The sequence below is a fragment of the Nelumbo lutea genome, chromosome 2, assembly GCF_056320005.1.
Source record: "Nelumbo lutea isolate HS-2025 chromosome 2, American lotus-T2T, whole genome shotgun sequence".
Classification (NCBI taxonomy): Eukaryota; Viridiplantae; Streptophyta; class Magnoliopsida; order Proteales; family Nelumbonaceae; genus Nelumbo; species Nelumbo lutea.
The window spans coordinates 24042027-24102187 of NC_142685.1; the positions used below are offsets into that span (position 1 = coordinate 24042027).

The 60161-nt window shown below is 40.3% G+C and overlaps 2 protein-coding genes and 2 pseudogenes across 3 annotated transcripts; 2 read left to right on the forward strand and 2 right to left on the reverse strand.

Annotated features, from left to right (window-relative positions):
* The first annotated feature begins 18585 nt into the window (after nt 1–18585).
* Nucleotides 18586–24536, forward strand: LOC148869240 (syntaxin-32-like). Its single transcript, XM_088974096.1, has 5 exons — nt 18586–19426; nt 22445–22695; nt 22837–23012; nt 23295–23489; nt 24085–24536. The coding sequence occupies exons 1-5, from the start codon at nt 19195–19197 to the stop codon at nt 24242–24244; spliced, it is 1014 nt and encodes a 337-aa protein (XP_088830222.1). The 5' UTR covers nt 18586–19194; the 3' UTR covers nt 24245–24536.
* Nucleotides 24537–24684: 148 nt separating this feature from the next.
* Nucleotides 24685–31470, reverse strand: LOC148869241 (T-complex protein 1 subunit beta pseudogene; annotated as a pseudogene).
* Nucleotides 31471–39102: 7632 nt separating this feature from the next.
* Nucleotides 39103–45060, forward strand: LOC148869242 (uncharacterized). The gene is made up of 3 exons (XM_088974097.1): nt 39103–40264; nt 43844–44096; nt 44503–45060. The coding sequence occupies exons 1-3, from the start codon at nt 39953–39955 to the stop codon at nt 44889–44891; spliced, it is 954 nt and encodes a 317-aa protein (XP_088830223.1). The 5' UTR covers nt 39103–39952; the 3' UTR covers nt 44892–45060.
* Nucleotides 45061–52920: 7860 nt separating this feature from the next.
* On the reverse strand, nt 52921–54348 carry LOC148869243 (F-box/kelch-repeat protein At1g80440 pseudogene; annotated as a pseudogene). The gene has a single exon (XR_016107627.1). The product of XR_016107627.1 is annotated as an F-box/kelch-repeat protein At1g80440 pseudogene (transcript).
* Nucleotides 54349–60161: the final 5813 nt, after the last annotated feature.

Below are 60161 nucleotides of genomic sequence, written 5' to 3' on the forward strand. Positions count from 1 at the left end.
GGTGCCCAAACCCGGCGTTGGCAAACTTGGACCAAATTGGGAAGGGCCCTACAGAGTAAAAAGAGCGCTCGAGGGGGCATACAAGCTCGAAACCTTAGAGGGCAAACAAGTACCCCGAGCGTGGAACATCGCTAACTTAAGGCGATACTACCTATAGTCCGCCAAGCGAAGTGAACGAAATCGCTATAAGAGCCTAAGGGCCAGGATGCCGAGCTAACGGAGGAACCTCAGCATAGGCAAGCAAAGGAAAGTTGGCCAAAAGATTTAGGCGAAGTGAAGACTAAGTATCAAACACCGAAACAGGTCGCACGAGTGCAATAACCCGGGCAAGAAACAGATCGAGCAACTTGAGCTTCGGAGTTATCTCATCGGGTTCCCCCCGGAGTTCCCTCATCTTCTCCGTTTCAGGCTCCCCGTTGCTCTAGGCAGAGGCAAAATAGTTGACAGTTAGGACCGATCGGATTGCGCACCATCATGTTGGGTTGGGAATGATGACATGATAAGTTCCTAATGGCTTAAAGGAGATAACTTAGGAGAGAGATTCTAGGAATATTTTTAGGTAGTTAGGTTGGGAATGGTGACATAGCTTAATGAGAGTGGTGGGAAGGGGAGAGGAGAGAGAGAGACAAGGAGAATAAAGGGTGGGATAATGGAGCAATGAGAGGCTGACGTGGACGGCTTACTGTATATAGAGATAGATTCGACTTTAGGCCCAATTCCTTTTAAATATAGGTTGCAGTAAACTTTAAAGTATCACTTATAAGAGGATTTAGAAGAGATTTTAATATACATAAATACTCGCCAAATAAAATGCTCAATTTAGTCTTTGAAAAATTGAAGAGTGTGATAAGCCAATAATTGAAATGGTCACTTAGGGTGCTTTTAAGGACTTATCTCATTTTTGCAGTTAAAAACTCAATGTTTATAACAACAAAAAAGAGACAAGTCCTTAAAATAAGGAATGCCAAATTTTATTGCAGTATTCCTCTAGAAATGGAGGCACAGGATCAAATCCACGTAACCACACTTAGTGGCAAAATCAATGGACCTCGTGTACCCTGCTATATCTCTACCCCAATACTGTTGATGCAAGACAGTTTAGAACCCAATCCGAAATGATAGTTGTATAGCCACCACCAAATACTAACATTTATTTCATTTAAGATAATCACTTTACTTAATCCTATTTGAAAATACTAAAACCTTGATAACATATGTTTCTGAATATTTTATTCTTTATCTCGTCTCTTTTGTTTGCCACCCATAGCTTGCTGCCCATAAAAGATCTATTTTAAGTCATCATAATAAACTATAGTCATTTCAAACACTTTTTTTTTTAATTTTGTACTTAAAAAATCAATAAAAACATCAACAAGCAGATACTAATACAACATAGGATTAATATATATAGTGAAAGTTGAGCTAAGATCTAAGATTAAGAAGTTCTACAAGATTTTAAAGGATGGGAAGAGGTTGGGTTGAGCCCAACCTGAGCCTAGTGCAACCCGAAATTGACTTTGGGTTGGATTAGGGTTGAAGGAGTTTAGTTAGGGGTTAGGGTTAGGGTTGGGTAGGTCGGGTTGAAGGTCATGTTGGGTTAGGGTTAGGGTTGGGGTTTAGAACTCAGGGTTGGGCTAGGGTTGGCCTCAACTTGACTTAACTCAGCCCGACTTGCAGCCTTACTATCAAGAGTTCGTTCAGCTAAATATGAAAGATGAATCTTAAACAAAATTTATTAAAATACATGGACAAAAAAAAATCAGAATATTGGCCCCATACTTAATACAAGAGGTCATTCTCTAGTTTGAGAAACAAAAAACATTCATGGTCCATTCAACAACACCCCCGGTTTATTTACATCTGAGCCCTAGCAACTGCAAAGCCATGTTGGGCCCGGCCCAAGTAACTGGAGCAGGCCTAGGCAAGTTCATATCCAATAATTCACCACCCCAGAGTCCCAGAAGCTGAAATAAGAATGATACTCTCATCGTCATGATGAAATACCTTATTCCCCATCCTAGATTGTGGCTAATAGGGCTGTTCACGGGTCAGGTTGGGTCAATTTAATAGATTTTTTCAACCGACCTGACCTAGTTGGGTTACTTAAAGAGCAAACCAAAACCTACCTGCCATTAAGCAAACTGACCCAAACATGAAGGAACGGTTTGGTCGATTTGATCGGTTTGGCATTTTTTGTGATGAACTCTATATTTGGTGTAAAATTTCCTACTCAAAAAATGAAAACAATCCTAAAGATAAAAGTATTTCCCATTTAACTAATGTTTTATTGTTCTTTAATGTAAAAAATAAGTAACTAACTAGAAAGAGAAACTATGACAGGGATTACCTAGTTAAGGAAAGACTAGGAAATCAGAAATTAAATAACTTGGTTCGGTTCGATTCGGTTTTGATTTTCATACATGAAAACCAAAACCAAACCGAATAATCAATTTATCCGTCTCCACAACCCGAAACCAACCGGTGATGAAGAAAAACTGATAAAATTGGATTGGGTCGGTTTCGCATTATTTGTGAACAGCCCTAATGGCTAATGCAAATCGATACTTGAGAGCAATACCAGTTGTAAGGGGCTACAACTGAAGTGGGTGAAGTGATTGGCTTGTGCTTTGTCTTTTAGTGAATAAGTTTTGACTTGAGGAGGTTGGGTTTGTGAGTTCCTTAATGGCTAAAACTGAAAGACTTATTATCATACCCTCAAATATTTTATTATTTAATTTTTTTTACATTATAAAAACAAAACAATAAGCCATCGGTTCAGTTTTGCAATTAGTTATGTGGCTTTATTTGAAAAGAATGCAAATGCCAGATCCATGCATATATGTGCCTCGGTTCAGTTTTGCAAGCATTTGGTAAAGAATACATTCATGTATTGAACATGATAGCAATCATGAATTCCAAGATATATTTGCATTCAAAATAAGAATAAGGTTTGCATTAAAAAAAGGAATGTAACTCTACACTCAAGGTTGGTTAATGTAAAAGAGGTGGACTCTAGATTTGAAATTTGTGTTTGTACCCATCTCAACCAAAGCCGTTTGGTAAGAATACAAAATTCATCAATGCAAAACTGGTTATATATTTGCATTTGCAGTGGACATATTTGTATTTGCATTCTTTTCAAATGGAACCTTCGCTTACGTTTGAGAGTTTATTTGGTGCTAGGCATCATTAATTAATATACCTAGCTTCTTTACAATGTGTGATGTATATTGAGAGAACCACTAGTTTATGACAGTGATATGATATTGTTAAATTGGGCCAAGCCTATTCATAATTTCAAGTCAAATAACTCTTAGGTTAAGTATAAAGTTTAAAGCTTATCGATAGTGGTGGTAATTTGTGTTTCCATGTCCACTCGGATATATGGATTGACATAAATACAACACATTTAATTAATCAGGTAAAATTTTCAAACACGAACATGACTTGTTTATTACACAAGTAATACGACAAGACCCACATTACCCCAAAAAATATGATTAACATGTTTAATTCTATGCTAAATGACATGTATAGTCCAAATAGGAAATTGTCTAAAATTCATCCTGAATTTTCAGCATTTCTCTTAAATTCACAACTTTTCAAAATGTCTAAAACTCACTATATCACTAACTTGACGTTAAACAAACTAACGGGTGTTAATATATTACCATTTTAACCTTTATAAAAAAATATAAAATATATACATACATTTTAATAATTAAACATGAAAAACAGGAAAAAGTTCAAAAAAATATTTTCAAATATAAAATACATAAAAGCACAAAATTTTCAAAAAATATAAAAAAATATATAGAAATTGCAAACAAAATAAAAATTATTTTCAAATTATAGAACTGTAGAAATTGAAAAACAAAATCAGAAAATATAACACCAAAAATTATAGAAAAAACACTGAAATTGTAAATAAATAACAAAAAATAAAGGAAAATTTATAGATTGTAGAAAATATAAAAATGTAAAAAAAAAACAGAAATTATAAAAAATATTAGAAATTATAACAAAACACTAAAAATGCAAAAAAAAAAACATGAAAATTGAAAACTGAAAAAATATCCTTTTCCTCTAACTCGCCATCCAAGGGTATTTTGGTCATGAAAATTTTTATTTATGCTGATGTGGACACCTCTGTTAAGAAGCATTAACGGTGCACTAACAGAAGGTAAGTTTTAGAAAATAAAAACTTACTGACATGATGAGTTTTAAACATTTTGAAAGGTGTGGTGAGTTTAAGAGAAATGCTAAAAACTCATGATGAGTTTTAGGCAATTTCCCAATCCAAATTACCATGAAACCAATATAATTAATATGTTTACATTAAATAATAAATAGATTTAAATATTAAAATAAACATCCATCACCCATTAATTAGACGGATTAATAAAAAACACTCAATGTCATCCTTACTTTCCATATAATAATATTTCATCGAAATATGCATACATGATCTAATACTTAAACTTTAGGTTATAAATATGTTTTTTTCGAGTTAGTGGGTCAACCTGAAGTTGACACGTTTATTAATTGTGTTAAACGGGTCAATATGATTTTTGACATGAACACAATTCAGATAAACCCAAACCCATTAACTTTATGTCGTATCAAATATTGTCAATCCTACTTATATACCTCTTGAATGGGCCCAAGTGTAAAGGTTTAAACCTCTACTAATATGCCAAATAATTGTTGTTACTTGCAAGGCAACAACACATTGCAAATTTACAATGGCCCAGTGTAGCAAACGATTTATGGGTTGGGTTTAGATTATTGTCCCTCTTAAGCCCTACCCAGGGGGGATAAAGTAGTGTGAGGTCCACTAATTTTACCATGGAGCGCTTGCAGTGGCAATCTCGATTGTTAATTGTTAATTGGGACACAATTAGAGACCTGATTATACTTGTCATGTACAATTACCTATGATAATAGCAACTTAGAGCTTCATTCTTGATAATACAATCTTAATAAAAATGACATTGGATAGTAAATTGTTTATATGATAAAACAAGAATTTGTTTTTAACCAAGATTATCTTATATACTCTATTAAATTTACCCTTTTAGACATAAAACATACAGAATGACAAAGTACCTTTATATAAAAAGTAGTTTCTATATATAAAAATATTTTTTAATCTTTGTCTTGACCTTTAATCATGAATCATATGTCATGGCATTGAGAGACCAAGGCGACCATTGAGGAGCAATTTCTACTAGGCGAGGCTGTGTGAGCAGCAAAGATTCAAGGAGATTAATGTCTGATGACTCACCTCAAGTAGAAGATATAAACTTGTTTATGTACAACAATAATGTGCCAAAAGAATTTGTTTTATATTTGCCTATTTTGTAAGACTCATATGGCATCAAAACTTTATAACTAAATAGTTAATATCTTTAAATTCAAATGGCCAATTCTTATTACACCATTTTCAAGTATTGAAGGCTCGGTTTGGAAGGAATGCCAATACAGGTTTAAAATACAAAATACAAGGCTTTGTGTTATACATTTTTGTGTGTTCTTCCCAAATAGAGTATAAGGTACTTCAATGTATATTGATTAGGTTTTTCTTCCTTTCCCTATCTTTTCTTTCAAACCAAACATACCCTATTTTTTCACCATTTTTTAGACAAAATTTACCTTATAAGCTATAGCGTATAAGTTACCACTTAAAAAACCTTGTATAGGTTTTCTTTCCTTTCCCTACCATTTTTTTCAAACTGATGGTACGCAATCCGGCCGGTCCTATCTGTCAACGATCTTGCCTTTGACGGGATCAACGGGGAGCCTGAAACGGAGAAGATGAGGGAACTCCAAGGGGAACCCGGTAAGATAGCTCCGAAGCTCAAGTTAGTACTCTCTCAATGGCAAGGTAAAGACCAGATGGTGCAAAGTTCACATACATTGTTGTTGGGGGTAGGGGGCCATTTATAACCACTTTGCACACTCACTCCGAAGCTTCTGTCAGGTCGGGTATGATTACCTCTGTGTTCCTACCAGTTCGGGCGTCATCCCTTCTGCTGGGACAGAACCGCCACTGTTCCTTGTCGGAGCCGTCTCTGTAACTGGAGATGGCGGTGGCAGGTGGCGATGGCAGGTGGCCGTTTGGAGTGCGGCTGTCAAGCATCAGATCCCAAGTCAGTCAGGTGCGCCGCCCCTAGATACGAACTTTCTTGGCATCAGGCATGGTACAATTGTTTAGTTTGGTGTCGTGGAGGCGAAGTGCTGGAGTGGTGAGTGAGGTGAAGTCTTGAGTTCGGAGGTGTGTCCCGAACTGCCATAAGGCAGGCCAGTTCAGAGATGAGTGTCCCGAACTACCGTAGGGTAGGCCAGTTCGAAGAGGAGTGTCTCGAACTGCCATAGGACAGGCCAGTTCAGGTTACTGTCTTTTGAGTGGCTCGAGAACCAAGGGAGAGTTCGGGCTCCTAGTAGGGAGTTCGGACTGCGGGTAGGGAGTTCGGACTGCTGGAAGGGAGCTCGGACCGCTGGTTCCTCCCTTTGGTGCTCTTGCCTTAGGCGCGTTGTTTGTGTCGAGCTGTTGCCTTTGCCACGTGTTGCGTAATTACGAGGTCGGGCCAAATCTTCCTTCATCAATTGCCCACACTCCTCGTGCTAAGGGCCCTGCCCTGCGCGGGGAGTTTCGCGAGGTGGTAGGTGGATTTGTCCCGTACTTCGGATCTTAATAGCTTGAGGTGCGTTGTCAGGGTTCTTTGGTTTTCTCGAGCGTCCAAAAGGCAGGAGATGCGCCTACTTACAAATGCTGACAGGCGTGGTGGCACACGCTTATTTCGAATTTCAAACCTTTTTTTCAGGTGAGTACTTTCTTGCATCCACCTTTTTCTCCTCGATGTCTAGCTTGGATAGCTCATACGGTTCTTCAAGTGGGTCTGATGTAGGTTCTACGAACTGAGTCGCATCCCCCGATGGCCTTAGTGAACCTGAGGTGGAACTTGAGGACGAGTTTGAACCCGTAGGTTGAGCCGCTTCGAGCAATTTGGCGTCTACCTCTCGTCGAGGTCGGATGCTAGATAGGTTTGGTCCTTCGACCATGACGCCCGAGGGGCTCCAATCTCTTATTATCTCTTACAATTTGCCTAGGGGGTACGCCTATTTCATTCCTTCGGGTAGCTTTCCTTGGGAACACGGTCCTGATGAGATCGTGATATTTCGGGAGCAGCTCGCTGCGGGGCTGCAATTGCCTTTCCACCCCCTTCTTGTCGAGGTCATAAACCACTTCGGTGTTACCATTGGCCAGCTTCATCCGAACTCTATTCGTAACTTGGTGGAGACAATCTCCCTTTTTTGCGAACAGGGCTTCCCTTTAGACTTGGAGATATTCTCCTCCATTTTAATGCTCAAGAAACAAGCAGGTCCTCTTCCCGGGAGTAGGCGGGCGTATTACCTGTCTCCTTGCCCGGGTTTTAAGCTTTTGCACGAACTTCCCAACAAGGTCCCAGCGTGGAAGCGGGACTATTTCGGGGTGCGAAGTGCACAAGGGTGGCCTTTTCAGACCGGGTGGGGGATGGCCGACCCTGACTCCGGTGTCACTCTTAATAAAGAGACGGTGAAGGGCCTCCGGCAATGGGCACGGGTAGGGTTAAAATGCCATCAGTACCTGACGAAGGCCAAGCTCATTGCGGCCGGCCTGAGTTCGGGTAGGTTCCTTGCTCAGAGGTTTCTTGTTTCGCTTTGTTCTTTCATTTTTTCTGATGACGAACTCTTTTTTGTAGGTGTGATGGACTCAGAGGACTCGTGGTGGGCACCTGTTTCAAAGCATGAAGAGGAGGAAGCAGGTCGCCAAGCGAAATCGTACCGAGCTGCCCCAGGATGCGGAGCCTCAAGTTCCAGACTGCACGTCAGAGGATCCACCCAGGGAGCCCGAGGTGGCTCCTTCAATGCAGGAAGCGGCAGGGGCCCCTTATGCCGAGACAACTCACACGGGTGCTCCTGCCTACTCTAGTGCTCTCGCTTACTCTGGGTGCACTCATACGCGAGCTGGGCCCTCGGGCTAGGGAGCTCAAGGGGAGTTCAGGAGCATGCTGTCGCCGAACTACGCTCTTCAGAAGAGTAGGGAGCCCACTTTCCTCGAGGAGATAGCGGCGTGGACTGATCTTCCCTTGAACTAGATCACCTATCGTGTCGCAACTCATGATGGTGGTGAGTCAAATTTCTTGTGAGTCCTCTTTGTTTTTATTCTTCTTGCTGTCGTTCTCTTAATCACTGGTTCCTTTTGGTAGGTGAACTCTTCTATTCACGCCTTAGCGGCCCAGGTGGAGAGGAGCTTGAGGCAGGCGCGAGCTGCCGAAGAGGCCCTTCGTGCTGCCGAGGCGACTACCCGAGCTACTGAGGCGGCTGCTCATGCTGCTGATGAGGCTGCTTGTGCTGCTATGGCCAGGCAGGCGAGGTCTCAGAGGGATGTCGAGGCCATGGGGGTGGTTGTGAAGCATATGGCGGACCTGACGTTGGATCTGCAGCATCAGGTCGAATACCTTCAAGAGGACATAAGGGAGAAAACGCAGATCTTTTCCCAAGGCATTGAAGATGCCAAGAAAAGGCCGTTGATGACTACATCGTCTCACCGTGCTTTGACGACCTGATGGTGGATTCTTACAGAAGGGGATTCAAATTGAGCCGGTGGATGATCCAGAACACGTACCCCAAGCTCGATATTAGTGCCATATCCACTTCACGTATAACTCAAGAGATGGCCAACGATGTTGATGGCGAGCCGGATTCCGAGAGTGAGGCAGGACCTTCGGGTGTCATTGAAGTGCCTTCTGATGAGAAAGAAGTAGCTCCGGCTTGTGATTTTTTTTTTCAAATGTACTCTTCCTTATCTTGCAATGGAATGGACTTTTCTTTTGGTCAAGTGTTGGTTGATCTTTCTCCCGAACTGACATTTTTGCCAAACTGATAATATGCCCGATCTGTTTCTTGCCCGAGTTATTGCATTCGCGCGACCTATTTTAGTGTTTAGTACTTCGTCTCCACTTTGCCTTAGTCTTTTGGCCAACTTTTCTTTGCTTGCCTATGCCGAGGTTCCTCCGTTAGCTTGGCATCCTGGCCCTTAGGCTCTTGTAACGATTCTGTCCACTTCGCTTGGCGGTCTATAGGTAGTATCGCCTTAAGTTAACGATGTTCCACGCTCGGGGTACTTGTTTGCCTTCTAAGGTTTCGAGCTCGTATGCCCCTTTGAGCGCTCTCTTTACTATGTAAGGCCCTTCCTAATTTGGTCCAAGTTTGCCCACGCAGGGTTCGGGCACCATAATCTTACTGAGAACCAGGTCGCCGACTCGGAAGCTTCGCTTCTTTACTCTGACGTTGTAGTATCGAGCTACTTGATGCTGGTAGGCCATTGTCCGGATGTGCGTGAGGTCTCTTACCTCGTCCAGTAGGTCGAGGTTGGTACGCAACTCATCCCCGTTTGTCTGATTGTCATATGCTTCTTGTCGCAGTGTAAGTATTTTGATTTCCGCTGGGATTACCGCTTCAGTGCAGTAGGTGAGGTTAAAGGGGGTTTCTCCCTTGGCGGTTTTTTCTGTAGTTCGGTGAGCTCATAAAACACTTGGTAGCTCGCCCACCCACAAACCTTTACCTCGGTCTAGTCGTGCTTTCAGTCCGCGGAGGATGACCCTGTTCATTACTTCTGTCTGGTCGTTTGCCTGCGGGTGTGCGACCGATGTGAAGTTCTGACGAATTCCCATATTTTGGCACTATTCTTGGAACTTGATATCCTATAACTGTTTGTCATTGTCGGAGATCAGTACCTGAGGTAGCCCGAAGGGACATACTATGTTCTTCCAAAAGAAATTCTGTATGTTTCGGGCTGTAACTGTTGCCAAAGGTTCAGCTTCTATCCACTTTGTGAAGTAATCTACTGCCACCACTAGGAACTTTCTCCCACCTGTTGCTAGCGAGAATGGCCCCATTGCGCAAAGGACCATGGGTTGGTGAGGTATTTGAGGTCGGAAGCAAGCTGATGGTGGATACTGGTGTGTTTCTGACACTTGTCGCATTTTCTGACGAGCTCGATGGCTTCTGCTTTCATCGTTGGCCAATAGTATCCTTGTCGAAGTGCCTTTTGGGCAAGGGCCCTGCCCCCCAGGTGTCCGCCGCACAGACCTTCATGAGTGTCGCGGAGTACTAGCTCGGCTTCGGCAGGTTGCAAGCAACGCAAGTAGGGGAGCGTGTAGGACCGTCGGTACAACCGTTCATCTATCATGATGTATTTGGCTGCCTGGCGCTGCACCCTCTTGGCTGCATTGCGGTCCGCAGGGAGGGTTCCATTTAGCAAGAAGCTCGCGAGTGGGTCAATCCAGCTCGGCTCTGCTTCAAGGACGGGAGCGACCTCCTCTGCCCCACCGAGAATGCTAGGCCGAGGTAAGAACTCAATGTACACGGTTCTCATGGTGTTGTGACTCGTGCTGGCTAATCGGGATAGGGCATCGGCCTCAGTGTTCTCTGACCTCGGGATTTGCCTGATAAAGTGTGACTGGAAGTTGAGCAGAGCATCTTTTATTTTTGCCAAGTATGCGATCATGGAGAGCTTGCGTGCTTCGTACTCACCCGTAACCTGGTTGACCACGAGCTGGGAATCACTGCAGATGACTATGTGCTTTGCTCTTACCTTTTGCGCTAGGTTCAGCCCGACTATTAGTGCCTCGTACTCTGCCTCATTGTTGGATGCCACGAACTAAAAGCGTAGTGCGTATTCCAATTTTGTGCCACCCAGGCCGCATAAGACTATTCCAGCCCCGCTGCCCTACTGGTCCGAGGAGCCATCTACATGAAGGATCCAGGGCTCCTCATCCTAGTTCGCGCACAACCTAACCAGAAGAGATGCCACACTGGCTGCTACTTCACGGGGTTTAGACTCTATTGGCTTGGGAGTTCCGGGTTCACCCGAACTTGAGATCTCGGGCTCAACCGGTCCAGGGGCTTCTAGGCTGAATGTGCACTAGGCGATGAAATCTGCTAAGGCTTGGGCCTTAATGGCAGTCTGTGGCTTGTACTGGAGGTCGTACTCGCTGAGCTCGATGGCCCATTTCGTCAGCCGACCGGGAACCTCAGGCTTTAGTAAGACTTGTCTCAGAGGTTTGTTAGTCAAGAAGACGACGGTGTGAGCCTGGAAATATGGGCGGAGTTTCCGAGCTGCAATCACCAGTGCATACACTAGCTTTTCTATCTGTGGGTATCTTGTCTCTGCTCCCTGCAGAATTTTACTAACATAATAGACGGGCCGCTGGACCCGATCTACTTCTTTTATTAGTACCGAACTGACCACCTCATCGCTCGCCGAGAGGGACAGCTCTAAGACCTCGCCCTCCTCGGGGCTGGCTAAGGTTGGCACAGTGGTGAGGTAGCTCTTTAGCTCATCGAACGCGAGATGGCAGTCTCGGGTCCATTCGAACCCTTCGCCTTTGATTGCCTTAAAGAAAGGCAGACATCGGTCTGCCGATTTGGACATGAAGCGGCTGAGGGCGGCTATGCGACCGTTTATCCTCTGAACCTCTTTTACTTTTCAGGGTGGTCTCATATCTAGGATGGCCTTTATTTTGTCTGGGCTGGCCTCAATACCGCGCTGGTTGACAATGTACCCTAGAAACTTACCCGGGGTGACACTGAAGACACATTTGTTGGGGTTCAGTTTCATGCTAAATTGTCGTAGAATTTGGAAGACAGGATCTAAGTCTTTTATTAATTCCTGCGAGAACTGTGTTTTGACGACCATGTCATCTACATAACATTCTATTTTCGTGCCAATTAAGGGCCGAAAAAGCTTATTTACATGTCTTTGGAAGGTCGCCCCAGCATTCTTTAGTCCGAAGGGCACAACCTTGTAACAGTATAGGCCAAACTCGGTTATGAAGCTTGTTTTTTCCTCGTCGGACTGGTCCATCTTGATTTGGTTGTAGCTTGAGTATGCGTCCAAAAAGATTAATAGCTCATGTCCCAAGGTCGCGTCCACTAGGCAGTCAATTCGGGGAGGGGGAAGCAGTCTTTTGGGCAAGCTCAGTTCAGGTCGGTGTAGTCGACGCACATGCGCCACTTGCCGTTTGCTTTTTTCACCAGCACTGGGTTGGCTACCCAGCTCGGGTAATGAACTTCCCTTATGAAGTTCGCTGCGAGGAGCTTTTCGACCTCTTCGTCGACCGCCCTCCAGCGCCCCGGGGCTAAGTTGCGTTTCTTTTGTCTAAAGGATCTGACTACAGGGTCAGTGTTAAGTTTGTGAGTTATAAGGTCAGGGTCAATACCAAGCATATCGGTTGCAGACCATGCAAAAATATCTAAATTTTGAAATAAGAAACTCACCAGCTCAATTTGTAGAGGCTCTTTGACCGAAGCACCGATTTGTAGCGTTCGAGTTGGATCTGTAGCTGAGGTCAGGATCGTGACCTTTTCCTCTATGGGCGAAGCTCGTTCCTCGCCCTACTCCGTAGGCCGCTCCAGTTCGAGGTCGTCAGCTGCCTTGGTTTTTCCCTTCAGGGCGACAACGTAACACTTGTGGCACTCAAGCTAGTCTTCCCGCGCTACCCCCACACCGAAGTCTGTGGGGAACTTCATTGCCAGATAGTAGGTGGAGACCACTGCCCACAGAATATGCGTGATTGGCCGCCCTATTATGTCATTGTATCGGGAGGGGGTTGCGACCACCAGGAAATCGTGGTTGAGTCTGATCGCGCAAGGCCATGTGCCGACTTCCACAGGTACTGTTATCTTCCCTAGGGGCCTGACTTTCTCTCCGCTTAAGCGCACCAGAGGAGTGTTTGCGGACTTCAACTCGCTTCTCTGCAACTGTAGTTGGACAAACGCCGACTTTAAGAGGATGTCCGCCGAACTGCCTGAGTCCACAAGTACGCGCCGGACTTTGAAGTCGCTGATCCTTAGTTTTATGATGAGCGCATCATCTGAAGGGATAGGAAATCCATCACATGGACGCCCAAAGATTGCGGAATAAGGGGGAAATTTCAAAAAAAAAATTCTCTCCCTTCAACTGGGAATCAAATTCACTATTTAGAAAATCATATTTTCAATGATCATTCTTGAACCATAAACTGAACCAGATCTGAACCAAAAGGAGGAGAGAGAGATAATACCTGATACAGAGAAATAATATCCCTCAATGGAGGTGTTCACGCCCAAGGTAGGATCCAAAATCTGCTCCCACTGAAGATGGCACAGTGTAGGGTGGAGCAGAATCAACAGTGTTCTTCCAAAAGAACTTGATCCTTCCCAAGAATCACCTGGGCAGCTTATGAATATAACTCCTACCAATCTTTTCTCCAAAAGATTGGAATCAAGATCTAATCTTGATTTCTCCCAAGGAATGGAGATCGAACTGCTATAGGCGGCGGCTGCAGGAAGGAGGTGGCTAGAGAGTATTTGTAGGGTGCAGAATACTCTCTTCTGTGATCTCAGCTCTGAAGACAAGACTGTTGGTTGTCTGTTGTGATGTGTCTAAAGGTTGCCGCCCCCTCTTCCTTTTATAGACTTAACGGGATCAATTCCTAATCCCATTAGGAGTTGGTAACCCAAATCATATCTGGATTAGAAGTCCCTTTAAGATAAGGGATAATCCTTATCTTATCTGCAGATTAGATTAGCCATCTCCTAATCTAATTAAGAAGTTTCCATATCTAAATCTCATTTAGATCTTGGACTCTCTGAGTGGATAGGGTGTGGGCCCAATCCTATCAGTTTATCTTATCTCATAATTCACTCCTTAATGACTAATCAAATTAGCCTAGTTCGAAATGGGCTTAAGGTTCATTTAGGGTTATGTATTCATTTAGCCTTCCAAACTGCTGCCCAGTTGGGTTTCCTTGTATGGCGTGGGACCCAAACATTGATCTACACATCAGCCACATGGGTTCATCCCAGCCTTTGTTACAAAGCCTGGCCGAATACACTGTTATAGATAGTGCACCCCCTAAAACCCATCAGATGGGCTCTATGGGCCCAATATTTACCTTAAGTGGTCCCTGAGCCAAGCCACCTTGTAACACCCAGGGACTGTGGGCAGATGCAAGATTAGCCCATCAGGTATTATCCTCAATGGTCTTACACTTAACCTCTCAGCCCATAATGATCATACATTGCCCGACAAGAGAGGACCTCTCCCTCAGCTGCAAGGAACAGTGTTGCGCTCTCTCAAGTATGGATCCCGGGAATTAAAACCTAATTGCAAACATTTCGAAACCATAATATATATACTTTTATATCTCATATAAAATATATTTTGCAAAACAAATCTCAACGATTGAAATCGGTTGTCGGCAGTCTTGGTTTCCATCAGTGAGAGTCCATCCCCAATCATTACCTTTGTCCGTAAAAGGAGCTGATCCTGTCACTATGATCACCCACTCAGATGAATTCTCAAACTGTCCCAACATACCCAGGTTTTGACCCCCGCTAAGGATCTCACTGATTGGTACATCAAAGACAGCCCAATCCGACACCTAATGCAGTATCATAATCGAGTCTAGGGGTCGGGTGTAACTTTCCAGTTTTGCCCATCAATCTCCAAGGTCTAGGGCAATACTGAAAATCTAGTCCGATTCAAAGATTCAATTAATCTCACACTGTATGTGCCTAGGGTCTCACCCTGGTAGCTGAGACAAGCCACCCCAACCGACTTGGTGGCACTACAGTGTCAGCCTTGTCAGGATAGGTCTCCCTAGACTGACCCACTGGTTGTGAATATTCTAAACTAACACGAGTCTCATTAAGTGTCCAGTTTAAGGGTATTACACAGAAACATACAAAGGGAACATGAATCAAATATGCACTTTTATTCATTTACAATAAACTCATAAAGTACATCATTTTGATTGAAGTTAAGGGCATACATAACTGTCTAACATCATCGTGGGGATAGTGGACGCCTCGCGTGTCGTCTTCCGTGAAAAAGATCGGTTCTTTTGTCTTCGGCCTCTTTGGAGGGTTCTGCTCTTCACGGGCTGCCTCGCTAACTGACATCCATGCTGTTGCCAAAGTGCACCCTGCTACCACCGAACCTCCTACTATTACATGGATGGTTCCCCGAACTGGCCTCTCTTTTGGAGGCGGTCGCTACAAGGCTTCGGCCGGTCTGCTGCTGGACTCGGGGGCATCCTTTCCATGCTCCCCTTACCAACCTGCTTTATTATTATTGTCATTATGTTGTACAAAATTTCTCAAGTATCCGTGATGGATGAGTCCCTCTATCTCGTCTCGAAGATTATTACATTGTTCGGTACTATGACCGTGATCTCTATGAAAACTATAGTATAGATTTTTATTTCTCTCGTTTGGATTACTCTTTAGGCGAGGTGGCCACTTTACGTAGGGGCATCCTTGATCGTCATCAAGATCTCGGTCCGCCTTGTGTTCAACGACGTGTAATCCGTTAGAACTGCTAAGGGAGCTCGGGACGGCTGGCTTGGCTTCGCCTCTCAGGCCTGGCTTCTTCTGTCGCCTGGGTTGGAGGGCTCACCTTCCCTTTTTGTTTTCTCGACCCCACCTTCGGTTCTTTGGTTGATTTTTTCCTCTGTTCTCATGAAGAGGACATGTAGTTCGCCACTGCCATTGCTGTTTTTGTTCGTTGCCGCCATTGCCACTGTAGTTTGTCATCACCGTTGCCTTAGGTTGCCGTCAGCATCGCTGCCACTGCAAGTGACCTCCTCCTCCTCCTCCTTCTTTCCAGTCTTCTTTCTTTTTTAAACTCTCCCAGCCGACAACTTCCTCACCCTCATTCTCAAACCTTCTTTTTCATTGTATTTGTATGCATCTTACCCTAATATTTCAGTATAATGAGTAAAATGACGTATCACCTGTTAAAGTGTTTAAACCGTTTGATCTAAACGATTGAACCACTGACCTGAAAACCAATTGCCAAAGCGATTCCGTTTCCGGTTCAATTTTTAAAACCTTGACTTCACGTAGGATATGACAAGAAGTTAGAATAAGCAAAAACCTCCTACATACCTAATAGCAACCATCTTGGATAGATTCAATATTGTACAGTGACGTCTAAATTCCTTTGAGCCCATTGATAACTAACTTGATTGGAAATTGAAATCACCTTTGATAATAGCCTTTCTCCTCCTGAACCTAGCAGCCACCCGATGCGCTTTATGAGCTGCCCAAGCCTTCCCCTCATTAATAGCGCAAACACTAGTCTTCTTGTGATGACTCTCGTAACGCACACAGTCGGGATCAGGTAGGCACAACGTTGTAAGCACGATAAATGAGTATTTAGAAAAAAAAAATTTGACACTGTAATTTAAAATACCCTAGCGTATGCTTGAAAAATATTAATATCCATTTTTGACAGTTGTCAAAATATTTATCAAGTGCTCATTTAACGTGGTTACTAGATCGTGTCTGTACTCATTGCCCATTTGACTTTATTGATGCGTCGAATGGTCAAAGTTGTCAAAATATTTATCAAGTGCTCATTTAACGTGCTTAGGTGGCATTTGATTGCACTTTTCAGATGTCTGAATCTGAAAGCGTTGTTTTTCAAATGCCACCTTCGTTTGGTATGCCCTCTTATTATTATAGATCTGAAATTGGATTTCAAATCTTAGTTTCTAAGAGGTGGAGCAGCTACTTAATGCGGTAAGACATAATTTAGAGATGTGTAAAAGACATAAGTGCCCTAAAAAAATTTAATATCACTGTTTTGTCCTTCATATAACTCGAATCGAACCCTCACTGTAACCTAACGAAGCTCCACTGCAACCACCGTTGCTGCACTCTCTTTGTCTCTCTCTCTTGTATTCCCGCCACTGCCTGGTGCAAGTTGCAGCAGCGATGGTTCCTCTCTCTCTCTCTCTCTCTCTCTCTCTCTCTCTCTCTCGCGCACTTGCTCGCTTGCTCTCCCTCCCTCCCATGTCTTCCCACCACTGCCGCTGCAAGTTGCAACGACGACGGTTCCTTCTCTCTCTCTCTCTCTCTCTCTCTCTCTCTCTCTCTCCCTCCCTCCCTCCCATCTTCTCCCCACCGCCACCGCCGCCGCAACTTGCAGCGATGGTTCAGTGAGTAGTAAATATTATTATTAATTAAAAATTATTTTTACTGATTATTATTTAAAAATTATTTTTACTAATTATTAATTATTTTAATATTTTTATTAAACATTAATTATTAATTATTTTTATTAACCATTAATTTTTTAAATTCTCATTAATTTTTATTTGTGTAAATTATTAATTATTAATTAAAATTATTTTAAGATTTTTATAGTCATTAATTATTTTTAATTTTAATCATTTCATTTATTAATTAGTAATTTTTATTTTTTATTTATATTGTTTCAATATTATTTTGAGGTTAAAAATTATTTTTTATGAGATAATGCAAATTGAATTCAACATTTCCAAATAGTATATTATAGGGGTAAAATAGTAAAATCAATGAATTTCATATGGTAAAGGGTTGATCGAATACAAACAAACTTATATATTCAAAACCTTTAAAAAGTAGAAAAGCACCTATGCTTCTTTTTAGACTTTAGATACAAAAAATATCTTTTTAACTTTTTAGATATGAAATTTCAAATTTATCAAACACCTCCTTACTTTATTGTGCCTATTAGATTCGTTCCCTAATGCACTGCCCATTTCGACTTTCTCGAGGCGTCTAACAGTCGAAGTTGATTTTGATAGCATCTTCCTCCATAAGTTTCTATTTGATAAAACTTCACTCTTCTTTGTTGGTGGTGCGGATTTATGAATTAACTTGGATTGAATGAATTGTCTATAGAAATTCATGCTTAAATCTACCCTTATTCCTATTAAAATAACAATTAAGAAAAAGAGGTGTGGTATAAACAATGTTCAAAGTATAGTGTATCGTATCGGTACTTAAAAATGGCCAAAACTTTATTTTTTTAATTTTTTTTTACATTTTAATTTTTTAGGAAACTTTTAGTATGTTTTTCAAAAGATACGATATGATACACCCCATATCAGACGTATATTGATACTTTGTACCATACAATCCTTTGCACTATTAGGATGTATTAATACTATAAGCCTTGAGTTTATAATAGGGGTGCTCACTATCTAATTAACCAAATTATAGGCTTTTTTTCTAAACCGAACCAATAATATTGGTTTTTCGAAAACCGATAACAAAACCGAAGCTGATCGATTAACCGATTGATTGGTTCAACTAATCATCGGTTTAGTTCATTGATTTTTCGGTTATTTGATTTTCATAATATTATATAATAAATATAAATATTATATATACTGGTCGGTTCGATTCGCTTTTCAACCTGAGAACCGGAAGGAACTTGGATTGCTTCTTACGTGTTTCCAAGAATAACACACAAACTACGACAGATGTTATCGATGTAAAGCGGGACGTGTTGTAAGGTTCATGTGAGGAGCATCCGGACTGCTGCCCAAGACCCGATCCATTTCGCAAATGTGATATCACACGCGTGAAAATTTATCAGGCCAGCCCCCTCTTCCCGCCACCGACTCGAGGCGACTCTTAACCCAAAAAATATGCGGGAGTCAAAATGACAAATTTGCCCCCAATCATTTGATGTGCGGCACCAGATGTCATCCTGTCCTCGTTCAAAACCGAAGGGCTATCAAACTTGCTAACCCCTCTCGTCGCCTCGTCGATGCCGTTTTCCGATACCAGAACCAAGATGGATCCAGATCCGACGTACTCGATTCTCATCCTATTCTAATACAATGTCTCGCATCGAATATCATCATAGTAACTACAATTGAGGCTCTCACGTACTTGGGAGCTAAGAGTCAAAACGACGAAAACGGGTTTCCTTTCTTCGCTTCCGGCTGTTCCGATTCTCCTGCGGGGCATCTGCAAATATTCTCAGTTTCATCTCTCTTATTTCAGGAAGCTGTTCGAATCGGAAGCCCAAGGCTGCGGCAAATCATCATGCACAGAGATCTCGGACCAGATCTAGGGTTTCATTGCTCGAGATCACAAATTCTATTACTTACTTGTGAGATTTCCATTTAATTTCTTTGCATTTCGTTTGGAGAAAGTTCATCTGCGGTTTAGAATTCCGGATCCTGCTTTTATTGCCTACCTATTCATGATCTGGAGGTGTTTTCCGTCGATTGAAACCTTACAAGGAGAATTTTGAGGTGATTTTGGCGATATTATCCTGGTCGAAGGTGGATTTTAGCAAATTTCACGGTTTCGTTCAAAATGGCTGTCAAATCGGCGCAATCCTCATATAGGGATCGTACACAAGAGTTTCTCACTGTAGCGGAGAAGCTAAAGAAGTCGTTTTCATCAGCGCCAAGTGTACCCAGTAGTAGCTCGAAACAAGAGGGATCGCGATCTGCGGTCTCTATTCAGTCGGAGTTTAACAAGAGGGCTTCAAAAATTGGTTATGGGATCCATCAGACATCACAAAAGCTTGCAAAGCTTGCGAAATGTAAGCATGGAATTGCCAAAACAGTAACATTTATTCATCCATTCTTTATTTGCATAGTTCTCTCAATTAGAAATAACTGCTATGGAATGGAATTTCTTTTTTTTTTCTTTCTTTTCTGGTTATAATCTCAGCATATGGAACTAATTGTGGGAAACAATATAGATGTTTATTCTTGTTTTTGCATTTTCTTCAACATGTTCTTTTTTGCTCTCTTCCATAAGAGTGCGCTAAGCACAGGATGCAGAAAACTTGTTAATTGTTATAATGGAGTACCGAGGACATGTAAGCAGTAAGCTTTCATGAATGTCGTACTAATATTAACATTTATAAGAAGCGGCTAACTATTATGTCTGCGAATCATTGCATGGTTTTTGCCACCCGAATTGGTTTTATGAGAGTACTATAGTTATCATTTACTAATTTATGGTACTGCTGCCTGCACGTCATTGAGGAGTGGGGTTAGGGACAGGGAACTGTCACATATAGTTTGTTAGTGATGAACATTGGATTACTGTTCGTATGTCATGTGGCTTTTGGTAGATTTGATCTCGACAGATTCTTTCCTATAACATATGTTAATGTCCACAAAGCAAATCCAAGATGGTATGTCTTGGAAAGTATTACTGTAAATACTTCCATACGGCTATTGGATGGAAGATCCTCTCCAGCAAGATAAAGTATAAAGAACACTTAGGATTTAAACTTTGAAATTGATTTATGCCAGGGTTCTAGATTTTTAGTTTTGCTAATAACATCTTTAATATTATAATACCATGAGGATTACTGTCACCTTCTATACTAGTTTAAGAGCTACTCACAGCTTTTTTTTTCTCTTCATTGGAGTTCAACTAGGTAGATTTTTATTAAAATAGTACTGTTAGTTTGAGACTTCTTGAAGCTTGTGTTGGAAATAGTAATTTCATGTGCTTTCCCTTGATTTTTAGGCCATGTTGCATTGTTGTGGTTATGTCTCTGAATCTGGCACAAGTAGGGCTCCTAGCATTATGAAGAATCTTGAAAATGTGTTGATTTCAGCACGATGCAGGATCAACTGCTATAACAAGATGGACTCTGCAAAATAAGAAACAGAATGCAAAAATAACCTAAGAATTGGCAACTAGGATCCTCTAAGAGTTAGCACTTAGAGGTACAATCGAGAACCCTATATTTGGCAATGTTGTTCATTTATTCATCCTAATAAAATATCTTCTTTAAAAGCAATTAAAACTATAAAATCATTATTTTTTGTGTGAAAACTAAGAATTTAAGACCTTAACATGGACTTGTCTGGGCTTGCCTCGAGGGGCGTGGCACAAAAGTAGCTCATAGAATCAGGAATGTAATATGTCACATTAGCCACTTGAAGTAATGTAATTGAGAAAAAAAGAGATTGTGGGTTTTATATGCTTGAAAATGTTTTATATGTTTGATTTTATTTTTAAATTCTCATTTGAATATGCTTTACGTGTTATGTTTATGCATTTTAATTTTAGATAATAGGTTTTTTAAAACATTTATTTTAAAACTTAAGTTATATTTTTATTAATATTATGTTTAATATTTTTTTTGCATTTTTTGAAAATTTTGACATATTTTTTTTATTTTAGATTTTTCTTTTAATTTTTACGCCTTGCTTAAAAAGGCGCGTGCCTCGCCTTGCGCCAAAGGCGCAAATTGACCCCTGCGCCTTTTTTGTGCCGTGCGCTTTTAAAACACTGGGTACAATTAGGAATTAGCACTTAATAGATTCTTGGAGGAACCAAGACCATCAAGAAAGTCAGAATCACTTGAGTGTTAGAAGTGAATAAATCATACTTTATTATTTGATGTCAAAAAGAACTGGCCTAGTCATACTTTATAGGCAAAGATGTGAAGGTTGGTCAGTTTTTTTTCCCTTGTTTTCAATTTTAAAACCAACTAAGAAACACTACCAAGACTCTAAATGGGAATAGGACAAATCCTAGTTGGCCAAAGGCTAGGATTTACCGGATTTATCAAAAAAAAAAGACTAGGATTTACTGGATAGGTTGGATTTAAAAGACATGTTGAATTAACCCAACTAAGAAACTCTATTAAAACATGTCATATTTATAAGATCTTGGTCTCATTGGACAGGTAATAAAGTAACTTGTCTTGTGACAGCAGCTGATCAAAAAAAGAAAAGAAAAAAATATCCATGACAACAAAAACATGTAAAATGGACAAGTTTTGGCCCCTAAAGTAAACTAAAAGAGAAGTTTCATGATTGCATCTTCACCTTTTCAAAATCCTAAAAACCCTCTAATAAGATTCCTTACACTAAATCTTGTCCTTCAAAACAGTTTTCCATATTCCTAAGACACTAATGCACTATAAAATAAATTTACCAAAACCCGAATCATTTAAAAATTACAAAACTACCATAAATGCAATACTGTAAAAGTGCAAAGAAACTTGATTTGTTCCATGGTTTATCTCCTTGCATCCACATTTGCACCATAACCTAGCTTCAGTTGCCACTGGGTAGCTGTACTAAATTTCTGTTTTGAAATTATGCTCCTTTCTCATTGGCATGACCAAATCTGATGAATCAGAGATGCAGCCCTATTTGGTTGTTTTAAGCTTTTTATTTGACAGGCTTCCTTTTTCAATGGGGGCATTCCTTGGATTTTTTTTTTTTTTTTTATCTTGTTTTCAGTTTGTAACAGTTTGTTGGCATAATTAATGAGCTTGCCAGCTTTGGCAAATCTCTCTCTCTCTCTCTCTCTCTCTCTCTCTGTGCACATGTGTGTGTATGCATGTGCCTTTGAATTGCATGCATTCATGCACATTGGCATTTATTTACAGATGTTGACATGGATCTTCATGCTTATTGAATTGATGGTGTGATTTAGATATCCCATAAATGATTGTTTTCAGAACATTTACCTATTTTATTTGGCTGAATGTTTATTTGGTCACAGGTTTTGGTTGTTTATTCATTGTTTATTGAATATTTGAGGTTGAAGTGTCTTTTCTTTTTTTTTTTTTCCCTTTCAGTGGCAAAAAAGACATCAGTGTTTGATGATCCAACACTGGAGATTCAAGAGTTAACAGCTGTTATCAAACAGGACATTACTGCACTCAATTCAGCAGTAGTGGATCTGCAGCTTATCTGCAATTCCCAAAATGAAAGTGGGAACATCTCAACTGATACCACCAGTCACTCAACCACAGTTGTGGATAACCTGAAGAACCGTTTGATGAGCACCACAAAGGAGTTCAAGGAAGTCCTTACCATGCGGACAGAGGTAAGCTGAATGTTGTTGCAAACTGTAGTCTGCCTAACCAGCCAAGTTGCCTTCCTATTGGGACTTTTCATTCATCAGTGATGCTTCAATTATTTCAGTTACTTTTGTATTTACCAGTTTGATATTGTTGGGTTTATGCAGAACATGAAGGTCCACGAAAACAGAAGGCAGTTGTTTTCTTCTGGTGCTTCAAAGGATGCATCAAATCCTTTTGTTCGGCAGCGTCCACTTGCTTCTAGAGCTGCTGCTAGTGCCTCAACCGCTCCTCCTCCTCCATGGGCAAATGGGTCAACTTCTTCATCCCAGTTATTTCCCAGGTAAAAACAAGTTTTATTCCCTGATTTGCAAGTGACAATGCCATAGTAATGGGAAAAATGGTTACTCCGTTCATACAGAGGGAAAATCTATCAAAGTGGGAAGGATTTTTGAAGATTTTCCTATCAACTGTTTTCAGAAGTTCTGCTTCATTGGGTAGTATATGATATATTAATGAGTGCTGCTGCACTTGGTCTGGCTTGCTGCAAACATGGAAATTTACTGGATGATCACTGAAGCTTTTGGCTTATTGAAATTGTTCTCCTTTTTTACCATCTTATCAGGAAGCAGTCAGATGGGGAGACCCAGCCATTGCTACAGCAGAATCAGCAACAGCAGCAGATGGTTCCATTACAAGATAGTTACATGCAGAGCAGGGCCGAAGCCCTTCAAAATGTGGAGTCAACTATTCATGAGCTGAGCAACATCTTTACCCAGCTAGCCACCATGGTTTCTCAGCAAGGAGAGCTTGCAATCAGGTTTTACTTTTACCTTCAACTGATCTTTGTTGCTCATGACTAAACCAAAACTCATAAATTCCTTTCAATGTGTTCATTTCTAGTATCGTCCCTCTTAATCTGTCACTCAGCCTTGTTTGACATTGTCATTGGGTATGCTCATTCTATCGACTGTTCAGTGTTCTTACATAGAGTGCTGGTAGTGGTAGTTTCGTATGCATTCTTTTTGTCTGCCCCTATATATAATAACAACTGTCACTCTGATTTTGCTTTGCTATTGATTATCATGTTACTTTTGAAAACTTCTGTGTAAGGGAAGATAGAATTATCCATCTACTTTTTTAATGATCATTAGGAGGAACTATCTATTGATGCCCAATCAAATCAACTTTTGATTTGATATCAACTATCTCTAGGTGCATGGTCCTACCCATCGCTTGGTAGTAGACAACCCACAAGCATGCTTTGGTGAATTTGATTGTGAAACTTTGCTAAAAAAATTCTTGTGAAATCATAGTATAGAATCTGTGATTCATAATCTATGACAAAAGATCTGTAAATAGTTTTTCAGCCTCTACCAGTATGAGCTCAACTCAACTCTCACCCGTCTTGACAGGATCGATGAGAACATGGATGATACACTGGCAAACGTGGAAGGGGCACAAGGACAACTACTGAAGTACCTTAACAGTATTTCATCCAACCGATGGCTGATGATCAAGATATTTTTTGTATTGATTGTATTCCTAATGATTTTCCTATTTTTTGTGGCATAGAAGTACATCAGCAATAACTAAAAGAAATAGAAAGAAATGGAGAGTGTCTTTTCACAGGAGAGTCTTTTATTCTTTTGTTGCATTTTGGTTCCTTTTTCTTCTCTTTACCATTTTCTTTTGTTTTCTTGGATAATTCTATAGCTCCTGGCAAGTATATATATAGTTACAGTTCTGTCCAGTATTCTATTCGAAAAATTATATTCGAACGGCGTTGTTATTGTTGTACTTTCTTCGAGTAAGCACTCATGTATAAGCTGTTTATGCATATAATAAGAAGTTTATTCTTTGTTCACTTTAATCTTCCCAGTAAATTGCTGCTAGAAAAATTTATCTCAAAATTGACTGTGAAGACTTCCATCCGCCTCCATTTTCATTTTACATTCCCACTCTGTTTCTGAGACAAATTTAGAGCATAAAAATCTGGAGAATGGCCTGCTCTGTTAGTGTTGCCTTGCTTGAATCCATGGAGCTGCTTCTATGGCTTTCTTTACTCGGGATCTCTGTGAATAAACCAGGATTACAAGATCTTACATGCATTACTATCAACTGTGTGTGACCCTCAAAGGAAATGGATCTCCCCTAATGGAACCATGTGGTTGTGATCAGGGGCGATGATTCTCTTCAAATCCATTTCACATTTCTTGTTTTCCGAATCAAAATTTCCATGCTTCCTCTTTTGTTTCAAAATTGTCCATTGATCCGCATTGAATGATAAAATGTTCAGTTTCACATCACTAATTGGTTGAGTCGGATCTCGAATACATTTCGAAGATCTAATTACTGCCGATTCACCAATAATTCATCTGTATCCATGCTTTTCACCAAAAATCGCGTCGAAGCTCTTCCTTTGAGGCAATTGAATCAGGGATGGAGACATGGAGCTGAAGCTGATATGGATTAAAGATGTGTAACTGTGGACGTGTGGGCGATGATGTCTTGGCCTTGGTTGAAGTGGATCCCTGGCCAGATTGCTGTGGCTGGAATTAAAACTGCAGACTGGTATGAACTTCGAGTGTGTTTTGGTTAATTACGCCAACATTGAGGTTTACAACTTTTTTTTTTAATCTTTTTTGCATGTGTACAACTAGCATCTAATAAATTGTCTCACCTCACCTTTTCCTACCGGCAAACTTACACATGACTCGCATATTGTAGTTATAAATCAAGCATGCGTGAGAAGGAGAGATTGCTCAAACTTTGTTAAGTGATTGGCCTTTGGTTGCCTACACTCGAGAAAAGAAAACGAAAAAGAGAAAAGAAATGCACTTAACCCATTTCATCAATTATTAATTATCACCTAAAATATCACTTAATAAAGAATAAATGAGGAAGAGAAGCGAAATGCATGAATGATGTGGAAGATTTGTTAGCAACTGGGCTCACCATTTTGTAATTCTCGAGACTGAATTTAGGGTCCATATTTTAAACTCAAGTAGAAGATTCCCCATGATTATTCAAACCCACCTCGTCTAACACTCCTCTGTCCTTTGCAGTTTGCATCCACTTCGTCAAATGCATCCTTAACAAAATTATTATAACTCAAAGTAAAATGTTGCACCATAGACACGTTGAGGAAACAAGCATATACAGAAAGTGACATCAGTGGATGGCATCTCAAAGACATCTTTCACCCAAGACCACCTCCATTGGATCCTTTCATCGTCTGTTTTGGTTGATATCTTCGTCATTCTTTAAGGAATATGAATATCCAATTGTTTGTTTGTGTGGTGGATGTCACTTGATAAAAAAAAAATTGAATATTTGACCAAAAACAGAATGCTGTTAATTGAGTGAAATCAAACTTGGTTTCAACCACACAAACTATAATTTGTCCAAAGGGAGGAATGTTATTGGATAAATGTTCAGTTGTTTGATAGAATATTGAAAGGTATAGTAACCAATCAGTCTTTGGTTTTCAGGTTTCAACCGTTGAAGAAATTTATAACCTCATTAATAACTTGTCCATTGAAGATAAAGCAATAAGTCAATTAGTTCAGCCACTTCTTCACTGTTATGCCGATGACCTAATAGTTCAGTTGGTTATTTGACGGACCTCCTTTTGAGGAGGCCCGGTATCAAACTTGCAGAACCACAGGTTCTTTGTGTAATGAATACTAATGTGCTTGCTTGTGTACCCTATCACCACTAATTCACTGACCCACCAACTAGGACGTATTTGGTTCTCTGGCGGTCTGGCCATTTATTTGTAAAACGATGCCAGTTCTTCGCAAAGTAGGCATTTATTACAAAATGATATTTGCACCGAGTTTGATAAGACTTTTTTCAGCTTTTGTATTTGAGAAGTGATGAAATATATTAATAATATAAAGATAGAAAAATAGTACAGAAGGAGAGATTTCCTCAAGCAGCCATGCAAGTGATAGCCAAAAAGCTATCGCTTACAAACCAAAATTTTCATCCCATATCAACAAGCACCAAAGTTTTATCCACATTAACACAGGCTTTCGTGGGGGAATTGGCCTTGTCTTAAAAAATGCAGTTGTTTCTCTCTTTCCATAAGCACCACCAATAAACCTTCGCCCGTAAGGCTTTCCATAATACTTCGCCTCTTTCAGAAAAAGCCTGATTTCGCCAATGGGCCAACAAAGACTTCAAATTCTGAGGTGTAACCCAACTTAGATCAAACAAGTTTAAAACATGGACCCATATTCTGTAAGAGAAGCCGCAGAAAATTAGCAGATGATTCACAGTTTCCTTATCTGCCTCGCTCAGACAACGGTGGTTCACCAATTTCTTCTCAAGACATCCATGGTAGGAATCTTTTCTTTTAGAGAAACCCACATGACAAACTAAAATTTTGTGGTGTAGAAGTTTTCCATAGCCAGGTCCAAGGAGGATTTGGTTCTTCCGTTGACAGTAAGGAAGACAACATCGATTTCACAGTAAAAATACCGAACTTTTCTTTATTCCATCTGATTTTCTCCATCTCCAAAGGATTCGCCCTGGCTTTGTCCAATACATTCAACAGGCCCATTAGGGAGACAAACTCCCAATGGTACCCAGATTGGATGCTCATTGGAATATTCAAGATAGTCACTTACCCTTTCTTCTTTGTTGGTTGTTAACTCAAAAATAGAGGGGAACTCCATATAAAGGAGATATGTTTGAAGAAAATATCTCTAGTCTGCATGATGCCTCTCCAAACACTTGTGCCATAAGGTTCATTGGAGCTTCCAGATTCCCAACCCAATGAATCTTCCCCATATTTGTTCATGACTACTATCTTCCGGAGATGATCCTTTTCCGTAGCATATCTTCATAGCCATTTGGAGGGCAGGGTTGTATTTGTTTGGGATATAGGTTTGATGCCTAAACCACCTCTCTGCTTAGGCTTACATACCTCTGACCAGGCCACCAAATGGAACTTCTTCTTCTCTTCAGGATCATTCCACAAGAAATCTCTTCTGAGGGTATGTTTGGATCGCAGGAATAGAGGCCTTGAAACGGAATGGTCCAGCTGTTTGGTTGGATGGAATCGGAATCCGATTCCCATTCAGGGTGGAATTGCATTCCCCTATTTGAGGGAATGGGCCGAATGGCCATTCCCGACCCACCCACTCGGAATTGGATTTCCATTCCAGCTGGTTAAAACAAGAAAAATGAAAGTAACAAAAAAAAGGGGTAAATTATAAAAAACCCCCGTATTATAGGGTTTGTGACAAAAATCCCCTATACTTTGTTTTGCGACAAAGACCCTATTGTACTTTGATCGTGAGACAAAGACCCCCTTTGACCGTTAAGTCAGATAATGAAATGCGTTAAATTACCAAATTACCTCACTAAACTTTTTTTATTTTCTTTTTTTTGCCCTTTTTCTCTTAAAACCTATTTAACCTATTGTTTTCCCTATCTTCTCTTCTTATCCCCTCCCTCACCATCCTCTCTCATTCTTTCTCAATCCCAATTCTCCAAAATCTGTCTTCTCTTTACCGTGGTGTCACGGGGGTAATTCTACAGCGGAAGAAACCCGTGCGGCGTCCTAGCCAAGGCAGGCCAGGACAAGCCTTTGTGCACTTAGAGACTAGGAGTTGCCCGATGGGATGGCTCCACCAAAGTCAGTAGCACTGGATCATGACCTCAAGTCCAATGGCCGGGGCACTCTTCTGGCTCAGACCGGTCCATGGGAGGCGCCGCTTACGTGCTAAAGGGGGACAACCATCATGGAAGGCGACCATGCGCCGATGAGGTGACTTGGCACCGATGTGTAGGGTCTCCTGTATGCCGATGATGACAGGCACCTATGTGCCATGATGATAGGCAACCGCTTGGGCCGGAACCCACCCGTGCGCTAGGGGCAACGGGATAGCTCAATCAGCTTGGGCAAGGGTCTGGCGAGGTGTAGGGACATGCTTGAGCCAGGCCCGCGTGCCAAGCCTCCCTTGAGTGTCGGCAGCGCAGTGCCGGTCCAACACAGTCCCCATGAGCTAGTGTGCGCCCATGAGGAACCCTGGTAGCCATGCTATCCATTAACCAGGGCCGCCCCGCAAGGGGATGATGGTCTAGGAGTGCCAAGGTTAGGCACCCAAGGAGGTCGACCACCCCTCCTCAAAGAGTACGTTAAGCTTTCGGTGGTCTGCCTGAAGATGACATCAGTTCTCCCAAAAGTCTTACAGGCGAAAATGACGGGCATGTCCCTAACGTAAGCCGGCCAAGCGTAGGCAAGGCTAAGCCTGCTTTGAACCGTAACAGGCTCCCCCACTCAATCCATTGTCGTCCTCGACAATGGGTCTTCCTCGTGAATGGGCGTCTGTGTCCCGCGCCATCCACTTCCTTGCCAGTTCCAGGGCTCGTCTGGCTAGCCCGAGTCTTGCCTATATTGGTGTCCATTTATGGGGACGGAACCATTTCACCATGCCGGCCTGCCTGGACTTCACCCTAGTGTCGAGGTTACTCAAACCGTGCAATGGCTATGCCTTTGAATTGTGAAAGAAGGGCCCTCGAAGAAATGTGTGTGGTGCTTCGCGGAGGTCCGCCCCATGTATCATCTTACCTCAAGGCTCAACCGTCTTCTTGGTAGCTTTTCAGTGATGCTACCGAACACGTTGATAGGTCTACTCCTCATGTTGGCGATGACCTGGGTACCCTTTCACCATGCTGGCCTGCAGACTTCACCTCGCCCTGTGCGGGTTACTCAAACCTAGCAATGGCTTATGCTTTCCTGGGCCCTCGAAACTACGCTTCGCCTCGTCGACTCGGGCTACATCTTCACTCCGAGGGGGCCCCACTGCTGCTGCCTCAAGGAGACTTGACCGCTTCGAACGCGAGTGTGGCAATTTTTACCCATGAGTTGCCGAACATGCACTCGCCTTGTGATAAGCTTCTGCTGCTGCAAGTGTTCAACCTGAAAGCTGAGCATGTCCACCTAATACTTTGCCAGTGTAGGGCCGCCATGCTCCAACGGCTAGCGTAACCACATTCCTAACAAGGCCCACGCATCTGCCCCCGCATGAGGACAACAACCAATGCGTCTGCACCCGCAAGGGAAGCTGCTTTAGGGTCATTGGAATGAGAATGCGAACATTGAATGGCCTCTTGATAGGCCTGATTAACAATCTGCTCGGGCAGTGTACCCACATTCCTATCAAGGCTCACGCGTCTGCCACCGCATGAGGACAACAACCAGAGCGTCTGCAACCGCAAGGGAAGCTGTTTTACTGTCATTGGAATGGGGCCACAAACTATGAAATGGCCTCTTGCCAGGCCTGATATGAATTATGCTCAATCCTGGGTGGAGGTGACTAGGGACCGCACCCCACAAAATGCTGCTTGTCGAAATGACCGCTTCAACTGGCTCTGGGCTAATCTGCTGAAAACCAACTGCGACTGCAACTGGCCAACTTGCTCTGATACCAACTGTCACGGGGGTAATCTTTGGAGCCCCGTGCGGCACTCGAAATGGGCGAGTAAGCCTACAAAACAAAGCAAACACACACAGAAAGGCAACAAGAAGGCACACGAATTAGCAAAAGGCTACTTGTATTGCATTAATCAGTGGTAAGCACAAGCACACAGTACAGTGTCGAGGGGATCTCGTGCTTAACCTTTACACGCTTATGAGCTCACTCGACTACCTACCTCCCCTCAAAGAGTACGTTAAGCTTTTGGGGGAGTGACAATATGAAACATCAAAATAATGGAAAAGCATACTAAGTAATTACAATTACGCCATTGGCGGTCCCCCTTACAAAATACAAGCAAAGCCCACCCATGACACACATGTTGGCACCATGAAAGCACGTGGCTGGCACTCGGATGGCTCACCGTAGGTGCTTGATGGCGCGATGAAGGAGTCACCCGTGACAGTGGGGCACAAGTGATGATTTCATCAACTCTGAGTATCATCTCTACAGCTTCAGTTGCAGAAAGTAGCACAGCCTGTTTGACTTTGAATGATTCTGAGATTCCAAGTTTCTCCATGTCTCCTATTGCCCCTAAGAGGATGTCGATTCCAGCAATACACCCCTCCTTGTGATGCTCTGCACGAAGCTGAGAAATCAATTCTGCACTGTCCAAACCTGCATTATCTGCAATAGTTGTAGGGATGGCCTGTAAGGCCCACGAGAATGCCTCAATTGAATGAGACTTCTTTCCTGGAGTCCTACGGGCCAATTCATCAATTTCCTTTGCCATCACCATCTCAAGTGCCACCCTCCTCCAAGTAAAACTTTGCTGTCAACAGCAGTTTGAGAGAGTACACACAGGGCATCATGTAGAGACCTTTTAGCCTCATCAAGCACATGAAAATCAGCACCTCTTAATACTATGGTGCAAGCTTGACCCATTTCAACCCCAGAAAAGTGAATTAATTTGTCTTCACCAATCATGATTTCCTTAACGAGCTTACAGTGCCCAAGCTTAACCAACTTTGGATTATCAAAGGTCGATGCAATCTCACCACCAATCACTAGAGCAAGACGCTCAATTCCATCAAAATCAACATGCTCAATCGCCAAAATTCCCACATCTGCAAATAGTTCCTCAGGGAAATTGTAAATCAATCGTCTATTCACAGAGCAATTGATCCCATGCGCTATAATCTTCTGCACCTTCTCTTTCATTTTCTCTTTTCCTACCACTTCAATCTGTGCAACCCGCGACGTAGAATCAACACGAACATGTGCCTCATAGATCTTTACTTTGCCAATGTTCATTGCAGTGTTTGCTACCAAAATCTTAGCAATTTCTATGCGCTTCGGTTGAAGGCATTATTTATAACTACAGTTTTAATAGGTTAGAAATGGAAAGTTATTGGGCAGCTCCAATTTATGGCGGGAAGGGAGAGTGTATGGGTTGAATGGGTCGGGAGTAAATAGGGGTCAGGGGGAGGGTCAAAAGATTGGCGAATTCATGCCGAGTGGCGAGGAAGGGACCCAAGATGCCCTAAAATGCGCCGCACGTGACTGTCACAAGAACTTCCACCGGAAAGAGATGATGGGGAAGCCCCAATCGGGGGCGAACTGTTATTACTAACATAACAAGAATCACGACGGCAGTAGAAGTAGGATCTCACCTCCCCAACCCCAACTACCTCCTCCACCTCTTCAACAACACCAAAAATTCCAACTAGGGTTATCTATCAATCCGTCACCAGGATCAATTCCTCCCATGATAATGGCCTTCGAGGGCGATGGTGGAATTGGTGGCAGAGCAACTGAGTAGTCAAGCAAAGACCTCAATGCGTACCAATCCAATGCACCTAGGGGAGCAACACAGCTTCCACAACCATTGTCTATCAAAGAAGAAAGACAAAGTGTTGGAGAGGAACGGAAAACAGTTACTCTCTCTCCATTTGCAAGGAACAGAAGACAGAGGAAATTGGGAAGAAGAAAGGAGAGGAGAGAAAGGGAAAGGGGAAGAAGAGAGACCGGGAGAGAGAGAGAGGACTTTGGAAGTCGTCACTGTTGCAACAGCTACCGTTGCTACTATTCGTATATCCTAATGTCGGGGAAGATGAGTAGTGTTTTTCTCCGAATAGGTATTACAAGGGTAGTATGGGGATTAAAAAATATTATAATAATGGATTTTAACGGAAGGGGGTCTTTGTCTCACTATCAAAGTACAACGGGGTCTTTGTCGCAAAATAAAGTACAAGGGGGCCTTTGTCACAGACCCATAGTACAGAGGGGTCTTTATAATTTACCCAAAAAAACCCCTCAAACCCTCGATTCCAAGTTTCCAACGCTCTTTCTCCTCTCTCGTCCTCCCTCCTTTAAACCCTTCTGCAGTTCGGCAGTTGAACTTTGAAAGATTCGACCTAAACTACTCCAGCCAGGTAAGTCATCATGGATCTCTCTCTCTCTCTCTCTCTCTCCTTTTCATCTTCTTCTTCCACTCCCCTCTCTCTCTCTCTCCTTTTCCCCTTGAGGCACCACGTTCGAGTGCAAACCCTGCAACATCAACATATGATTTGTTTGAAGTCTGATAGTTTTTTGGTTTTGATTGTACATTGTTTGAAGTCTTGTAGTCTATTTCACTAGTATGCGCAAAATAACCTTCCATACAGGTTCACAAGTTGTGGCTGCCTCTCTATATCTAATGAAATCCAATGTCATACCTTGTAACATTCAAGAACTAATGCGTGCTTAGATCCTTTGTAAAAAATAATACCTAATCAAGAATGAATAGTAAAAATAAAAATAATAAAAATAAGTTCAATATAATATTCTTAAAGCTAAATTTGGATATGCATCAGTTTGAGCAATCATAGGTTTAAATCTGATGTTGCGCGGTCTGACTGTTCCCTGTTGAATGATGATCTAGCTTCCAGTCGGACGGCGAGCTAAGCAAATCTACAAAATAAAATCAGAGAACCTAGGGTGGCTAACCTGGCGAGGTCACTCTGATGCTTAAGCTAGTGAGTTGTTGTGAGCTGAGATAGCTTTGAGAATGTAGAGAGCTAGAGAGCAGAGAAATCACGCGTACCTTAAACCATCGAGGTTAGAGCCTTTATATAGTTGAGTCCTCGCAGGTTTTGTGGATCGGTTCCGGGATCTTCGTCATGACGGGATCCATTTTCGCTTTAATTGGGGGATAACGTTGTCAACTGATAAGGCTTATCAATTCCGCCCGAACCAGGCGGGGAGGAGATAAGGCTTCCCGTTACGTGGCATGATCCCATGAGGTTCGAAATCCGTTGGAGGGATTTTCGGGATCATCGCGTAGTGGTCTGAGCTGGTATCCTCGAGCTTATGCTTTTTAGTTCTGAACTGGATTGAATGCCGAAGTGCTTTGGGGTCGAGGTGATCCTACTGCGATCTTGTATGGAGGTGATCTCATCCCGAGGTGGTTGAATATCTGAGCTCGATCCGTTGCGGACTAGGCATATCAGACTGTCATCTTAGTCAGATTCCATGTGTCCCCTTTTTACTAGGTCAGACCAAATCATCCTTCATCAAAATCCAAATAAAACTGTATGATTTTGAGATGGAAAATGAACTTCCACATATTATATTATGGAATGTCAACCACTATAAGCCCTCATTCGGCTTCATCCCACCTAAATGAGGGTAGCCATCATTATCATCATTTGGTCTTCAATGATATTTGGCTGTACTAAGAAGAACAAGCATGATCCAACCCTCACAATATACTTCTTAATTGCTCTTTCTTCCTACTTCAAGTCATGCATCACCATCTTTATTTCTGAAATACGTCAAAGTTCTTTAAGTTCAGCATTTAACTCCTCTATCTTCTTATAAATATCAACTAATCAATGGTTTGACTGATCTCCAATGAAGAAACATCACTAGACGCATTCATCTCAACCTGTCTCCATCCAACTTCCTTTACAACTCCTTTTATCATTTATCAACCTTATTGTAGCTGTTGTGTTTTCCCAATTCACATGCTAGCTAATACAGGGGTACCATATGAAATGGGTCACACTCAAAATGTTGAAAACGACAGAAATTTCTTAGAGAAAGAGGTCACAATGTGATATTCAAGAGAAACCTTGGTACATGGAAAACAGTTGTAACAAACATCTGGATGCTCCATGACCCTGAAAATGATATTTTCAGGGGATGTTTGGGGCAAAAATAAATATAATATATTAATATATAAATATATAGCATATTTTATATTAAATGTTATATATTGTATATTATATAATAAATTTCAGTTAATTTGGTCTTTTCGATTAACCAAATTTCTAACTTTGAAAACCGAAACCAAAAACTGAATTAACCGAATAGAATTACCAAAAATAAATAAATCAAAGAAATCAAAACTGAAATTTTCAGTTCAATATTTTAATTTTAACCGAATAATGCTCACCCTAGGCAATGGTGTCGAGAATGCTTCAACGCTATGGTGGCTACCGATGCTGAAATCACGGGGGGCAGAGAAAGAAGACATCAGTGACATACTATCCAGTGACCAATGGATTCTAGACAACTGACACCATGCCGTTCTGACTGCTGCAGGGCCTTTGAGGTAGGGAGTTGCACAGTTGCAGATTGCAGGTGGGCTTTTGAGAGAATTGGGGAAGGATTTTTGAGAGGGACACTTTTGTCCAATATAAATTAATTTTTGTCGTGCTCACTTGATTTGGCATTATTTTGAAAAAATAACCGATTTTGTCAATTTAGTCAACTTTATCACTTATTTTGTAAAGTGTCTTAATTTAAAAGCAAAGAAGAATAATATTTGTTGATGTTCGGGATGGCCGAGGACAATACTATCAATTTTCTCCTAAGTCAAGGTGTTTGAGGTTCGAGGTGGACGAGGACTAGTAAGTTGATCCTATGAAGAAGAGAATGTCAGAGGCCCCAGGTGAGAACCCGAGGCAGGGGCTCCGACGATTAAGTTAGTATTAGGAGAGGTATGAGGTGGAGAAGGTCAAAGAAGTAGGCACCCAGATAAGGCCACAAGATATCTCAAGTGCTATCTAGAAAGCTTAAGTTTTTTATCACTTACCATGGGAGGAGTAACCTCCTATTTATACTTGAAGCCACTTGGAGGTAGGTGAGCTAGGACGGTCTGGATGTGGTTCGTATGCGGAGAGCGCGGCCCTCCGAGGCCATCAGGTAACTCTGTGCTATTGACTCCGCAAAACCCACTGAGCTCTATTTCGTGTACACCCTGATTGGGTCTACTCTGAACAGCGCTGCCTGACACGTGTAGGCCAACGATAGGACAAGACCATGCACGCCTACATCAATATCAAAACACCCTTTCAAGCATAAACCTTTTGTTTTTTCAATATAGGCACCCCCTAACCATAGACAAATTGTTGATCACGCACTTCATGTTCTTTCTTCTTGAAATATTGGCCTGGATTGTTCTTTTTGTGGTGAGTTGGAAGAATCGATCACATTTTATAAAGTTTTCATTTTCTAAATAGATTTAGATGATATGACCAATTAATTCATAGTCCTTTAGACGATAACCTCTCCATAAGAGAGTAGTGGACTAGTCTTTTGAATTTGTATCATGTTTTCAAAGCTCTTACTGTATCTTAAAAAAAGTGATAACTATTTTGTGGATTAAATAAGATAACAAAGTATCTTCTAATATCGTTTTGTTCTCCTGCTCATGTAGTCATGTTATTGTTGAATGACCTAAAGACATGTTAATGAAATATATACACTCAAATAACGATATGGAAAAACTCTAAAATTGACCAAAAGTTTATTAGTGAAATGGAGAACCCCCAAGGCTGTGTTTGGAAACGATGAAAATAAGTGTGAATGCAAATTCGTAGAGTATAAAATGGTTCATATAAATTGTAAAGTTGGGTTAGTTTTGCATTGGCAAATTTACCTTCTTACCAAACAGACTTTTAGGTTAAGTCAACGAATTGTATTGAGAGTTCTTAAGAGATAAGTGAAATTGAGAACTTAATCGCACGTACCTTCTCAAGTGAAAATGAGGGCTTTATATAGATATGAGTGACTTGAGCCCTCTTGCAATGGGTCTCGGGTTCTTGCGAAGCCGTTTCCGTTTGCTCGGGAGAATAATTACGCCGACTACATAATCTGCGTAGGGACTATGATCCGTCTGATTAACTTTTAATGCATGTGATGCGGTAGGTCGGTCTAATGGTCAACTCATTAGCACTCTAGAGATCTCGGGCTTGCAACGGATCTATGAGACAAGTCAACAGACTTGTCTCGTAGGTCACCAAAGGAACTCTTCGTAGCTCAACTGGTCTTTGGAATAGGTCGCTGTTTGCTGGAAGACCTATCAACCCGAAACTGGCCAAGGTATTTGAGGTCGGCCTAGGCGAGGTGCTACAGGCCGACTTGCTGAGGTGATCTGCTTACTCAACGCCGATGTGTCACTTGAAAACCACATGTCACGATGTGATTTAGATGACCAAATTATCCCTCATCAACTACCCACAAAACACCAATGTGTATTGGAAACATCTCTCGTTAATGACAAGGGAGATACTTCTAACGTGCAATTGTAATGTCCTGTGGCTAGGGATGTTGGAATAGCTTTCAAGGAGTAGGTCCAAGCTAAAAAGGGTTAGGGGTAGACGAAACAGGACATGGGCTAATATAGGAAGAAATGATTTATGAGCTCATAAAGTCATAATTTGGGAATGGATGATACTAAGAGCCCATTTGGGAGAGCTTCTACAAGTGCAACATCAATTGAGCTACATTGTGAGCCCATTTGTGAGGGTTTCTATGTTTTGGGTGTGTTGTGTTAATTGAGTCAGGGTTGTTGAGCACTAGTGTTCCTAAGGCTACTACTTGGGTCGGGTTGGTCCGAACCCAACCCGAAAAGTTGGGTTGGGTTGGGTTTGGCCGGGTTGATATTCGGGTTAGGGTTAGGGTTGAAATTCATGAACCCGATTTTACTTCGGGTTGGGTTAGGGTTACCCCTTAGCCAACCCAACTCTATAGTACATGTAATATATAAATATATGTTATATGTAATATATAACATACATTGATTTGTTTAGATGCACGATATTTGTATAGCCCCCACCACATAGTATCATATGTTTCTTTTAAGATAATCATTTCACTTAATCATAATATTAGTTTATGTTTTTTTTTTTACTTTATTCTTCATCTCCTCTATATTGTTTGCCACCCAAGAAAGATCTATCGTAAGCCATAACTCATAATAAATTATAAAAACGTCAACAAACAAATGCTAATGAAACATAGGATTAATATATGCAATGAAAGTTGAGTTAAGATCTAAAACAAATACTAATGAAACCCGAGCCGAACCCAACCCGAAATTGACTTTGGGTTGGGTTGGGTTGGGTTAGGGTTGAAGGAATTTAGTTAGGGTTAGGGATAGGGTTGGGTTAGGGTTAGGGTTAGGATAGGGTTGGCTTCAACTCGACCTAACCCGGCCCGACTTGCAGCCTAACTGTTCCCAAAAAGCTAGTCAAAGTAGCTTCATATTTACCAAACAAAGTATGGAAGAAGCTACCAAAACTAACTTCACCCAAAAAAGTCAATGATCGATAAGTGCTTTTTGCTTTTCCAAATTTTTCACCAAACATAATTTCAAGACTCCCCTCGTGGGGTCTAACCTAAGCTGTGTACAAGCCATCCCAAAAGGAACAAAATGGCAAAACATGATTCATGTAGCGGATCCTACATAATTGCTGAACTCTATAAGGATTTGATAATTAGTAGTGCTCATAAAAAATTGAAAAACGGAAATGAACAAAGCAAATTTAACAGAAAATGCGATTAACTTAGAAAAATCGGTAGTTAATCGAATCAACCGATATATGTATTTATATGTATATTATACAAATATACATATATGTATTATATATAAATACATACATATATTATATATTTTATATACATTTGTAGTATTTATAATATAATATTATATTATATATATATTAATTTCTAATATATATTATAAAAATAAAAATAAAAAACAGAAGAACCGAATAACCGATTAACAGATGGTGTTGGTTTGAAGATATGAAAAAACCAGTAAGACTGATTCGATTTTAACCAAACCATGAATACCCGTACAATGACGGTGATGATGATAAGAAAATCCAAAATCACACAACAAACTATGCAAATGGAACAAAGAGCAATAGCAAGAGGACAATTCAGCTTAAACAGTGGTCCCAAAAAAAATTATGTGGGCCTCATTTTTCAATGGGTTTCGTAAGCTGGTAACATTTCTCGTAATAAAGCAAGGAGGAGACAAGGATTTATGGTTTGAGCTGGGTTCTCCTCTCTTGCCTATAAGAAATCTGTCATAAACATCTCATCCTCTTACATAATATTCAAGATGTTTTCAATAGATGATGGGGATGTTTTCAATAGATGATGGAGATAATATGTTATGGGTAGAGTTTTTGTGAACATGAGATCCGGAGTCTTATCATATGAGGGTATGTGGGTCATTTGTCACACGACCTTGTATAAGAGCATTTACGTACTCGTATTCACGGAGGTATTCCCAATAAGGTCGATGTGAGTGTGGAGCATAGGCATATCCCATCACATCAAACGCAAGCAAAACAAAGACAAAATCTTTTTATTTTTGGCATTGTCATAAATCTGACGGTGGTGAGCATTCGATGCCTTACCCTTTCTGGGGGCCGCATCCATACTTAGAAACCACGTGTCATGATTATAACAAATTTCAGCAGCCATTACGGTAGCATTTAAACACGTGTACTTGGGGTTTGGACCGATAAATTGACTGGCCCACTTTAGCATACCCGGATCACTATCAATATCCAAAAATCCGTCCGATTTGATGATCACCGATAAAATAAGCTCGTGAACCCAGTTTGATGAATGGTTCAGATTAAGCAGAGGAGATATGTCTGGTGCTAAAGTATCTGTGGGACCCACTATATAGGCAATGTTTACCGTTAGATTAGTGATGTAAGTATGTGGATGATTGTAAGTAAGATCGTTGAATCTGAGAACACCTTGAGATTACCCTCGGCGACAGGGATGGAGAGGGTTTCGTTATATCTGTTCTTGTTATAATAAAAGAGGACCGCGCTCGAGTTCATCACCTTCGTTATCTGGAGGCCCTGAAAATCCTCTGAGAAACGGAAAAAAACTCGTCTAAACTCTAAGCTGTCGCTTGCAAACCCTAACTCCATCTTTTTAGGGCTCCATTTTCGTTCGGAAACCCTAGCCCTTCAAAACCCTATTACATAGTTAGGTAATTTGTGCATCTATCTCTTTCTGCCTCTCTCTCTCTCTCTCTCTCTCTCTATCGGCTTCGTTGTTTCGGAGGAACCCTAATTTTCTCTGGGTTTCTTCTGATTCATTCCTTTCGAAACCCTAATTTCCTCTATCACAACTCTGGTACATCGAGTGTGGTGAGATTGCAAAGGCTTCCGAGCCCTTTTTTCCCGTTTTAAGTATATCGGACCTTGTTACCTTGAAAAGAGTTGATTCATTAGAAAACAGAGATCTATAATTTTTTTTTTAATAATTGTAATTTTGCAAGGAAATTCTTTTCTTCTCTTTTCTGTAGATACCGTCGGTTTCCAGATATACTAGAATTGATCTTGATTTTCCCTCGAAACCCTAATCTTCTGTAGCAAAGTCTTAACCGGTTTAGACGTTGTCTGTAACCCTAGTTTTGAATACTTAATTTTCAAGGCTAAGTAGTTTGTTTTCTTACTTTCGACCCGGCAATCGGAACTGCGGCGTTTAGCTTTCGGATAACTCTGCTTGAATACACAGCTGTGGCTCTTTTGACATCGCGCTAGAAATGGTGGGAGGTGGAAGCAGGAGAGACGATGGGTCCTTGGGGATTAACAGTACCAACGTTTTCGCTGCTCTTGAAAGCCTCAGGAGAAAGAAGAAATCTGACAAGGAGCACGGATCTTCAAGGAGCAAGGGATCTTTCAAAAACGAGGCAAAGGAACCTGAGCCCCAGGTTTTCTGGGCCCCGACGCCGCTGACCGGGAAATCTTGGGCTGATGTTGATGATGACGATGATTATTATGCAACAACTGCTCCACCTGCTACTTGGGGTTCAGTAGAACCACAACAAAACAAGGAGAGTTCAACTCCTGTTGAGGTGTGTAGTGGTATCAACTGTTTCACCTTTCTGTTTCATCGCAGACAGAGATTTCTAGGCAATGCTGTTTATTAAATTTCATATCTGTTCTAATTTAATTTTTTGTGTGCACGTTTTATACTTGATTCATATTATGTTGAAACTGTCACTTGTTGATCCCAGAATGCTTACATCCGGACTTTTTTTTCTGTTTAAGGCAATGTGACGCTAATATCTGGTTTGGATATGTTCATTTTGATATCGGAGATTAGCCATTACCCCTATAGTGTTTTTGCATGCTGTTAGAGCTGTAATGGACTTGCATAAATAAAAGATTTTTGTGCTACGACAGAAGAGATTTATTTATTGTTAATGGATTAGAATGGTCGATGATCAGTTCTTTGCTGGGATGGAAATGGTTTGAATTGTTTATAATTGATGAGTTCTACCCCCGACTTGCTTGTGGGATGGAGCTCAATGTTATATCTTTGATGCCGTTACTTTGCAGTATGATGCGGTCTTGACCTTTTTGTTTGAGCATTGGAGGTATTCATTTACAATGAATATGTGATTTAACCTTTTATACTTTGTACTACTCATTCAATTTGAAGATGATATGCTGAAAAAAAAATCTAAATATATTCCAAATACCAAAGTTTCTAAATGACAAAATCTGGAAGTGTCCAATCAGGTCAATTGCTCATTTTTCCCTTGCATTTGACTGTCAAAGTTGAGCTGGAAGTGTTCTCCCTTCATGGGGATAATGATTATAAACGAGGTGATGAACAATTATTAATTTTTTCTGTTCAACCAAAATTTTGAAATAGTATCTAATTTATGAAAATTAGATAATGATGATGTTCTAAAATAGTATAATGTAATAAGTTATATAATGAAGATGTTCTAAAATAGTAACTAATTTATGAAAATTAAAAAAAAAAAATCATTTGTGATCTAGGGCTGATATTTCCAAAATTTAAAACCATGATTGGAAGATGATAGGTGTTTCACATGGCAATTGATAGAAACATGATATATGTTTTTTGGCCGTGGCCTCTTATTTAGAAACTAAAATGTTTGAAAATTTTGTTGCTTAAATGCCAAGCAAAGCATTTGCTTTTGTATATGGATGGCATATGCCACTGTTGCCTGGCATTGTAAAATTTGACATGTTGATAAATAATACGTAATTTCAGAATTAAATTTCAAGTATAATAACAATAATAAGTAGTACCCGAATCCCATGGATCTATAGGCACACAATTTGGGAAATAGAAAGTTTAGCAAGGAAGATGAATGTTATGTTTAGATGGGTGAGAACAGCAAATGGGATGGCAGATACATTGGCCAAACAAGGGACTGCTAGACAACAATTATTTTGGGCAGAACTCTAAAATTGCCTATTGGTGTAATACATTGATGTAATAATACCTCAACTGAAGTTAATAAATTCTTTATTTACTGATTAATAAGACATCCAAGATTCTAAGTGTTTCCTTATTGGGTGTATCTTCCCCAAGTGCCAAAAATTCGCATGGCCATAGAGTATACACTCCAGTTTGATCAACGCTTTAGAAAATGGATGTGTGAGGGGAGGTGCCAGTATTTTCCTACTCAAGAGGCTTAAAACTCACGAAATCTTGTTCTTTTAAGTGAAAGCATAAACTAGAATAGGAGAAAGAATAGGTTTATAAAATCTATCAAAAAAAAGTATAGTATAATAAAAAACAGAGAAAGTATAAAAGCGCAAGTAAAAAGATTATACTATCATATAAAAATAAAGTAAACATAATACAAGTGAATATATGAGGTAGTAAGATTTTTAAAAATAACACTTTGAATCCTTAAAGGCAACTTTAAGGTTTTTTTTAATGTAAAATAAACCTAAATTGAGTTTTTAAACCCTAACCATTTAAACTAATCACAAACAGACAAGTGACTAACTTAGAATTGATCTTTAGCTCAGTTTTTATACAATACTCTACCTTAGGTAATGGCTGAAAAACATGTTCTTGATAGAAGGCATCTCAATTTGTACCATTTGTGCATTATCTTATCACATGCCAGCTTCAAGCCTCAGCCTTTTTCCTTAAGCCCCATGTCATGGTGTAAGCCTCCTACCTTTTAAAACATTTCATTAAAAGTGTCCTGTGGGGATGAAATTATCTATTTTGTATGGCTTTGTTATTTTCTCAAAGTTAGATATATCTGATTTATAAAATATATAGTGATTCTATAATGGAATCAAAGGCTTTTACTTTCATCACTTGCAAAGCAGTTGTGACTGACTAATATTGGTGAACATCAATTGGTCCAGCATGTTACATGAATTCTCCTAAACAGAGGACATCTTTTCACACCTGTCAGGTTTAACACATCACAAGATCTTGAGGGAGCAGTTCTATGTATACATTATGTTTTTATTTATCGTCTGTTTGTTTGGCAGAAATGAATGCCTAATATACATATTGAATGCATCTTTTCTTGTAGAATGCCTTTGGGTAATAAAAGAACTTCTCATATTTTTCTTAATAAATATTTATGCCCTTTTTCCTAGTGGTGTATGTATAATTTATGAATTCACAAGAATTGGATTTAACTATCATTTTATGGACACTTCTACATGTCCATGTGTTTTCATTTGTCTGATTCATGCTCCTGGACATGTGTCAGATTCTCACTTCCTTGTCCGTCCGTGTTCACTAGTAATAGCTAAATGGGATCTAAGACAAATATTTAGAAATATTCAAGTCCAAACGGGATGAATTCTGTTACATTTCTTGAACATGCATCCAAAAGAACAATTCCTGTTTCATTCAATACTGCCCATTATTTGGATGGTGAACATTGATAACTAGTTAACTGTGTAATGAATTCCTTGATCATGTAATAAATTACATTTCAATGTTTAGGAGTACTGAAAAGGTGCTATATGGTCTCACCCACATTAATGTCATCATCGGGAATTGCATTATGCCATAGAATGTTATGAAAGGACTTCTGATTTCTTTTCTGTTGTTACCTGCTAATCGAGAAGGTCCTTAATAATACCCTTATCTCTGAGCACACCAGGTAATTTTGGTCTTGGGTTAAGATGGTAATAGTGTTCACATGTAATGGATTCTTGTAAATGTAGGTAAATTCATCCGATTGCTTGAATATATTTAAAAAAATTGTCTAGTCATTGATTGGCTATTGCATTATTCAAATTAGACCTTCAAAAAAAGTACAATATCTTCTATCGATTATTAGTTGCACAGTCAGCAGTTCAAAATAACCTAGCTATGAAGTGGCAGCACACTTGGTAATGTTGGGCTAAATCAAAATGGTGTTAGTGTCCACTTGTAAAGAATTTGTTGTAGTTGAAATCAATTTTTTTTAATGCTTAATTATATTACTGGAGTTGCCTCTTATTGTGACTCACCTGAACAAATGCTATGATTGTATATTGCAATATACAACATTAGTCTTAGACTATTCAATAAAAGTGTCAGATCTTGTATAAGTGCTATGACTGTGGTGCATAAGAATGCCTCGTAACTGTGAGCAAACCTGGTAATTTGGAATTATATTGATCTGGTATTTTCCTGACTGGCACAGGAAAGTGAAAGCGAGGAAGATGGCTTTGATTTAGGTGACGATGATGTTGATGATGAGCATGATCATGAACCCGAGGTTCCAGTGCAAACTGAGACTGTAGTGAAGAACCCACCACCGGCTGCCGTTGCACCCAAGGAGACGGAAAGACAGTTGTCAAAGAAGGAACTCAAGAAAAAAGGGCTTGAAGAACTTGATGCCCTATTGGCTGAGCTTGGTATGCAAAAGGAGGCAAGTGGACCAGATGATTCACGAGGTAATCTTTTTAGCCTTATGAGCTACTTACATGCGGATCGTTTTTGTTTGTTGTTGTTGGTCTTCTCTAGGCTCTAGTATTGAATTGATTACCATGCTCTTAATAAGCACTTGACACTGTTAACGTTTGGGCCCAAATGTAAAAAATAACACCTTGACTTCTTGGATCTATGGTTTTGTAGGAGGGTGGTGAGGATGACCATCTCCTCTCTCTCTCTCTCTCTCTCTCTCTCTCTCTACACGTGTGCATGCACAAATTACTAAATGGCATTGGCATGCTACCACATGCTCGTTTACCTCACTCCCTGCTATTTCTAGTGAATAGTTATATGGTCAAATTGAATACATACTGCTTCAGTGGTGATGGGGACAACTTTTGACATGAAGAGTTCCTGCTTGCACTTCAGGTGCCACACAAGATAAAAAGGCAGAGGAGCTTAATGGAGATTCAGAGAAGAAGGAAGCTGCTACAGGAGAGAGCAAAAGCGCAAAGAAGAAAAAGAAGAAGGACAAGTCTTTAAAGGAAGCAAAAGAATCCCAGGACCAGCCCAATGGCTCAGAGGTTAACAATACACCAGATGAAGCTGCTGGTTCTGAACAGGCAGAGGAGGATGCAAATGCTGTTGATGTGAAGGAGCGACTAAAGAAGGTGGCATCTATAAAGAAGAAAAAATCAAGTAAGGAGATGGATGCTGCTGCCAGAGCTGCTGCCATTGAGGCTGCTGCTAGGAGTGCAAAACTTGCTGCAGCAAAGAAGAAGGAGAAGAGTCACTACAACCAACAGCCTGTGCGGTAAAAACCCCCTCGTTTAGATATGAACATGTATTTCCCTAGTTCATTTGTTGAATGCAAAATAAACAGCAGGTTCTGGTTTTATAGGTCCTCCCAGTGCCCCAAGTGTCATGTGACATATTATTGTTTCAGACATTTTTTGTTATGCAAAATTTCTCATATGTTTAGTTGAACCTTTGTGCGCTGTGCTGTTCGTTTGGTGATATAGTTCGGTTCTTTCTCCTCTGTAGCATCATACTGTATCATGTGTTTGGATGGAATTGGATGGATGGGTAGATATCCCTGAGAATACAAAATCCAACAATACCTCGACCTGTTTATATTTTTTGCGTTGCATGTGAGAAAATATTTGTCAATTTATGTTTATGGCGCTGTTCTAAGCTGCCTTTGAAGCATCTGTCTTGGGACTAAGGTACCTCTTTCAAGAATGCAATTAATGTTGGGTTTTTTTCCTAGCTGGGTATATATATATATATATTTGTGTGTGTGTGTGTGTGCGTGTGGTGTGAAAATTATTTAAATTCCAGCATTTGGACACCACACCATTCAGTCTGTAAGAGATGTCCCCATCATTGACCCTGGCCCGGAAACCATTCAGGCAATCAGTTTCATTTCACCCCTAACCCATTTTTGGGTCAAAAACCATTGATTTGATCAGAAAACTGTTGGGCAGTTGAACCATTGATTCGTTTGGTCTGGATAGTGGTTTGCATGCAGAGAGGGGATAAACTGAGGCATGAAATCAGATCTGAGATCCAGCACAGAGAGAAAGAATAAGAAGATTGCAGAGGTTGGAAAAAATCAATCTGAAATCAGGTCTGCATCTGTTGCCGCCTCGCCATTGCCATTGCCATTGCCATTATCAGCACGGTGACGTCAAATCCTCCTCTCCTGTCTTCGCCATTCTCTTATAAAACTTTTATATGAGTAATAGTTGCCCTAAGAATACACCTGTAAAGATGGACGCTATGAATTATGGAATACCTAGAGTAGCAGCAGTATAAGTATGGTTTAAAATTTGTCTGATATACTAGCTGGAAAATGAGTCTTGACAATGAGGGTGTTTGGTTTCATTTACGTTTAGTCAGTTGTTTTGTACTTGTATGATTGTAAAACTGAGACACATTTAGTAAGGGTGTTTATGACACAAAGGTGCTATTGGGCATCACATTAGCAGAATGTCAATAAATGTCTACGCACTTCAGGAAGCTTAGAGGCACATAGAGCTTTTGCAAGTTTTGATACACTTATGCAATTAATGAGGTATTAGCTGATGGGGTGCTTATGTGGCATCAAACATATACAATATCAGCATGTGAAACCAACTATCATTGTATACGAATAGGTGTCAAATGTATATATTTTAGGGATAACGACTTAAACCTTCCTGAAGTTTCTCATAAATGCTAACAAATCCCCTTTGTTTCCTCCCCTATTAGTAATAGACAAGGCTGTTAAATTTGAATGAATTGATGGAAGGAATTTTTTATCCTTTATTTTTTTTTCAAAATTTTAAAAACATCTACTTAAGAATATTTTTCCGTTAGAACCTCATCGATAAACATGTATAGGTTAAAACCTTCTAAGAGTAATTAATCATCTTTGCTGGCTACCTGTACAAAGTTTCTCGAGGTTTCTCCTTGAAGGTTTGAGATATGTTTTCATGGAGTCCAAGTCTAGACAGGTAAAGAAATGCAACTCCATTATTCATTCAACCTAACAGGTCGCAAATATGCTTCACATCCAATACACCATTTCTAAAATATCGCTTACTTGACTTTAGCACCCTGTCCTCTGTCTTGCGACTCTTGCGTTTATCTGCTGCTTTATTAAAAGTCACATGCTTATATCCAAAATTTCCAAGAATCAAGTTCTCTTGAAGCATTTTATGTTTTCCTTTTTTTTTTTTCATGGTCACTCTTGCTACACTTCGGATTTTGAGAGGAGGGAAGTTGGTCAATGAGATTTTGGTTTTCATTGACTAAGAATCTCATTTTCATTTTTCATATTTATGTAGGGAATAGAGAGTTTATTTTCCTGGGTATCACTTATCCCACTTAAGAGGGAAGTTGCTAACACTTGAATGGGACAAAAATGCCCTTTTTTAATAATAGATTTTTATGACTAAAATGGTCATTACCTTATTTATTTGAGAAATAAAAGAAAATGGATAAATACACTTACCCAAGTAATTGTTTCCCAGGAAAAGTTTACCCAGATAAATAACTTATGGAAAAACAAAGAGGGCCTTAGGCCTTGTTCGCTTTTTGGTAAGTTACTTATCCGAGTAAATGCAGTTATCTAGGTAAGTTTTTCCTGAGAAACACTTACCCAAGTAGGTGCATGTACCCATGTTCTTTTATTTCTTATGTAAATAAAACAAAGAATATTTTAACCATAAAAATCTATAATTAAAAAGGGTATTTTTGTCCCATTCAAGTGTTGGCAACTTTCCCCTAGGTCGAAAAGTTATTTATCTACCCAAGAGATGAATATACTCAAGAAAATAAAATTTCCCTAGTCCCTACATAAATCTGAAAAAGGAACATGGGGTTCTTGGTCAATTAAAACCAAAATTCTACTGACCAACTTCCCCCCCCCCTCAAAATCCGAAAAAAGAACACCCCCTTAGTGGTATTATATGTTTCCTTCTAGGCCTTCCACCTACGCTCAGCTACCCTCCGATTATCTATTTGTTTCCTCTCTTTCCATGTCATGTTAGAGGTAACCAAGTACTCAACGTCCTTCATTATCAGTCTAAAGTCTGATCTTTTGTCTTATTCATCTCCACCAGGTTCGACTTAACTCAAATTCCGGTGTCCACCGAAAATGAACAAATGATAGAGATGCAGCAAGCAAGAACAGAGGTAAGGAGGATTAATGGAACAAATCTGTTTTGACTCAGTGATTGTCAAAATCCAACCCGATTTGGCGATCTCTATCCTGTAATAAGGGCCAAAAAAAAAAACTTCTTTAAGCGAGCAAGTACGCGAGCTTTCTTTCACTCCTAATGATTCTTGCAAATAAACCGAGAGACATTTTCTATCATCCATCATCTATACCATCTCTTATTCACTTTTCACAGAACTCTCAGCATTTTCTTTACAGCTGTTTTTCGGAATAATATATTAGAGGCGAGAGAGTCACAAATTCATTCAGGTGGGCAAAGCTGGGTTTTTGAAAGATTTTAAATGGATCTTGACAGATTAACTTGTTAGGGGAGGTTTTTGTCTGATGAGATTATCTATGAAGGAGGCCTTAGTAGAATTTAAAATGAGAATGGATGTTTTAGTATTTAGGGAAAATCTTAGGGGAGATTTAAGTCTTTTGCCCAAAATTTTAGTGTTTTGCAGTAGTAGATGTCCATGATCAAGTCCTGTTCATTTTGGGTTATCCTTGGACATGAAGGTTGAGTTTGTGATATAATGTTGGATATGCCTTTGTACTTTGTCCGAGGAAGATGGAAAAGCAGAGGCAGATAATATAGTAGCAGCCATTATATTCAAGTGATTTATTATTATCAAGAATTAATTGTCAAGTGTGGCCGAGAATTAATAATATATACATGCCTGGCACTGAATTGAATTAAGTGAGAAAAACAATGAATGATTTTAAGAGATAGTAGATGGATGAGACTTACAGAGAGAAGTTTTCAATACGCGGTTGGAATGTGCTATGAGATGTCGTGGGGCTGATTTGAACTCGAAAAGTAAACAGTGAAAACCTGGAGTTCAAATCAGCCCCCACGAGATTGCCCCTCACAATGTCCTACAATACATCTTTGCTGTGTATTGAGAGCATCTCCCGATGATGACATCATCATTTTTAAGATTATCATCGGGAGATGTTCCTAACACACGGCGAGGATGTGCTGTGGGATGTTGTAGGGGGCAATCTTGTGGGGCTGGAGATGTATACAAATGGTTCATGGTTGGTTGTGACATTGTGACATGGTTTGAAAATTCCACGGCATGCCTTGAAAAATAGAACATGGGGTTTCACTCCGGGTCTGGTCCCCAACACCCCAACCTGGGTCAATTCATTCGCTACACTCGTTAAATGCTACCCCTCTCTCCCGCTGCAATGGAACTTGAATCTTCGTCGGTGGACATGCTTGCTCAGAGATCAAATCAGCCCCGTACAATGTCCCACAGCACGTCCCCATGTATTGGGAACATCTTCCGATGATGACACCATTATTTCTGGTATTATCATCGGGAGATGATCCCAATATACGGCGGGGATGTGCTTTGAAACGTTGTGGGAGGCAATAAGATTTACCTAGCCCACTCACCTTTTGCTATAAGATTTACCATTATTCACCTTTTAACTTACTAGCTCTATGACATTCAGAAATCAGATTTCTTTTGCCAAATTCTGGCCAGCTATGACATTGATGACAACGGGTTATGCTCAGGTCACCACTCATCAGATTTTTCCCTGATACGCAAGAATTGGGATTTGGATCTCACACCATTTTCACATAAATTGTGTTTTTAAAGTATTGGAAAGGCAATGTGTATCAGAAAGGTAATTTTAAGAGATATTTCGAGACACATTCTGAATATGCATGGATAGAGACGAAAAATCAAGGTACACATAAACATGTTAGTAAATTCAAATAAATCATAAAAAAATATATTATTAACAATATTTACAAGTTTTATATGATTGTAAATAAGTCATTTAAATGTAAAAAAACCATAATTTAATATTTATATAAAATGTGACATCGAGATATAATTAGTAACCGTTGAAAAATGATAAAATAACTAAAATGTGAAAAAAACAAAAAAAAAGCATAAAATCACAACAAACAAATCAAAGTGGTTTAGTAGCGTAATTGTGGGCATTAAAATCTAGTGACCAGGGTTCAAGCCTTGCTATTCTTAATATTTTTAGTTTTTACACTAACAAAACGAGATTAATGAGAAAGAGAATCATTAATTATTAATGAGAGAATTCTAATTAGACGCTAAAATTCAAATTTAAATTTAAAATTTTCTTAAATATATGAGTAATTAATAACTAATTAATGAAGAAATTAGACTTAAACATAGGAACAATAAACGACATTAATGAGAGAAATTTAGTATTAAATATAAACTAATAAAATTAATTGAACAAGGGGAAAGGAAACGATTAAGTTTGTATCATTTCAGGCTTGTATCAACCAATACAAATCTGAAGCAGCCCAATATGGGACTATATCGTCCAATACATACGAAAAAAAAAACAGAACACATGATTTTTACACATTCCGTGTATCAGTTTCTTATCGGAATAGTACGTATAGGCCAATACATCCCAATATGTTATAAAGTTTGTTGGAAACATCTCCCCTTGGATAAATACATGCAAATTTAAAGATGTAGGGGGTGAGTAAGAAAACTGAAAAATAAAAAAAACCAAACCGAACTGATGAAATTGAACCAAAAATTTTGGTTAACGGTATACACACAACATGCATACATTCATACATACATACATGCATATATAATATTATTTATTATATTTAATATTATGAAAATCAAAAAACCAATGAACCAAACCGATTGAACATTAACTGATCAGCTTCAGTTCGGTTTCAGTTATTGGTTTTCCAAAAATTGGTACCACAGGTTCAGTTAACCGAATATCATAATTGATCAAATTTGAATATAATACATAAAATATTTAAACATTTAATATAAATTATATATATAATATTTAAATTATATAAATAAAATATTTATTTCATATATGTATTAATTACATAAAATAATTAATTTATCAAATCGAATATTCAAATATTTAATCTAACTTGAATTCAGACATTTTCTGATTTGATTCAAATTCAATCCGTTCACACCCGTAGCTAAAATTGTTGTGAATCCGGTTGAGGAAAAATTATGTGAGGACAAAATCCGTTCTACCAACTCAATGGTCTCCATTTGTAGTGTGGCGTACTTTTTGTTTGCTACTAAGATTTCATCTTCCAACTTTACATGGTTGTAACTTGTAATCAAGAATTTTGTGAAGAATCAATTGCAACCGTATGCATGAAGGTTCTATTGACTTATATTCATTTATATATTATATATTTTGAGGAATTTTTCAGTTTTTGGCTTTATGCGAACTCTTCACATTCATTTCCACCTTTGAATGGTTATTAGAACATAGTTTAAAAGTCATTCACATTTATACCAATCCCAAAAAAAAAAAGAAAAAAAAAGAATTAGATTGTCATTGAATTATTCTTAGAAATTTCCATTGATCCAAAAATACCCTTTGTCGCAAATTAGATTTTCTTGTCTTTCAGTCGGAAAACATGTCTGATGGGTCCAAAAAGTATTTATAATAGAGGACTCTGTCGGAGAGAAGCCATAAAGTCCATACAAACAAACCATAAAGGAAGAAAACCGATGTTGGTTGATTTTTATAATAAAGCAAATATTGTTTTATACTTTTATATGAAGATAAAAAAATAAAAGCCTGGGGAGTGTTGATTTCATTTATGGACCATGCCAAAATTACCACCGGATAATTTCGGACTGTGGCATCGGTGCTGGGTATGTAGAGTTATAAGCACCATTTTCTCCTAAAGCGGTGTTTATTTATTGTTTGGAATTGGTGCTGTCATATACATGGTTTTTAAAAATTAATCGGATCAGATTGGACGATCGGACTGGAAAAACCAGAAACTAGTGCTATCATCTAATCAGTTTTGTTTTTCCCAAAAATCAATTTTTTTCTTCAAAGCCATTGATTTTGGTCAACAAACCGTTGAATTGGTTTGCTAATCATTCAAACCGTTCAAACGATTTTGACCGTTTTTCAATTTTTTTTTATTTTCTTGTCAGAATGGGCTGGCTGTTTGGATCGAATGATCGGACCGTTCAAGCTGGCAACGGACCCCTAACTGGTTCAATTTTAGAAACCATGATCACATAAGCGTTTTCTGATAAAACAGTACTGGTTTTGTTTTATATTGGTGCTGGAAATAACGTTTTCAACATTGATATATATTATCCAACATCTAAGATAATGACACATTATTGCACTATTAAGAGTAACACCATCTTCTAAGAAAATATTGAATTTAATATTGCCTCATACGACACTTTTCTGATTTTGAAGTCGTGGTGGGGAGCAACAGTACTAAATAAGACGACATTGTTTAAAACACTGCTCTTTTTTATATGACGCCTATCTGCGCTGTTGCTCGAAAAATGACATCGATGTGAAAAAACACATTCTCTTCTGAGTCGATTTCTTTGCCAGTTTACTATTCCTTCGTTCAAAAAGAATTAAAGCTGTGTTTCGTTTGAAAGAAGTCTCTGGGGTGATTATTATAGAAGTGGTAGGCATTCCGCCTTTCACGCCAAAATACCAAAAAAGAAGTATCTGAATGATCAACAGTGAACAAATAAAGAAAAGAAGAACTCTGGATAATGTCGTACTAGACTTTGGACGAGTTTTGGTAGGGCCCGTTTGGTCACAGTTTTAATTTTCATACTAAAATGTGATGGCACGCCTTCTGAGTTTTGACCAACGCGTGCAATGCAATTGCTATCAGCTGATGAGTTCATTTACGTTTGGAGAATATCCGATCTACATATAACTACAAAATTACACATTATTAAACAAACAGTTTCTTTATTTATTAAAAGTTTTCCAAGACTGTTCCTTCTTTTCTTTTTTGATTAATCAATTCTACCCATCAATTGCCGACTTATAATCCATTTTCTAATGTAAAAACGCTCACTCACTCACGCCATCTTCAGCTGCAGCTGGGCTTACTTCAACTCTTTAAGGATGCCTCCATTTAAATCTGCGTTTGTTTTTGTGTAAATGAGGATTGGAGTAAATTTTACAATCCGATTCAAATTTCCCCACAATTGTTTTCGGTGTAAGTTATACATGATAAATCAATGACCTAAACCTAACCATTAGTCAATGTAAAGACTTTCTCACTTTAACGGTTCACTATATTTAAACTGATCGTTTGCAGGTAAAAACTTTACACTAAGATCAAACGCAGCCTAAACAAATTAAGTTAACAACTCATGCCACCGCTTTCATATCTCAGCCGAATACAAATTTACAAGCACCAAAAAATGCTTTTTTTATTTGTTTATCTACAAAATTTTATATCTCCAAACAACACCCCGCCTGAACGTGGCCGGAATATTCTTCCGGCACCCTCACTTTTCTCCATGTATAATGCGGCGACTCCAGAACGTACGCCCCGTAGGGCCCACCACACTTGGCCATCCCAATCACCAACAGCTTGCCTTGCCATGTCACCACATTTGGTGACACGCGGATGTCAGCTGGTAATTCTGCCACGGACCGCCATGTGGCACCATCTGATACCGCCATGTGGCCTGCCCTACACCTGTACAACTTCCCTTCACCCCCTACCACGCAAGTCCCCGGACACGAACCGATGTCTAAGACGTCCCCCTCCACCTGGCCCCACTGCCACGTGGCAACATCGAAAGCCTCTGCACTCCTCTCGAACCGTCCTTGCATCTCCGTAGAATACCCACCTATGACGAGGAACCTGTCAGCGTGGAAAATCCCCTTGCACTCATCCCGTTGCCTGTCCATGTCAGGTAGTGGGGTCCATGCATCCTTCGCCACGTCATACAACATCGCGGACTTGAGTGCATTCTTCTCCTCGTCATGCCCTCCGGCGACAAAAACCATCCGATCGGAATCCGACGCACAAGCAAAGAACGACCGTGAGGCCCCCGGCATGTCCCCCCCACGGCGCCATCCGCCGGACACGAAATCGAAAACGAACACAGCTTTCGACACCTCCCAAGTCGTCGGGTTCCACCCGCCAATCACCACCAGCTTCCGGCCAACCCCGGCGCACTGACAGAACAACGGCAGCCCCCCGGAAAACCCCGGAACCGGCGGCAGCTTACCCCACGCGCCGGTAGCAGGCTCAAGAAGCGCAAGACGGTAAGCATGTGCAGCTGCGCACTTCACCGCGCCTAAAGCTCGGTTTGGCTCAGCTTGTGTGAGAACAACAATGGGCCGGCTCAAGCCACCGGACTTCCTCCGTTGGTGAAACTGCACCGACTCAAGCTCTTCTTTCCAGCCTTTACAAACCGCGGAGACAGTGCAGAAGTGAGTGTATGGAACGCGGGTTAAGCATTCACGGGCGATCTCATCCGGAAGGCATGGAATCAGATCCATCATGGACGACTAGAAAGAACCAGTTAAAATCAGGATTTGTCAGAAGAGAACCGAGAGAGAACCAGTTTGCTTTCAGCAGAAAAGCAGGGAAAGAGGGGAAGAGAGATAGAAGACACTGAATACTCTGTGGTTAGATCTCTTAACCCATTTATAATAGGTTGATTGATGGAGAAAAGTGGAGTTCCAAAAAAGGGCAGAGCTTCTAGAAGGCGGTGAGAATGCTTGAGACGATGGGAGACCAGTCCACAGATCACATAACGACAGACTGTAAGTAACCTAGAGAGACTGGCAGCAGGCCACAGTTGAGTTGGCCTGTTATTTACCGCTTTCCCTTTAACCATTTTCTTTAATTTTCTATACTGTTTTCTTGGGTAACGTAACTACAGAAACCTTAATTCTATTAAAAAGGAAAAATAAATAAGCTTCCGACGCTTATCAAATTTTATATGGGGTTTGGCGCGTGGAGGAATCGGGTCACTATGTTTCCAGCCATTAACGTATTTTTGCAATCATCCCTAACGTACTTGCAATATAACACCTGCTTAATAATTCATTGCAATATACAGATAACTACTCTGTGTTTTGCTTTTGCCTTTGGATATTAATACTTGCGTCCTTGAATTTTTATTTGGTCATTGAATTTAACGAGATAATTTTGTCATCTCCTTCTCTCTTTTATTGTATAATGTAATGTTTTAAAAAATGGTTCGGAATTAGAACCATTATGTCCATTGGTTTTTTGGGTTGATGGTTCAATTATTCGATTTGTATGAATGGCCCATTTTAATGAAAAATAGCTAAAAATTGTTAAATAACGGTTTGATTGCTTAGATCAACGGGTTATTGACCAATTTAACAATTTAATAATTTTTTATCATAGACCGAGTTTGAAATCAAATAAAATTAATTGCCTAGATGATTCTCAAGCTGAATAGTCTATCTGTTCAGGTCAACCGTGGTTCAAAAACATTGGTATAATGTATCTCTAAAACCCAAATTTTTTATTTTTCTATCTATTTTTCCTTTTCTTTTCATATTTAAAGAGAGTGGAAGGAAAATGAAAAAATTAGAGTCTTAGTTTTACTTTTAATCAGATAAAACAGTCTCATAGAAGTTCAAAAACAGAGTATTGAAATTTGAAGTTCTAAAGCTCAAAAACAAGGTAGTTCATCTTTTATTCTAATAAATTATTGTGAATTCATATAAACTTTTTTTTATGTTTAAGTTCACAAGCGGACAACCTACTGGTCGAGATTATCATTGGTCAATTACCATGGAGGAAGATCAAACCCACAAAAGTCAAAACTACAGCAAATTGGGATCACCTCCCAATAACTATGAGATTGGGATCACCTACCAATAAAATATGTTTCAACAACCTACTAGTAATATCTGACACTGCATATCTCACTATGAGATTGGAACCCACTATATACATGAAGTGTGGTGTTGGAATGTATTTTGTTGGAACCCACTATATATATATGAAATTGGAACCCACTATCAGATCGTGTTGATAGGGTGTTGGAATGTATTTTGTTGGCAGGTGATGAATTTCTTTGTAACTTAATTTGAATGTATTGAGACATATTCTTCAAACAGGCATTCAACGTTAAATGTTATTTGTGCTCCTACATCTGACACTCATTATGAGACTAGGGGCCTGTTTGATGATTAAGTACTTATTAAAAGTATTTATTTTAACAACCACTTAAGCCTATTTGGTAACCCGTTTTTCAAACCACTTATTATGTTTTTAAACACTTATTGGGGTGGGAATGTTTGGTAAGTTACTTTCCCCATAAGTACTTATATTAAACACCAATGACAATTTTAGCCCTCACTTCACTCATACATATATCACAATGGTTTTCACATATTATAATATACATTTCAATTGCAGCCCACGTGGACCCCCACGTTGACTGCCATGTGTATCCAAATAATAATAATAATAAATAATCATAATCATAATAACAACAACAACAACAACAAAAATAATAATAATAATAATAACTACTATTAACAACAACAACAACAATAATAGTAATAATAATTGCCGCTACATTTTGCTTTCTACAACCTTCCCCCCTCCTCTATGTCTCATTTCATCCTATTTTTCTCAACAATCACCTTCCAACCATTTACTTGCCACACTCTTTGAATGCTAGTAGCCCCCTCTCTTCCTCTTCTTTCTTTAAATACATAGTCATTGACATTCACACACATCTACCTCATTGCTTCCAAAGAAACGAACAATACTAAAAATCCTCTATCACTCTCCTTCTTTCTCTTTGAGTTTGAGACACATAAACAAATGGCACCAGCAGCGGCTTCCTTCCATGATTATGACACATTGAAGATTGTTTCCATCATGGATGCTTCTAGCCACTTAGGCTCCAGCCTTGTGGATCGTCTCCTTCAAAGGGGCTACACTGTTCATACCACTATCCAGAACCATGGTTAATTTCTTTCTTTCTTCATCTTCTACTTTACACTCATCACTCTTATGTCTATAATTCTCATCATCTATTGCGTGGATTGTTTGTTTTAGGTGATTTGCAATTGCAAGCATTCAAGAGAAATTCTTCTGACAATAGCAAGATTCTGAAAGTCTTACACGCCGATCCGTTTGACTACCAGAGCATCATGGATGCTTTGAAGGGTTGTTTTGGCTTGTTCTATAGCTTTGAGCCTCCCCAGTACTAGCCCACCTTCGACTCGGCCATGGCGACAAGTCCATCTTCATCTTTCACCGCTACATTTCCACCATTAACTGTCACTAGGAGCAGTTATAGTTCCCCAGAATCTTGATTTGGCGAAAGAGAGAAATAGGAGAGAGATCGAGAGAGGAACTTATGAAGAAGGGGCCAATATTTGGTGACTAGAAGAAAAGAAAGAAAAAAGGTCTCCAATGGCAGAGTAGGTCGGCAAGGAGGTGAGGTAGATGAAGGGACAGATCAAGGAAGAGAGGGGCGGAAGGAAGAAGATGATGAACAATGCTTTTTGGGCGTAGGGTACTTTAGGCATTATAGAAATTTATCAATGATTGGTTTGTCCTATTTATTGGAAAAATACTTTTTAATAAGTACTTAAAAAAACAAACTTGAAATCACTTTAAAAAAAAATACTTCTTTTCCACTTTTTTACCAAACACCCATAAGTACTTAAAAACCACTTAATGTGTGGTCCCATGTCTTAAAATAAGTACCTGTAAAAAAAAGTACTTTTAAATATTCTCAAACAGAGCCTAGGACCCACAAAAGGTGACCCTCCATGTGTTGGGTATTTTTATTTTTTTATATGAAGCTCACTGCTCACATATATGCTGCCCCGCTATGTGTTTGGTATTTTTGTTGTTTTCTTACATAACGGCCATATATTGGAATTAGGAAAAGTAACTACAGGTTATATATTATATAGGGTTTCTAAGGGCATTTTCTTTTGCCCTTAAGATCAATAAAAAATAATGTTTTCATATAATAACCAAAATGGGATAATTTTTTTTGGGAAAATATCAAAGAAGGGCAGTAGTACTGTTACTCGTCTTCCTCCGCTGCCTCTGTGAGAAAAGAAGTTTCTGCAGTGTATTAAGCATTTACGCCCTCCTCTTTTAATGTGAAACAGGCATGTTTTTGTTTTTAGTAGTTTTTAAAAGCTAGAATCGTACCAGAAATCAATATCTCTTTACTCTAGGAGAAAATTTGCTTCATTGCAACCCAATGTTCTTAATCTTCGGTCTCTGAACTCAAAAAACGTAAAAACCACTGGAAGAAGATTTATGAAATAAGCTATTGATCAATTCTTCTCACCACAAATTTACATTCCCGGAACAGTTTAATAAAATAAATTAAAATGAAAATTTATGACTCTTGATGGAGGATGATTTGACCCGACCTACTGAGATGATGACACGTGGACCTGACTCAGTACAAGCAACAACTCAGCAACCTAGCTTGACCGCGACCAAGTAACGAATATGTAGAATAGCTCATTACGTCTTAGATCTCTATAGGGGGAGCTCGCTGCAATACGAGCTCCAAATCTCCCGAGCTACCGATAAGGGAATACTCCAAGATTATTTCAACTTGCGAGCTAGGGAAACCAGCTCGCTCCAGCACCTGGGCAGAAGAACTGCCCCAAAGACCAACCTTGATAAGGATTACCCCGAAGTACCCCTAAGAGCTTGTTACAAAGTAGCTCGCGGCAAAGATAGCCCGCTACGAAGTAACTTGTGACTGTGATGTGACGCTCTCAGGAAGCTTCCATCTGACAATACCGTACTCGTCAAGTTGTGCCACGTCTTTCGACTGACGGTGCAGTCCCTACCCGATTGGCAATCTACCCCACGTCTCTCGACAGATGGTGGCGTGCTTGTCCCTTCGAAGACGTGTCACTCAGCCAAGCGGGTAGTACATTGTAACGATCGCCTGCGCAGCCCTGGCAGGTAACGACTGTGACAGAAGCCCAGTGGCGGTTACGCCTGATTTGACAAAATGCCCCTATAAAAGCCCTTTAAGCGGAGAGACAGGGGCTCTCTCTCGCTCTCTCGAATTAGATATGAACTTGCACTCTTACTTGCTCTCGAGCTAATCTCGAGACAAAGTGATCCAGCGCGATCTACACTCTTAGCATTTTATACTTTCTCTTCTTCCTCCCCAGCGTTCTAACATAAGCTTCGGAGTATTCCCGCCAGGCAAGTCCCCGGGAAAGGAGCCAGTCAGCAGCCAGATAGGAGTGTCCGGATCTTGCCGCATCATTTGGCGTCATCTGTGGGAACGCTTCTAAAAGCCTTCCTCCAAGCTTTTATAGCACCTTCTTCCAAAAACTTAGCATTCTTCATGGCTTCTTCTAGCAATGCCAGACGTCACGACAGCCATAACGCTTATGGGGAACAGCCCCAACTTCCTACTGTCTGCATTGGACAGTTTACCATCCCCTCACCATGGACGGAGTCCCCAGTTTGAATGTGCCTCTTGCAGTGGCACCCGTCGTTGCCCCGCTCCCTTCTACAGTAGGAGCAACCTTTGCTGAACCCTCAGTTGTGCCCCCAACGGCCAACCCGAACCAACCAGAGGACTTGGTGCAATGCATGCGGGCCATGCAGGCTCAAATGCAATAGTTCAAACAATTCCAACTCTACCAACAACAAGTGTTGCACCAGGTTTCCCAGTACCAGTACCAACAACAAGTGCTGCACCAAGCCAACCCGCTGGAGTGAGTGGCCTCGTAGGGGAGAAGCTTCCCAGGTCCAGGATCCAGCCAAGAGCCACACCTCTTCCCATAGCAAGAAGGAGAGGCCGGCTACCCTCTCGGCACCCTCATCGCAGCCTATGGATGGGCCAGTGGCCTCTCACCCAACAAAGCCCGTGTCACCACAACCTTCGCAGTTTGAGCTCCTGTTAGCGGACAACCCATTCGAGGTCCTGGCAGCGGGCTACAAATAGGGCCCTTCGGTCCAGAGTTGTCACCAACAATCCGAGCCTATTGAGCTTGGCAACACCGAAGCGTCGAGCACCAACACCGAACTGCTTCCAGAGCCTCTCTCGAGCTCAAAGGAAAAGAGGAGGTATGCTCAACTGAAGTGAAAGCTACCCCCCTTCTCTTGGTTTCTTCCCCGCTATCTCCAAAACTCCTTGCTATCCCCATGCCAAAGGATTTCAAGCCCCCCCCTCTCTAGACAAGTATGATGGGTCTTTCGATCCAAATGACCATGTGAACGCCTTCCAGTCCCATATGCACCTCACACGAGCCAGCGAGTCCTGCATGTGCGTGGCATTTTCCACTACCTTCAAAGGAGTGGCCTGCACCTGGTACCGAAACCTCGTGACCCGCTCGATAAGAAGTTGGGCGCAGTTCGTGCAGGTTTTCACCTCCCATTTCGTCACCAACAAGAGGTGTCCGCGAACTCAAGAGAGCCTCCTTGGCATAGTGCAAAAGAAAGGAGAGTCCATCCGGAGATACATCAAACGGTTCAATAACGCTTGTTTGCAGATACCTGACCTGGATCCTGCAGTTATCCTCACAGCAGCCAAGCGAAGTATCACCCATAAGGAGTTCAAGTGGCGTGTAGTTATCAATC

What these genes read in the sequence shown, in the direction of transcription:
- LOC148869242 (XM_088974097.1), top strand. Translation starts at nt 39,953, where the DNA reads ATGGTGGGAGGTGGAAGCAGGAGAGACGATGGGTCCTTGGGGATTAAC. An exon ending in AGAGTTCAACTCCTGTTGAG is followed by an intron (nt 40,265 to 43,843) that starts GTGTGTAGTGGT and finishes TGACTGGCACAG; the next exon opens with GAAAGTGAAAGCGAGGAAGA. An exon ending in TGGACCAGATGATTCACGAG is followed by an intron (nt 44,097 to 44,502) that starts GTAATCTTTTTA and finishes CTTGCACTTCAG; the next exon opens with GTGCCACACAAGATAAAAAG.
- LOC148869240 (XM_088974096.1), top strand. Translation starts at nt 19,195, where the DNA reads ATGGCTGTCAAATCGGCGCAATCCTCATATAGGGATCGTACACAAGAG. An exon ending in TCCTTACCATGCGGACAGAG is followed by an intron (nt 22,696 to 22,836) that starts GTAAGCTGAATG and finishes GGGTTTATGCAG; the next exon opens with AACATGAAGGTCCACGAAAA. An exon ending in CAAGGAGAGCTTGCAATCAG is followed by an intron (nt 23,490 to 24,084) that starts GTTTTACTTTTA and finishes CCGTCTTGACAG; the next exon opens with GATCGATGAGAACATGGATG.